The 72,089-nt window shown below is 47.1% G+C and overlaps 1 protein-coding gene across 1 annotated transcript; it reads left to right on the top strand.

Annotated features, from left to right (window-relative positions):
- The first annotated feature begins 8,591 nt into the window (after positions 1-8,591).
- On the top strand, positions 8,592-47,998 carry LOC147689891 (uncharacterized). Its single transcript, XM_086939450.1, has 3 exons — positions 8,592-8,601; positions 10,585-10,601; positions 47,255-47,998. Exons 1-3 carry the CDS (start codon positions 8,592-8,594, stop codon positions 47,780-47,782), a joined length of 555 nt encoding a protein of 184 aa, XP_086795576.1. The 3' UTR covers positions 47,783-47,998.
- The last annotated feature ends 24,091 nt before the right edge of the window (positions 47,999-72,089 follow it).

The following is a 72,089-nucleotide window of genomic DNA, read 5'->3' on the forward strand; positions in this document are numbered from 1 at the left end:
ACAACGGGTCTTCAGATTAGTGACTCACAATACTGGGTCCAACAATAACATTCTGTGGGTGTCTCTGTCAAATATATGAGATCATGCTCCCAAATCGCTCAGAAGGTATCATAATGATCAACGACTTCTGTGCATTCACACCTCTTAAGCTGTATTTCTACGGTTTAGCACCACCTATTCTAGACTCAGATAATATACTCTTTAACCTATTGTCCCAGTTACAATATTGATAATTCTAAGCCCTAGATGCATTGCCAGGCAAAATACACTCTTACACTCTAAATTATAAGAATATAAAATAAATAAATAAATAAATAAATAAATACCTGAGATAAAGAGGGCATATTATATCTGGATAAAAAATTTGAGAGCCTAGAATGATCTATTTTTTGCGGTTGGCTATAAATCTGTTTGTAATGGGACAACATAATAGTGCCAATAGCATCTGCCTGTGAAACTTCTACTTGAGGGACAGGGCACTTTAAAGAGTGGATCAAATTTGCGGTAACTTGCTCTTTTGCCTGCCATGCGAGGAGTTCACCAGAGAAATTACTCTCCTCGTAAATCCTCTGAGATTTTATCAAAAATTGCTGTTCACTCTGCGTAAAAAAAAACGTATTAAGTTCACGTTTGGCTTCATTTAGTTTTTTTTGTTCATCACTAGAAGGATTAGATTGTCGCAGCAAAGTAAGTGAATGGATTTTTTGATAAAGTAAAGTCTTGGTTTGTTTAATAGTACGCCATTCTTCTGCGTCTTTACTAATTACGATACCATGAATAAAGGCTTTTAATGAGTCCCAAACAATATGCAGTGGGGCCGTATCTAAATTGCGTGCAATGAACTCTGCAATTTCGATTTTTAAAAAAGAGATCCAATTACTATCCTGCAGATACATTTTATTAAATATCCATCTTTTAGAAGACTTAGGGCCCCATTAGGATGGCGGGCGGGCTTTGCCCGCCCGCCATCCTATCCTAAATCGGGAACGCCCGCCCTAAGGGCGGGGGTCCCGCACACACCATTAGGATGTGCCCGCCACAGTGGCGGGCACATCCTGTATTATTAGTATTGTGGCACAATACTAAAAATGCTTTGCAGCATTTACATAATCAAAGCGGCAGGCACCGCGCGGTGCCTACCGCTTTGATTATGTAAATGCAGGGGGGTACCAACGGTACCCCCCTGTGTGCCACCCCCCTTTGCCTTCACTCCTGGGGCCCACAGGGGGCCCCCAGAGTGAACACTGCCTGCCTTTCCATGGCGGCATTGCCGCCGAGGAAAGGCATTGAACTCGTGCCATTGCAATATGGCTGGCGGTGTCTCATAGACACCGCCACCATATTCATCATTTTCCGCCCCGGCCGCAATGCGACCATGGAGGAAAAGTGGCGGGCGGTGTTTCCCTACGTTTCAGTCCCCCCGCCATTGTAATGTGGCGGGAAGGAAAAGGGTGGCGGGCGATCATTTCTGTCGGGCGGATTGCCACCGCCACCATGGCGGTGGTGATCTGCCCGACATCCTAATGGAGCCCTAAATTTCTTCCCCTACTTCAAATTCAATTAGCAACATTGCGTGATCTGAGAAACCATTGTGAAAACATTTTTTATAAGAACATTTTAATAACCTAGATGACAGAAAAAAATCTAATCGGGACGAGGATCTGTGTCTCCCTGACCAACATGTAAATTCTTTTTTCTGTGGAAATTTAGATCGCCATGGATCACAGAGATCTAATAAAGATATATTCTTCATAATGGACCTTCTTGATTTTGTTTTAGATTGTTTCCTCGAGGCACCAGTGGAGTCTAATTTTATATCCATAAGGATATTAAAATCTCCACCTATCACTATGTCCGCCCTAACTAACAGCAAAGATTGAAATAACTCGTCATAGATTAGGGCACGATCTTCCACTGGGGCATAAAAGCTGACAAATGTAATTGGTCTCTTCCTATCTTTTATTAAACACGTGGCCCAACACCACCGCCCTGACCCTCCGTCTTCAAACTGGATAATTTTTGCATCTAAATTCTGATTTAAAAAAATAGCGACCCCACTTTTAGATTCTTGAGCGCATGAAAACCCTCGATATAACAACCAGGTTTTAAACATGGTAAAGGAATTAATTTTAGCAGCAGAAATATGGGTTTCTTGCAACATTATAACAGCTGGTCGCTCTGACTTAATCCAAAGCTCAATAGCTCGCATTTTTTTCCCGATTATTCAGCCCATTAACGTTGAAGGAAATCACTCTAAGCCCCCCAGTAAACATCTATATAAATCTTTGATAAATCATTGAAACAAACTTCTTGCCAACTTATTTTTCCATCAAAATCCAACAAGACCTTCAATTTTTTCATTTTTCCCCTCCCCCATCCCACACCCCACCTCAGGTGCTCCCCTCCAGCACCTAGCCCTGTGGCCCTGTACTACACCTTCACCTCCTCCCCACGCTGGCCACCTGACACTAACCCCTCTCATGGAGGCGCCTTGTTGTTGCGCCCCTGGCCCCATGACCCCCCTGTTCCTCACCTGCCCCCCCCTCACAATCATATCTAATTACATCTAGTTACATCTAATGTCGAATTTAGGCCTAACTCTGCGCCAACTGGTTAAGCATCTCACGTGCCTCATCAACATCAGTAAACAAGTAGAATTTGCCTTTGATCAATACTTTTAACTTTGCCTGCTATGCCATCGAAGCGTGCACACCCTTGTCCTTAAATAATTGCAAAACTTTACAAAATCTTTTCTCCGTCTGGCTGCGGCAGCCAACATATCGGAGAAAATCCGACATTTAGTAGTTGGATTGGCATGAAATTGTCTTTGTTTAAAGGCCTGTGATAGGATTGTTTCTTTGACACGGACATCAGCAAAGTTCACAATAATTGTCAGAGGAAACGGAGAATTAGGAAATGGACGAGCTGGAACTCGGTGCGCACGTGTGATTGTTAAGTTTCCCTTGAACTCAGGGATTACCTCTCGAGAAAAGAAAGCAGTAATCCAAGATTTAGTAGCAGCGGGGTAGAGCAATTTCAAACGCCTGCAGGACCTCCAGTAATAAGTAATCACCACTACTGAGTTAGTTAGTCGTCAAATCTGTGATCCGAGCCTTTCAATCGGCTCCTAGGTACTTGTTACTCCACTCCGGAATTGTGGTCTTTCCAAATTAAATTCTCAAGAAAAGTTTAATGCCTAAAAGATTACGTTTAAAGCAAAGAAATGCTATGAAATATAGCCAACTCACTGCAGCGCTGGAATAACAGTCAGCGCCCAATGAGGATTAATTGTCGTGTCCAGCGTGTGACTAAAAATGAATTCAATATTCATTTGTCACAGATGCTACTGACTATTGCGTTTGCTTCCGAAATTCTATAATGGTGAGAAGCGCGGAATGCCCCGCAGGCTTACCGCGGCTGCAGTAGATGACAGCACCTTCGAGCTTCTAAGATTTTCAGTGTCATTTATAGCTAAACAATAATTAGTCATAATATCAGGTGATGCAAATCTGCAAACAACTACCCAATATCTGCATTTCTAGGTTTGTCAGTAGACATGTAAGGTAAAAGTCAGTGGTCAATCATATATAGACTCATTAAATAAACCACTAAAATTGAGAGACCTTCACACCAGGTTGTCATAAGAAATCCTGCCAGACTGTCAGAGAATCCATTTTATGTCAGGAGTCGATCCATCATGTGTTTCCCTTCTGAGAGAACACGGTCTCCCGGCTCAAGTCTGATAGCCACAGCGGATCCATTGTAAATAGGAATGCAGTTCACTGGGCCTTAAGAAACACTAGAGGCAACCTACTATTTCATAATCCTGTAATGTAGTTCATATACATAACTTTAGGGTGGTATGCTGCTATGAGCATTCTAAGCATGTTAGAATAGTTTGTTTCATTTATGCTGGTAGCAACATGCATACGTGCTGTTTTAAATATACTCTGTGGGGTTGGTATTTACTTACTAAGGAACAGGAAGAAACAGGAAGAAACTGTTGAAATAAACAATTTTAAATAAATATTTTTTTTCTTAGTGCACTGCTTGAATGTGCTATTCTGAGACTGAAATTTGGCCTGAATTACGACTGTAACCATGAACTACTTCAGGGACAGTAGTAACCCAAAAACAGTTGTTTGGGGCTACAGTAACCTAAAATTCCTTACTCAGAGATGGTTCATTAAACTAAATTCCTTCACCCGGGGGTTGAAAATCCAAGCCTTGTAGACCTGGGCCCTATTCCCAGGATGTGCAACAGTTTTATTCCACTAAACTGTAAAGATTGTTTCACTTTCAATTATTTTTTAATATCAGTTGTGTTGATGCCCTGTCTATTAAGAGCTGAGTTGAAGCTCAGACCCAAGGTGAAGTAGATAAGCATCCCCCATTTTCTCTTTTGACTACCAGCTACAAGGATGGTGGTATCTTTGAATGCAGGTCCATTGTTCACTTTCACTGCATGGCACTGTGTATATGCAACTACCCTCTTCAGAGTCACTACTTGTGTGTGTGCACATTTTATTTTATGTAATTTAATGTGTGCCTATTACTTCCTGATTGCTACAGGTCCAGCTGCCAGTAAATGAGGCACCATTGGTTGTATGTATCCATATTATTCTCTTTCACTTTATTTGCTATCTTGCAGAAAGGAATATCTGGTCCTAATGAATCTCTCCACATGTGTGCTAAGAGATTTCCTCAGGCAGAAACATCTTGAGGGCTTATATTGGATTGAATTACATCCCACTTTTTAACCACTACCGCTTGGGACAAAAATAAAATTGTATAGGTCCACCAGGAACTATTGTTTTACCAGTCTCTTTCCTTTGATGTCACTTCATTATGTATACATTATATATACCTATAATGAAGCATGCCGCCTCAGGGTGGGTAAGGGCTTTTGCCCTTTAATCTATATGGACTGACTACGGACACACTGGCTTACTCCGCCCCGGTTGCTTCTTTTTTGAAACACTGACCACAAGCACTTTTTGTCTGTTTTGCTTACTGATGCAGCAGATGCACTATATAGGGGTATTTCAGAATTGTGATAGTATACAACTGTATCCAGCTTCCATTCCCTACCTTCAGATCCACTTGTTGATACATCTATGAAATATGACACAGCCACACTACTCCTTAAGAGATGATTTTATCATTGCCAACTCCTGACAGAATTCCTCAGGCCAAAATCCTTGAGTATTGTACATCTGGATTGAAACACAAATTAGGACTCTGCCAATCACAGTCACAAGGTTTACTTCTCAGGACTCCTTATTTTAATACGAGACATCCTTAAAATTATTTTTCTAGATGAGCTCACGTCACATGTGAACTCCTTTGTTGCTGCTGGAGACAATTGTCAGGAGCTGGTAATGATTAGATCATCTACTAAGGTGCAGTGTGGAGATGTCATACTACCAGACATAGGTGTGACCAGCTACCGCTTCTAGCGTAAAGATAAATTCCCCCTTTGACTACCTCTTGAAGTATCTGTATTGCTGTGGGTTCCTGAAGAAGGTGATTGGACGTAATCAATGCCCACACTGAAAAGTGCGTTGACCTTTTTTGGAAAAGTGACCCCAGTCCACAACGCTGCGATGGATAAAAATCAAAAATGCTTTTCGCTTGTTGTTTGTCCAGAGTATGTGTAGAATGCTAGGTCATAGTATGAATGTAGTGTATGAATGTAGTGTATGATAGGGAGGGACTTTGGATGTTTGTATGAGAAAGTGGAGTGTTATATGGGGGGTTATTCTGATTTTATGTAAAATGTATCATTATTTTCTTTGTTGTGAGAAACATGACTGTCACAGTACATGGAAGAAAATTTTAAAATGTAAATATAGACTTTTTAATGAGATGTGTTTACCGAGACCAATGAATATGATAAAATCTAAGAAAGATCAATAACATGGTCTGTAAAAAGATACTGCATATGTAGCATACATTTATCTGGGTATCAGAACCAAGGCATTTGTAAGATATACGAGAAGAAATACAGATCAAGTGGGAACTTTCTCCAATAAAGTAGAAAAAAGAAAGGATCTGCGGAAAAAAAGACCAGATTGATTTTCTCAACCTGGTAGATGCTATTGAAGGGGACATATTTGCGGAACCAGTTTGTTGTCAGGAGAGGTTTTATCAAGTTCGATTACAATCTAAATAAAACTGACAAAGATGAATGGGTGCTTTGTTATTGTGTGAAAGCATAACAGGCTGTTCATTGTCTAGCCTGGGGTACCACTCATGTTAACCACTGTTGCGTCATAAAGGAAGTCCAGGCTGCTCTGGCTGGGCTCTTTAAGAACCTGTCAGAGCAGTGGTAGAAAGCAAGGAGCACCCCTTCTGGAGAAGAGGGAAAGAAAGGGGCAGAGAGCGGTGGAGGTGGATGTGCTCCTGGATACCGTATATATATATATTTTTTTTAATGGACAGGGGGGAGAGGGCATGTTATGTACAGCTGCCCTACTAATCCTCTGCTCCCTACGTAGCTGTTGAAATCAGGGGCTGATGATTTTGGAGGCCAAACATAACCTACAATTATAGACGGGTAAATACTAAATTAAGGGGATATATTTCACCTTGGGGTTCTGGGTGACATCGTAGACAATTTGACCTCTGATCTTGTCTATTTCATGTCACTGAAAAAATGCCTCAATGAAAAAGATTATTGTAATTCACTACTACCCTTCTAAATAATTCTATATATGTGCTATTGTTTATAATGGGGGTTGGATTCATAAACAATCAAGATTTTGAGTCAATGAGCAGGAATGTGTAGATGACTAAATACAGAAAGTTGGAATGAGGCAGCGATTAGATGGTGCATTCTCCTCTTAGAACAATTGCTCAGATCTTTTTAAAAATACCAGTGAGTGGATGTTTACCCTGAGGGAATGGCATAAATTTTCTGCCTTAATAATACTGTGGAGAGCACTGACGATTAACACAGCATTTTTCATGAAAAGAGCATTGACGCAGATGAGGGAGGGTCACTACCTAGAAAGTCTGCAGCCGGTGATGCCTTCCTTTGGTTTATTGCATGGGCGGCAGGGAGCTCCCGCACTAGGATCTGCTCTTTGTGCATGGTCCAACTCCAGATCCGGAAAAATTAACATAATTATTTTAATTAAAAATAATCACAATTATTCTCCATTGCACTAATTTAACCGTTTATATCTGGCTCATCTTGATGTGCTGTGCCACCACCTGACTGCATTTAATGACTCAACCTGCCTTTGATAGGGCGGGGTCTTGCCCAAAGGGCGCACAGCCACAGCCAACGATGTATATAAATACCAACATCTCAGCAAAGCTTTCAGATTCTTGACTGACCCTCCATTCAGGTAAGAGATGAGCTCTGTGGTTTTTGTCGGTGGAAACTCTCTGATGGTGGTGCATGTTTCAAAGTCTTGATGCAATTGCACATATGTAGGTACATGCATAATTTAGGCATCAGTAGTACTTGTTAGCATGTTTTCGATATATTTATCTGTGTAAGCTGAATTTTTTAAGTTGATTTTTTAAGTTAGAACTTTGTGTGTATACTAAAAGAAAATGAACGTGGCTGGAGAAACTAGGCAACTCCATTAGTTTCATTAAAAGAAATTTCGTTGGCCCAGAAGGAAAAAAGCGCTTGGAACTGCTCGCACAATGTTTTTTTGCCATTTGTCTGGTAAAGAGATTTCAAAACTGGAGCAGTCAGATTGCTGCCACAGTTATTAACTTTAACAATATTGTAATTTCTTTTATCCAATGTTAGACCTCAGGAATAGAACCTAAATTAACGTCCAAAGCACCCCCTGCCCTCCTAGCGGCCCGTCTTGTTACACCTTGGCATCTCTCAATCTAATTCTAAGTGCTTTTCATCTCCTCTGACATGTTCCACAAATTCCGCCCTGACCAAAACCCAAGTACTGGTCCACTCTCCACACTTTCCGAAATTGTCTTTCCCTCTCTTCCATCACATTAGCTAACATCTCCATGCTCAAGAGTGTGGGTCCTAGTGACATCACCAACCCACATCCGTTTTATGGCGCCTAGGAAAAGTATAAGGCGCTTGTACCCAGACCAAGGAAGTCAAAATGTGAGATACAGCGACCGTCCAGGTTCACACAATCCGATTAAGATGATTTGCTGGAATATAATTAAGGTTTTCTGATTTCTGAGCCTCTAATTTGGCACCTAAACTGAAATGTCTCAGCATATTTTTGCAAATATCAATAAATACACATAGTAAATACATGCTACCTAAGCATTAAACAGGAAAGAGACATTCCACTATTGTGTTTTCGGCTGTAAAAACAAACAAATGCAACTAGGTTGGCACCATTTAAATCTTACCAGATGCATAATTCTTTGCGGCAGTATGAGTGTATGTTCACAGCTCCTGTCGGGAATTAGGATACAAATAAGCCCCCAGCCCTTGTGCTGCATCAGGGTTATGTTATTGCTGATTAATAGATCGCTACAGTTCAAAGATTAAGTTTCCTGTTCATTGTTTTGTTTTCTCTGATGGACTTTTTTTCCTTCACAGACCCTTGTTTTTTCTTCGGTGACATTGAACCACAACCTTGAAAGTCATGGACCACTGTAAGTGCTTGTTGCTCTTAATTTCTGCTTGTCATGACAATCTCAACCTTTACTTTTCTTTGAAGTTGTTAAAGGTTTATTGGCAATTTAAATAAATCACATCAGCCCAAATCATTGACACACCATAATAAACCAATGCAAAATAGATTCATTAAAAATATAACAAAGTGTTCAAAATAATCCCAAACTAAATTAATAACCATTGTACTATGGTAATACAGCAATAATGTAAATAAATGTGATTATTCTGCAATACAATCATAGAAACAGGGTAGTAATGAAGGGTTAGGCGGAACTGTGTTCACGCAGTAACAACATGAATGTTCATTTATACTGGTGAGCCCCTTCATCATATGAGCGCTTCAATACACTAGCTAGATTTTCTGTTGTTCATGTGAAGCGAGTTGCCTGGACTTTAATTTTACTCTTGAATCGTTGCAGGCTTACAGGCAGATTAATCAAAATTGCAGCAAAATCAAAGATTCGATCATTGATCTTCGAGCCAAACTGAGCAAGAGGCCAATAGGTGTTCAATACAATCAATTTGACCCATTTTGATGTCATAAGTGTCAAAGTTGTTGAAATAGTCCACACATTGACAGGGAAGTGGGTTGGCCCCACTGGTGAGACTCTTTCTAGCTAGTAGGGTTAGTGATAATAAAAAAAATCAATTGGCATTTTATTTTTTCAAAAAGCTCAAAAACTAGCAATTTACTTGAAATATACATTTTCTATTAATCACTTGTTGATACGTTTCATAGAATGAAGAGTGCTTTACAATATAGGTGTCGGTGAACAGTTCATATATTGTCATGAATCGAGCATTTCTAAACGTCGTGATTTAGAAATAACTCCGGAATGTGTTTTAACTTCCATAGTGGACAGAGGGAAAGATGTTTGTCCTTGTCGCTCACAACATAAACTCAAACTTAATCTACAAAATATAAATTATTAAATACAACTGCATATATGAGACAGTATCAAGTCAGCAACTAAAAAATTAGGTAATTGGCTCTAACGCATATTTCTTCTGGCGCATTGGGTGAAATAAAATATTTACACATTATAAATTCCGATTGCACATCATTGCGTAATGCAGCTGTGTCTCACAGATGTATTAAGGGTGTTTACAAAGCACAACCATCAACCACTCTGCTACAGTCTCTTGTAATCTTCTTTTTGGTTTTCCAAAGGTTGCCGAATCATATGAAGGTGTAAACCAGCAGTGTTTGGCATCCAGTGTCAGAATTACAGGCTAAACATATAAGAAACATTCGCATAAAATATAATTAACATATATAGGCAGTCGGTGGGTAGCAGCTCACAAATCTGACAAGCTTTATGTTGGATGTCTTTGGTCAAAACAAATGTTTATCCCAGACTCATGCGCCCCATTAGCAATGGTGAGCAATGTAAAAGACCTGATAACAAAAACAATTTCCCTAGAAAGTCACTTTTATTCATGGAATAATGGGAAATTGTAGGGAAAATGCAATCCCTATTAACAAAGGCCAGGTTGCAGCAGTTTTGCATGTGGAGAGGTCACTTACAAAATAGTATGTTCTGCCACTTCTGAAAATGCTTCTGCAGTTGTTGATAACTAGGGGAGGAGGTGTGTGCGTTCCACAGTCAGCGTCAGTGGACAAGGACAAGTAAAGAAGCCAACTTTCACAAAGTCATATATTTATGCCAGGAGTAGAAAGAAAGCTATTAAGCACACTCTATGTTCTTTTTTATTTTCCACACTTTGATGAATCCATACTCCCAAAGTATATTTCTTTTCTTTGATAAAAAAATCCTTTCTTCAATAACAAAAATTAATATTTATTTAGAAATACTTTATTATCATGTCCGAGCAGAGTTCACACTGTCCATTAGTAGAAGAAACCCTGCATTATGCAAACATGTTGCACAAATGGCATTTTGTTCAAATACATCTATTCAATTATTAATTCAATCCATCATTGTCTTTTTGATTTGCAGCACAAAAGCAGAAGCAGGTAAGACATTGTACTCTATACTTTTAAGATGGTGCAAACTTGGTGGCAGAAGTTAGTTTTCCATCATGAAAACTCCTACAGATTCAAAGGGTGCCATTTACCTTCCTCATACAGTGCGCAAAATAAATCAAAAGGAGAGTAGCTATTGACACAACTTCCGACTGCAGACTTTCACTTAAGTGTATACTTGAGCGTCTCCATCCCTCTGAAATGAGGGAGTGGAGTCATCTAATGCTGATTTTACAAGAGTAAAGTGCCTATTAGTAAATTCTCCTACATAAATGGAGCTCTCTGCCACCTGTAAGAAGATATCCCTAAGGAAAGATAGCAAAAATAATTACAGTATATGCAAACTATTAATGTAAAATAATTATAACAATTATTTATAACGAAATAAAATACAAAGTTACAAGACATAGCTCATCAAAAGAAACTATTATTAAATATCGTAAGTACATTATTTACTTTCTAAAGATAACCAAAATAATAAATCCTATCTTAAGTAGGTTTAATATTTTTAATTAATATTTAAGAAATTCATTAAAAAATATGTTTAACGAATGTAAATTATTTTTTAATTTTAATAAAAGCTTACAAATAATAGTGAACGTTTTTTAAATAAGGTATATTTTAAAATAATAAAATATTCAATTTTCTATTTTGTATGTTTTTTAACACTAAATATTTTTAATTGAAATGTCATAATCATTTATTTTTACATCATTTTCCATGGATTGTTATTTTAAGTCACAGCCCCCATTAGTTTCATAGGGGTGTGCTGCAGTAGCAGTGATTGGTCATTTGGGGTACCACACTTACTCCAAGGGTGGGCTTCAATACATTTAATCTGTTAGTGGCCTTTTGTGGTTTAGTAAGTTTAGAAGTGAAGTTTGTGAACGGTAATTGTCTCACACTATTGTGGGTGTGTTTGTATTAGCATCTATCTGCCTAAATCCCTCCATTGAGGAGCAAATATTCCCCATGTTACAGCCACTACTGCTTGTCACTCCCACATTCATTTCTAAATCATACGCTTATGTGTTCAGATATCTCTGCCACTGAGCAAAGATCAGAGAGGTAGAAGCGCAAGTCTAGTGTCGTAGGAAGCGTATGTAAGTTAATAGCTTTTTGTAGCACACGCGTAGCACCACAGTATTGCTACCACACATACTATAAAATGCAGTTTGTGACTAGGCCTCAGTGTCTGTAATGACCTGAAGTGGGGTGGCCACCCTAATGGAACACGGGAAGATCACCACACCCAGAAGAAAGACTTAATTTTTTCTCCACTGATCAGTGACCATGGATTTTACAATTCCCTTCTGAAATCTTATTCGTTTAGATTAAAGAATATTAACACAGATTTGGGAGAAGCAGCTGAGAATCTTTAATCTACTAGGCTTTTGTTTGTTTTTTATTTGGGAGTGCGGATATGTCCCCTTGGTCACACCATTGTAGCAGGTTTACGCCTCATATGTCCGTAGTGATGATATGTGACCTCTTCTTCTCAACCAAAGTCCTGCACTCTGACCTAACAAAAGCCCTCATCTCATGATACTAAATTGGACTCTTTTGCATATGTTTTGCTGTAAAGCGCTCTGGTAGCCCTGGGTTGTGCCAGCGCTATATAAAACTCCTAAAATAATAAAATAAAATAAAATAAAATAATATCAGTTGGAGCTCTCTTTACTTTAAAAAAGTAAATTCATTACATAACATGCCGTGCCTAGGTAATTTCCTTGGGGGGCAGATTTATAAAGTCATCCTTTGAATTTGTATCAGAAAAATATCCATTAATCTCTTAGCATCTTTTAGTAGTCAATGGATGTAGGTTTCAGAAAAGATTCTATAAAATGTTTGCAAAAGTGTTTGCTACAGTGGTTGCTGGTAAATATAATTATGTAAAGTGCTTGCAATGTTCAATACTGTAAAAGCTATCCAAACCAAATCCATCAAGTCTTTCTTGATAATTTGTTTGCTATGTCTTCATATGTAAATGTCAACCTATTTTTATTAAATCTGCAAATTACCATTTACATTGGTCATATTGATCAAAAGTCCATAAAACAAATACAACATTCATATATTCAGACAAATATTGCTTCAATCTGACCTAAACACAAGTGAAGTTACCTCTCTTTTCAATTGGGAGGTTGTTAATTCTGTTGAATATCTGTGTCCCTGATACCAAAGATCTCCCTTACACATCTATTGAAGACTGGTGAGACTTGGCCTGCGGCATATAAAGCAGTTGACTTCCAAGCATTCAGTCCTCTTGATAACACCCACAGAGCTCTCCACAAAGTCAAATTCAGTTGTGTTGCTGTGCCTGTGCACTCAGCTCAGCTTGAATAATCTCTCAAATATAAGCATTACATGTATTGTAGAATTGTACAAATGCACTAATTTCAGTTTATTTTCTTACAATACAGATATTTTGCCCTTAAATACCAGGTTTTATTTGTTCAGTAAATAAATACAATCTCCTTCATCAGATAACAATTTTCTCCAAATAATGCATTTCATATTCCAAAATCAACTTGTAATTTTTAGTAAAGTACCTTATTTTTCATCAAATAGCCACTATTGTCTGAGCATACTCTGGCCTTCAAGTACAATTTCTCATATATATTACCCCATCTATCGCTTTTTCCACCCAATAAAAAGCTTGACATTCTTTTATAATATCCCCATTGTCAACAAACACCAGCTCTTCATTGTATGTACATTAATTAGTTTGGTCTGCAATGTCAACATATCAGCTTATTTTTCTCATCAAATATTCACATTTAACACTGCTTCAAATAGAAAGATCCAGCCGCTCCTGCCCATGGGTTACCAGATCATTCCGGGTGGGCCACTACATGCCGGGGATGCCCCTCAAGAAGCAAAGGATGCCCGTCATATGCCCATTTGATGTTAGGTATTACCACAAGATGTCACCAGGGATGTCCACTAGATTTAAGGTGTGGTTACCAGAAGGGCCTACTATATATTAGAGATCTCTGTTCTATGCCAGGTATGCCCAATACAAGGCAGGATTTTCCATCTCATATGGTTGTCCATTAGAAGCCAGGCAAAGTTTCCACAGCAAGGGATAGCCACAAAATGCCAAGAACACCCTCCAGGAGCCAGCAACAGTGCCACGTACCAGGGATGTTTATGAAATGTGATTAACCCAAGAGTATTTTAGGTGTCACTGCCGGATGGATGTCAAGGCTGTCAATTGTTAGAAATTGGGTTCCTAGTTGGCTGGGGTGTAATCCCTGGTCAAACAGTAATCACAACCTCACTGAGGGAAAGGGACAAGCAGTACCTAAATGAACCTGTGCTCTCCCTCTGGTAGCTCGGCACAGATCAGTCAGGTGTAACTTTAGAGCAATGTGTAAAGTATTTGTGCAACACTTCAAACAGTAAAACTGTTAAAACATCACACAAAAGCATTCCACACCAGGGTAGAAAAACAAAAAAAATATAACAGGTGGAACTGGAGTTATGAATTTTTAAATAATTAACTGTAAAATAGCGTTAAAAAGCATACAGCCCCAACTGGGGATATCTGGTTGGGCTGGATCGGGTCAAATCCAAAAGCTCAGGCCAACTGCGATGGAGTGCGGGTACGATACAGTCACAGATCACTCCCAGTGAAGGTTTACCTTCTCAAGTATTGTGCCAAGAGTGCCATTGGTGGGGAAGAAGCTTGCTGGGAGCAAGGAGAGCTTTGCTGGCAATGGTCATTGGGAAGCCAAGAGCCAGCCAGGTGTCACGGAAGGGTCCGCTGGAGCCTCGCCGTAGTGATCCAGGGCCACGGACAATGCTTGCTGTGCGAAGAGATAAACTTGCAGCAGCTCGCACTGATTCATTGTGCGAGAGGCACGGTCCCATTGCGAACAGGCCTGCTCACTGTTGTGAGGAGCTCAAAAGCTTGATTCAAAAAAAATCGAGAGCCACACCAAGGGCTCAGGACCTGGAGGCACCTCTTGGGAGTAAGGAGCTCATTGAAGACAGGTCCAGGGGCTGTGGGAAGCCTGCGATGTGCCTGAAGCTCAGATCAGGAGGTCAGCAGACTAGCCCTTTGAGTCACTCTGGGGTCCTTGGTTGAAGATGGGTTTCAGTATCAGTTCTTCCTTCCGACGTAAGGGGCAGCAGGCCAGCACAGCAAGGCCCCATCTCCTTCAGAGTAGCAGTCTAGCAGTGTGGAAGTCCTTTCGGCAGCACAGCAGTCTTTCTTCATGGCAGAGTTTCCACAGATCCAGATGTATACAGAAGTGGTAGTGTCTGAGGTCCAGTTTCCTAAACCCAGTGTGCCTCTGAAGTTGGTAAACTTCAAAGAGATGCCTTGAAGTGCACATATGCCCTGCCTCTCTGCCCTGGCTCCATACTCACTACAGAGAGGTGTGCAGCCCTTTGTGTGGGGACAGGACATAGCCTATTCAGGTATAAATGAGTCTGGGTCCAGCTCCTCACTCCCCCCTGCTAGGATAGCCCATCAAGTCAAACTTAAGCTCCCATTGTGTGTGGCTGTCTATGTGGAATACACAAAGCCCAGCTGTCACCCACCGCATACATGTGATCATAGACAGGCAGCAGGCATCAAATGGATAAAGCAAAAAAACATGGTAACATTCTAAAAGTGTCATTTTCAGAATTGCTAATTAAAATCCTACTTCACCATAAGTTGTGATTTTAAATTGTGATTCTGAAACTTAGGAGACTTATTTCTTCCTGAATTGGAGATTAGACTTATACAATGGAATAAGCAAATCCCAATGTTATCCTATGTGAGAGATAGGCCTTGCAGCGGCGAAAAAGGATTTTAAGGGTGTTTCACTACCAGGACATGTAAAACTCAAAAGTACATGTCCTACTTTTTAAATACACTGCACCCTGCCATTGGGCTGCCTAGGGCCAATCGTAGTGGTGACGTATAAGTATTAAAATGGAAGGTTTGGGCCTGGCAAGAGGTTTAACTTTCCAGGTGTACATGGCATTTTGAAACTGGACACACAGGCTCTGCAGTGGTAGGCCTGAGACATGGTTAAAGGGCTAATTAAGTGGGTGGCACAACTAGTGCTGCAGACTCACTAGTAGCATTTAATTTACAGGCCCTAGGTAAATGTAGTGCACTTTACTAGGCACTTCCCAGTAAATTAGAGATGCCAATTGATGATAAGCCAATGTAACCATGTTTAGGGAAATAGTTCAAGCACTTTAGCACTGCTCATCAATGGTACAGTGCACAGGATCCTAATGCCAGAAAAACCGAAGTCAGCTAAAACAATAAGTTATAAGGTAAAAATTAGGGAAAACCATGCCAATGACGCATGGTCTAACACACACCCAATGCTAGAAATACCCACCAGATGCCATTAGTAGAGATGTGACATTCGGAGGCTACAAGCAGCTATTACATGTAAACGGTGACTTAAGGATGTCAAGAATGTCCAATTAAAGTCAAGGATGCCATCAGAGAATAAGAGTACCCGCTTGTTAGAACCGGCTGTCTCTAGTTGGCAGAGGTATACACTTCTGACAAATAGGGACACACCTTTTCTAGTCAGGGCAAGGGGATCACAACATTCGATAACCCCTGCTCATTCCCTTGGTAGCTTGGCAGAGCAGAACAGGCTTATCTCAGAGGCTGTGTGTTAAGCAATTATGACCACATACAGTAATAAAGTGAATACACTACAAATGGACACGACACAGTAGTATTATAAAAATAAGTATTTTTATATAAGGCTTAGCACAAGACCAAATAACGGCAAAACTGTACACAATCGTAATAAATACTCTGGGAAGGGAAAAAAGGATAATTCAAAGGTAGGTTCTTCTTTAGCAAAAAAGGTCTTTAGTATCAAGCAATCTTCTTCTTGGCAATACAGTTCTTAGCAACAGGGTAACCCACACGGGGGCTACACGACGTCGAGGCAAAGTTAATCCAAAGGTTCGGCGTCGACCGCGAGGAGCGCTACGTCGAGCCCGGAGTCACACGGACCCCCAACAACACAGTACCTTTAGGAAAATGAAGCACACGATGATCAGCGGCGTTGAGCAATCCGGCGTCGCGTCTTCGGTGTCGATCAGGCCTCAGCAGGAGTCGTCGATGATGCGGTTGCACAGAGTAAGCAGCGCTCACGGCGTCGAGAGGGCACACAGTTGATGCGATCAGCAGCGGTGCAGACACGAGGTCCCTTGGAGCTAGAGCCGTACTCCCACTCACTAGCGTTGCTGCTGGCGTCGGTCGGGCCCGGCGGCCGGTCGTTGAGGAAGCGGGACACTGGGGCCGTTACCCACTGCGTCGAGCTGGATTCGGCGACGTCCGTCGGCGTCGAGATTGCTGGTTCCTTCAGAGGTGCTGGATTCACGATTCCAGCAAATAGCACTTAGCAGATGAAGTCCTTTAGCCCTGTGACTTCAGCAGGAGACTGGCACTCTTCCAGTCCTTGGAGATTTTCTTAGCAAGCGTGAGAGTACACACCTAGTTCCTCTCTCCTGGTTTCCTTGGCAAAAATAAAGAAGCACTGCAGGATTCCCCCAACAACAGCACACCGGCAGAAGGGGTAGGCAGTCCTTAGATCAGCAGGCCTCTTGTCCTTGGTTACAGGGTTCCTTGTCAGAAGTGATCTGATTTCTTAGTTCAGGGGTCCTTCTCTTATACCCCTTTCTGGCTTTGATCCCTTTGTCCATGCCGGGGATTTCCCAACATCCTGGGTCTGTTGTGGGTGGAGCCAGGCAGAAGCACCTGGCCTATTCATTGCGCAGGGCTGGGTCCTCAGACGCCCAGCAGGAGGTGGAGCCAGCATTGACACTGGCAGGAGCAGAGCTATCGGCCTCCTGGCAGGAGGTGGGGCTAGGATCGTCCATGGCAGGCACAGAGCCATCAGCCGCTTGGCAGGAGGTGGAGCCAGCATTGTATCAGGCAGGGCAGGCTATCAACAACTACTCTCCCCCTACTCTCAACGCAAATGTCCCACTCATCCCACACTGACTCATCCAGACCTGTGGAGCCACCCAGCTCCTGTCACACACACGCAAGACCAGCAGAAACCAGATATGGTTAGACAAGAAAATAGACACTTTCTAAAAGTGCTATTTTCGGACCCAGAGTCCAAAAACCATCCACACCAACGGATGCGTAATTAAACCCCGAGTTCAGGGATACCAAACTCGACATTGCACCATGCTCCCCGAGCCAGCTAGGATCATAGCATTACTAATCCCGGCGGCCCATTCTAACTAATGGAGAGCAGGCTACCTCGCAATAGTGAAGAACGAAGATGGCGGTAATTCACTATCAGGACATGCCAACTTGGTCAGGCGTGTCCTACCTTACACTTACAATGCACCCTGCCCGTAGGCCTACCATAGGGGTGACTAACATGAAGTCAAGGGAAGGTTTGAGGGGCTGGCAAGTAGGTATACTTGCGCATCCTGCGTGACAGCACTAGGCCGCACGTGGGTCTCGCAATGACCGACCCGTAGACATTCTTTTATGAGGCCGCTCCTGTGGGTGGCACAACACGTGCTGCAAGCCCACGAGCGGCATTTGCATTTACAAGCCCCAGCACTCCTGGTGCACTAGACTAGGGACTGACAGTAAACCAAATAAGCCAAACATGGATACAATAGATACATCAATTTAACATAGGGAGCACTTGCGCCGTGGCACTGATCAGCAGTGACACAGCGCCCAAAGCATATACCAGCAAAACATCGAAAAACAGTGGAGGCAAACAGAAAAAATGGAGGAGAGACTCAAGCCAATGATGTAAGGTCTAACACGTGTCCCCTCCAGCTGAAATGTGGGGAGAACTACCCTTGACCTAGGGAGTCCTCTTCACTAAGGCGGAAAAATCTGGACAGACCATCAGCATTGGCGTGATCTGTACCAGGGCGGTGTTCCACCGTAAAGTCCATCCCCTGTAGGGAAATGGACCACCTCAACAGTTTCAGTTTCTCACCCCTCATCTGCATCAACCATCTGAGGGGCCTGTGGTCTGTCTGAACCCGGAAGTGAGTCCCAAACAGGTAGGGTCTCAACTTCTTCAGCGCCCAGACCACAGCAAATGCTTCTCTCTCGATCACACTCCACCTCGTTTCCCTGGGAAGTAACCTCCGACTGATGAAGGCTACAGGCAAGTCTCGGCCCTCTTTATTCACCTGAGCTAGAACAGCTCCCACGCCATGCTCTGAAGCGTCCGTCTGGACAATAAATTCTTTTGAAAAGTCGGGTGCCTGGAGTATAGGTGCTGTGCACATTGCAGCTTTCAGGGTGTCGAAGGCCGTTTGACAGGCATCAGTCCAGATCACGTTTCGTGGCTGCTTCCTGGAAGTCAGCGAAGTCAAGGGGTGCACAATGTTACCGTAATCCTTGACAAACCTCCTGTAGTAACCCGTGAGTCCTAAGAAGGCTCTCACCTGAGTTTGGGTTTTAGGCGGCGCCCAAGCCAGGATGATATCAATCTTGGGTTGCAGGGGGGCAACCTTGCCGCTTCCTACTTGGTGCCCCAAGTACACCACCGAACCCTGCCCAATCTGGCACTTACTGGCTTTGATTGTGAGGCCTGCTCTGCGCAGGGCCAAAAACACTTCCTGGAGGTGGCGCAGGTGTTCCTCCCAGCTGGCGCTGAACACTGCAATGTCGTCCAGGTAGGCGGCACTGAAATCCTCCAGTCCAGCCAAGACCTGGTTGACCAACCTCGGGAAGGTGGCAGGGGCATTCTTCATCCCAAATGGCATCACCCGGAACTGGTATAGCCCATCTGGTGTGGAGAATGCGGACCTCTCCTTTGCCCCATCAGTTAAGGCAATCTGCCAGTACCCAGACGTTAGATCAAACGTACTAAGGTACCGGGCAGCCCCCAACCGATCGATGAGCTCATCAGCTCTGGGGATGGGGTGCGCGTCAGTCTTCGTGACCGAATTGAGCCCTCGGTAGTCCACTCAGAACCGGAGTTCTGGTGAAGCACCAGGCGCTGCAGCCTTCGGGTCCAAGACCACTGGGCTGGCCCAAGGACTGCTGGATCACCCCTAGCGCGAACATTTTGGAGACCTCCTTCTTAATGTACGCTCTGACCTTGTCAGTCACCCTGTAAGCCTTGTGCTTCACAGGAGGGCTGTCTCCGGTGTCAACATCATGGACACACCAATGAGTGACACCCGGAACCAAGGAAAACAGATCCGGGAATTGTCCCAGCAGGTGGTGACAATCCTGTTTCTGCTCAAGGGTCAGTGTGTCAGAGAGGACCACACCATCCACTGACCCATCTTGCTCTTTAGCACACAGGAGGTCAGGAAGAGGCTCACTCTCTGTAGGAGAGTAGGGTCTGCTATCCTATGGTCACCCCAAATTTTTGCTTTTTGCTTCACTGGTTTCTGACTTAATGTGGCTGTGGGCCTGCTAATCAGACCCACAGCCTGCTGTTCTCTCTCTAAATTACTGCCAATGCACTCTAGGTGCATTACGAATTGGAACTGGTTCACCTTATGAGCCCCTGTATAAGTGCACCCTAGGTGCCCAGGGCATAGGTGTATCCAAGGCCTACCAGGGGCTGCAGCATGTATTATGCCACCCCTGGCCTGGCCTCCATAATTGACACAACTGGCTGATCACTCAGCTGGGGTAAGTCGGTGTAACCACCTCTTACTTAGGTACAGTATGTCTGTGCCTAACCCTAAACTGGACACATATGTTCCTATCAGCCACTCCTATGGAAGGCCTCATCAATCCTGGAGGCAGAGTGCTTGGAAATATGTGAGATGGTGCTCTAGCATGAGCTGAGCCTGTCTGCAGCTGTCGGGAACAACTCCCTAAGCTGTTCCGGGATATTGCCATACCATATACTCTTAAGTGCATTATAATCCTCGCGGTTAAATGCTATCTTTGGTTTGGCTTTATCAAAACATGTCGAGTAAGGTGTCATACGAATTGGAATACTATCCCCTCGCCAATTCTGGCGACGGGGATAGCATTCCACCCTTCTAGAGGGACACGACATGTATGTAGCCTTAACCCCGGTTAAAGTTAAACAGAGCCTCAGCTCCACAAAATGGACGCTGCCACCACAGACACAAGTCTGGCCTCCTGCTGCTGACCGAAACTCGGCAGATGGTGGCCTGGACAAAGGGTTTCCTGCCTTGGGAGGTGCGAGCACCACCCCAGACAGGATTTTGTGTATTGGGTAGGACAGGGCTGAATAGAATCAGACATGCCCGGGGCACACAAGGTGTCCCCGTGCATAGGCCAGCCCAAACCGGTTCTGGGGCCTTCCAGCCCCAGTCCTGGCGCGGAGCTGGACAAAGGAAAGGGGGTGTAACCGCCCCCCTTCCTGGTTCCTCCCAGAGGAGGGACCTAGTAGGTGATCCACCCCCTAGATTGGAATAAGAGGGGGAGCAGTGCCATTGCACAGCAGATCATCCCGAAATCAACTTAAAACTAAGAAGAAGACTGGACTTCGACATTCTGCTGCACAGAAGACTGAAGAAGAATCTCCCTTGTGGCCAAGGAGTGACCACCCTGTGAACACAGGCACCAACCAGCAACTCGACGTCTGCTTTGCCGCCGCCTCCCGCCGGAGCCCGAGCCCAGAGCCCGACAAGAACCAGATTCCCAGACCTCTCAGAGCCCGATCCACAGTCCCTGCAAAGAAGGGACCCGTGGAGGCACCGAGTGACGTGGGACCGGACCTCTTGGAAGACACTCGTAAAGCTGACTGCGCAGCTTCTGAGGCATCCTCGACGTTGTGCTTTGGGGACTGAGAACCCCCACCACCGAGCAGCCCTTGCACCGAAGATCAGCCCCCCAGCATCTCCACGATCTGCGTGGGGCCCTTTTGCACTGTGCCACTCGACGCGCCATCCCGGCCACTAGCCACGCGGCCAGCGGCCATCTTGGCGACGAACCCGAAGATTTAAACAGCAGGTCTGGTTGCTCCAGACCTACCCAAGCTCCTGTGAAAAGGAGCACCCGCTCTGACCTTGCTGGTCCGAGTGAACAGCATCTTTCAACTTCTGCGTGGCTTGCATTTGCCAAGGCCTGTTTGCTCCGATCAGGTCGCCGACACCGCCAACAGCGAGAAGCCTACGTGGGACAGCTCGTGACCGACTCCTGGACGTCCTCGACCCCGGGTATCCACGTGGCTGCAGAAAGAAGCTACCCGACAACGCCTGTTTGCACCCGACATCGCCTGGTTCCAATCTGGTTCCACGGTAGTCACTGGCTAGTGACTTTGAACACTGTCCCCTCTGCTTTCAGGTCTTCAACTCTTCAGATCCACCCTTGGATCCACCGGAACTCTTCTCATCGAGCCGCCTGCAGCATCTTCAGCTCCAAGCACCATCGACCAGCGTGACGAAACCCGACACACCTTCGACCCTGTGCACCCGCTTCCTGTGGGTGAGGTAACTCAGCTCCGCCGGTGCTCCTGCACTGGTACACATCCCAAGGGCCTGTGTTTTAAGTTTCAGCTCCGTAGGTCACTCGGAAGGTTCCTAACTTTCTAACTTTGTGCTTTTTACGCACCATAGACTTTGTATTGTAAAGTGCGTGCACTTTGAACACTGCACCCGAGTCCCGTGGGCCTTTCCCGACTTAGTTATTTCCAGTCTCGAATAGCTCCAGCGATTCCCAAGGCCCTAGGCCTCTTCACTTTCCTCCTGGTATCCCTTATACCACTTATTTAGTATATGGTTTAGGTGGCCCCTAGGGCTCATCCATATTGTGCAACTTTTGTGTATTTTAAACTGTCTTGTGATTTAACGCTTGTGCTTCTGTGCTCATAAAGAGTCCAGGGGATTTTATAGTTAATAAATCAATATATATTTTCAATATATATCTGTGTGGTGTCCCTTTCATTTGGTATTCAAGGGGGTTGTGTATGGTATAACAGCTGGCTTCACATGCCTTTCAGAGTTTAGCCTAAGACTGCTTTGTCCACGTTACCACTAGGATAACTGGTCTACAAGGTTGAATTACAACCATCATCATAAGGGTTGCTTGGCATGGTACAAAGTGATCACTAGAACTAGTGAGCATTATATACCAGGCCAACTTCTCACACTCTCCTCCTCCGTTCCATCATCTGTAGCTAGGAGCATGCCCACTTCGGACCTTTCTAAGTGGGGCTTTAAACGGTTGACGTGCAGGACCCGCAAGGGGTTCCTGGGAGATTTCAAGTCCACCAAGTAGGTGACATCGCTCTTCTTCTCCACAACCTTAAATGGTCCAGTCCACCTGTCCTTGAGCGCACAAGGTTCCACAGGGGACATGACCCACACTTCCTGACCAGGCTGAAGCTCTACCAGAGTGGCATTCCGGTCGTACCAACGCTTCATCTCCTCCTGGCTGGCCTCCAGATTTGCCTGAGCAAGTTCTCTGAAGCGCCGAGTCTGGTTCCGAAAGGCCAGCATGTAGCTATATACATCCTGGGGAGGTTTCCTGGGAGATTGCTCCCAGCCTTCCTTGACCAGACTCAAAGGCCCTCTTACCGGGTGACCGTATAAGAGCTCAAAGGAGCTGAACCCTAGAGACTTCTGCGGCACCTCACGGTAAGCAAACAACAGGCATGGCAAGAGGACGTCCCATTTCTGCCTCATTGGTTCTTCAAGACCCATGATCATGCCTTTCAGGGTCCGGTTGAATCTCTCAACCAGCCCATTTCCTTGAGGGTGGTAAGGAGTGGTGAACTTGTAGGTTACCCCACACTCCTTCCACAGAGACTTCATATAGTTCGAAATGAAGTTGGTGCCTCGGTCTGACACCACCTCTCTGGGGAACCCCATCCAGGAGAAAACACCCATCAGTGCCCGTCCCACCACGGGGGCCGTCACTGTTCTGAGAGGGATGGCTTCCGGGTACCGTGTGGCGTGGTCCACCAAGACCAGGATAAACCTGTTGCCCAGGGCTGTCTTGGGGTCCAGGGGCCCAACAATGTCAATGCCCACCCGGTCAAAGGGGGTACTGACCACTGGAAAAGGTTGGAGGGGAGCCTTCTGCTTCCTTCCGCTTTTCCCACTTGCCTGGCAAGTGCGACAAGTCTTGCAATGGATGTCTACATCCCTACGCATCTGAGGCCAATAAAAATGGGTGACAAGCCTGTCATAGGTCTTGTCCTGCCCCAGATGTACAGCTAACGGAACGTCATGAGCCAAACCCAGTAGGAAGGCTCTGAAGCGCTGGGGTACCACCAGCACACGGGCTGACCCAGGCTCAGCAGCCTTAGGCTCGCTATACAGGAGGTCGTTCTCCCAGTACACAAAATGTGACCCTGACTGATCACCTGAGGATTGGGCTGAGGCCTGCTGCCTCATGCCCACAAGAGAAGGGCACACTTTCTGTTCCGCACAGAATTCCTCCCTGGAGGGACCACCATCCTGCTGCCAGTGGGTCAGCTCGGGCAGGTCTCCCAGTTCGGCAATTTATTCCCCTGTGGGCTCCAGGGCATACCCCTCAGGGTCTACCTCCTCCTGGACTACGGGAACTACGGGGCCGGTTTCCCGCACCTCCTGCCTCTTCTCTTCACAGCTGGGTCCTGGGCCGTACTTTCAGGCTCAGGGACCCCATCAACACCCTTACTCGCTGTCATCGAACGAGTGGTTGCACACACCCACTCTGGCACGCCCAACATTTTCAAGTGCGCCTCCCTCTCCACCTTAGCCCAAGGGGAGTCTTCTAAATCATTGCCCAGGAGACAATCGACAGGCATGGCGGGCCTCACAGCAACCTGAAGAGTACCTGAAACTCCCCCCATTCAAAGGAAACCTGAGCTACCTCACACTCTTTCTGGGAGTTGTCGGCAGCTATCACAGGGTAGAATGCGTGGGGAACCACCTGCTCTCTGGACACCAAGTGACACTTGACAGCTGTCACACTCGCTCCGGTGTCTCAGAGAGCTTCCACTCTATGGCCATTAATGGTCACCCACTGCCTATATTTACTAGTGTTACTAGGCAGAGGGGGTGGAGGGACCATTTGCATGTCTCCTAGCGAGACCAGGGACATCTCTGCGGGACCCCTCCCACCATGGACAACCATCTCCTCCCCTCCCAGGGCTACACTCGCCAACTGACGGGGGGTGCACGCGGCGGTGCATTCGAATCCTTTTTGGGACACTGGGGGTCGTAAAACCGGTGTCCCACCTGCCCACAACCGTAGCAGGTTAGGGGGCCCCTATGAACAGGTTTACCCGTCGGGGCCCCTGGCTTCTTCTCAGGGGGAGGCTGGGAACCTTTCCCTTGGTTCCCTTGGGGATTACTTTGGGACCCTTTCGGAGACTCCTTCTGTTTACCCTTGTCCCCCCCACTCTTCTGCTGGGGACCCTGCCCACCTTTGGCTGAGTCTCCCACTGGACCCTTGTGAACCCTGGTACTGACCCAGCGGTCCGCCTCCTCAGCAAGTTTTCTAGGGTTAGATATCTTGCTATCAATCAGGTGCTGGCGCAGCTCAGGAAAACAGTTATTCGACAAGTGCTCCCAAGCAAACAAATCATAAAGAGCTTCATAACTTTCCACTTTGTTGCCCTTTACCCAACCATCCATGGCTCTGCAAAAATAAGACACATATTCAACCCACGTCGTACCAGGCAACTTCTTACATTCTCTAAAAGCTTGTCTGTACTTCTCGGGGGTTAAGCCATACCGTAACATTAAAGCATCCTTCATATGAGCATACGACATCCTATCCGCAACAGGCATGTCTAACAGGGTATCTCTTCCCTCATTCACAAAGCGACCCCACAACCCCGCTCCCCAATTCTTCTCAGGGACCTGGTGGGCCAACAATGCTAGCTCATATGCCTTAAACCACTGACCAATATCTTCGTTTCTGTGATAATCCTTTATCACATCTTTGGGAAAGTAAAACTTACTTTCTGCAGGCCCAGATGGAATGCTGCCACCAGAGGGATTCAATTCTAACTTCTTAGCCTGGATATCCAGCTCCCTCAATCTGGCTTCACGCTCCAAAGCTAACTTCTCTCGTTCAAAATCTAACCTTTTGGTCTCCAAATCAGCTTCTCTTCTACCTCTTGCATTTTCTAACTCCAACTGCCCATTTATCTTTAGCCTTGCCATTTCCATGTTGTATGCTCGCTCCTTCGCCCTTTCTTCTCGTTCTTCAGGGGAAAGACCTTTGGAGGAAACACTGCTTCCGGGAGAGGACTCAGGCCCATTCGCTGGCGCCTCCTCATCCCCTTCCACTGGCGGTACCACCACCGGATCAGTGGGATCTCTGGATTCCAACCAAGCCTCCAGAGCTTTGAGATATTCCTCCTTCAACGAGAGGCCTTTGGTAGGAACTTTAAACTGCTTGCAGAAGGCTTTCAGCTTCTTCAAGCCGTAGTCGTTTATCTTCGCTCTGTCGAATTCCTCCACTTCAACAACAACAACAGGGGTAGTGACTCCGTTGTCACTCATGGTCAAAACTGGCAGTGTTCAAAAAATCAAGTTCCGAAAAGCGGAGAACCGGAAATAGGATCCTTCCCAATTAGATTGTGACTGCGTTATGGTCTGCTTTCACTATGTAGCGCACACTAATCACTGTACATGGGTCATAAATGCAAGGTCCAAATCCTCACCGCTGCATCCAATGTTAGAACCGGCTGTCTCTAGTTGGCAGAGGTATACACTTCTGACAAATAGGGACACACCTTTTCTAGTCAGGGCAAGGGGATCACACCCTTCAATAACCCCTGCTCACCCCCTTGGTAGCTTGGCAGAGCAGAACAGGCTTATCTCAGAGGCTGTGTGTTAAGCAATTATGACCACATACAGTAATAAAGTGAATACACTACAAATGGACACGACACAGTAGTATTATAAAAATACGTATTTTTATATAAGGCTTAGCACAAGACCAAATAACGGCAAAACTGTACACAATCGTAATAAATACTCTGGGAAGGGAAAAAGGGATAATTCAAAGGTAGGTTCTTCTTTAGCAAAAAAGGTCTTTAGTATCAAGCAATCTTCTTCTTGGCAATACAGTTCTTAGCAACAGGGTAACCCACACGGGGGCTACACGACGTCGAGGCAAAGTTAATCCAAAGGTTCGGCGTCGACCGCCAGGAGCGCTACGTCGAGCCCGGAGTCACACGGACCCCCAACAACACAGTACCTTTAGGAAAATGAAGCACACGATGATCAGCGGCGTTGAGCAATCCGGCGTCGCGTCTTCGGTGTCGATCAGGCCTCAGCAGGCGTCGTCGATGATGTGGTTGCACAGAGTGAGCAGCGTCGAGAGGGCACACAGTTGATGCGATCTGCAGTGGTGCAGACACGAGGTCCCTTGGAGCTAGAGCCGTACTCCCACTCACTAGCGTTGCTGCTGGCGTCGGTCAGGCCCGGCGGCCGGTCGTCGAGGAAGCGGGACACTGGGGCCGTTACCCACTGCGTCGAGCTGGATTCGGCGACGTCCGTCGGCGTCGAGATTGCTGGTTCCTTCAGAGGTGCTGGATTCACGATTCCAGCAAATAGCACTTAGCAGATGAAGTCCTTTAGCCCTGTGACTTCAGCAGGAGACTGGCACTCTTCCAGTCCTTGGAGATTTTCTTAGCAAGCGTGAGAGTACACACCTAGTTCCTCTCTCCTGGTTTCCTTGGCAAAAATAAAGAAGCACTGCAGGATTCCCCCAACAACAGCACACCGGCAGAAGGGGTAGGCAGTCTTTAGATCAGCAGGCCTCTTGTCCTTGGTTACAGGGTTCCTTGTCAGAAGTGATCTGATTTCTTAGTTCAGGGGTCCTTCTCTTATACCCCTTTCTGGCTTTGATCCCTTTGTCCATGCCGGGGATTTCCCAACATCCTGGGTCTGTTGTGGGTGGAGCCAGGCAGAAGCACCTGGCCTATTCATTGCGCAGGGCTGGGTCCTCAGACGCCCAGCAGGAGGTGGAGCCAGCATTGACACTGGCAGGAGCAGAGCTATCGGCCTCCTGGCAGGAGGTGGGGCTAGGATCGTCCATGGCAGGCACAGAGCCATCAGCCGCTTGGCAGGAGGTGGAGCCAGCATTGTATCAGGCAGGGCAGGCTATCAACAACTACTCTCCCCCTACTCTCAACGCAAATGTCCCACTCATCCCACACTGACTCATCCAGACCTGTGGAGCCACCCAGCTCCTGTCACACACACGCAAGACCAGCAGAAACCAGATATGGTTAGACAAGAAAATAGACACTTTCTAAAAGTGCTATTTTCGGACCCAGAGTCCAAAAACCATCCACACCAACGGATGCGTAATTAAACCCCGGGTTCAGGGATACCAAACTCGACATTGCACCATGCTCCCCGAGCCAGCTAGGATCATAGCATTACTAATCCCGGCGGCCCATTCTAACTAATGGAGAGCAGGCTACCTCGCAATAGTGAAGAACGAAGATGGCGGTAATTCACTATCAGGACATGCCAACTTGGTCAGGCGTGTCCTACCTTACACTTACAATGCACCCTGCCCGTAGGCCTACCATAGGGGTGACTAACATGAAGTCAAGGGAAGGTTTGAGGGGCTGGCAAGTAGGTATACTTGCGCATCCTGCGTGACAGCACTAGGCCGCACGTGGGTCTCGCAATGACCGACCCGTAGACATTCTTTTACGAGGCCGCTCCTGTGGGTGGCACAACACGTGCTGCAAGCCCACGAGCGGCATTTGCATTTACAAGCCCCGGCACTCCTGGTGCACTAGACTAGGGACTGACAGTAAACCAAATAAGCCAAACATGGATACAATAGATACATCAATTTAACATAGGGAGCACTTGCGCCGTGGCACTGATCAGCAGTGACACAGCGCCCAAAGCATATACCAGCAAAACATCGAAAAACAGTGGAGGCAAACAGAAAAAATGGAGGAGAGACTCAAGCCAATGATGTCAGGTCTAACACGTGTCCCCTCCAGCTGAAATGTGGGGAGAACTACCCTTGACCTAGGGAGTCCTCTTCACTAAGGCGGAAAAATCTGGACAGACCATCAGCATTGGCGTGATCTGTACCAGGGCGGTGTTCCACCGTAAAGTCCATCCCCTGCAGGGAAATGGACCACCTCAACAGTTTCGGATTCTCACCCCTCATCTGCAGCAACCATCTGAGGGGCCTGTGGTCTGTCTGAACCCGGAAGTGAGTCCCAAACAGTTAGGGTCTCAACTTCTTCAGCGCCCAGACCACAGCAAATGCTTCTCTCTCGATCGCACTCCACCTCGTTTCCCTGGGAAGTAACCTCCGACTGATGAAGGCTACAGGCAAGTCTCGGCCCTCGTCATTCACCTGAGCTAGAACAGCTCCCACGCCATGCTCTGAAGCGTCCGTCTGGACAATAAATTCTTTTGAAAAGTCGGGTGCCTTAAGTATAGGTGCTGTGCACATTGCAGCTTTCAGGGTGTCGAAGGCCGTTTGACAGGCATCAGTCCAGATCACGTTTCGTGGCTGCTTCCTGGAAGTCAGCGAAGTCAAGGGGTGCACAATGTTACCGTAATCCTTGACAAACCTCATGTAGTAACCCGTGAGTCCTAAGAAGGCTCTCACCTGAGTTTGGGTTTTGGGCGGCGCCCAAGCCAGGATGGTATCAATCTTGGGTTGCAGGGGGGCAACCTTGCCGCTCCCTACTTGGTGCCCCAAGTACACCACCGAACCCTGCCCAATCTGGCACTTACTGGCTTTGATTGTGAGGCCTGCTCCGTGCAGGGCCAACAACACTTCCTGGAGTTGGCGCAAGTGTTCCTCCCAGCGGGCGCTGAACACTGCGATGTCGTCCAGGTAGGCGGCACTGAAATCCTCCAGTCCAGCCAAGACCTGGTTGATCAACCTCTGGAAGGTGGCAGGGGCATTCTTCATCCCAAATGGCATCACCCGGAACTGGTTTAGCCCATCTGGTGTGGAGAATGCGGACCTCTCCTTTGCCCCATCAGTTAAGGGGATCTGCCAGTACCCAGACGTTAGATCAAACGTACTAAGGTACCGGGCAGCCCCCAACCGATCGATGAGCTCATCAGCTCTGGGGATGGGGTGCGCGTCAGTCTTCGTGACCGAATTGAGCCCTCGGTAGTCCACGCAGAACCGGAGTTCTGGTGAAGCACCAGGCGCTGCAGCCTTCGGGACCAAGACCACTGGGCTGGCCCAAGGACTGCTGGAGGACTCAATCACCCCTAACGCGAACATTTTGGAGACCTCCTCCTTAATGTACGCTCTGACCTTGTCAGTCACCCTGTAAGCCTTGTGCTTCACAGGAGGGCTGTCTCCAGTGTCAACATCATGGACACACCAATGAGTGACACCCGGAACCAAGGAAAACAGATCCGGGAATTGTCCCAGCAGGTGGCGACAATCCTGTTTCTGCTCAAGGGTCAGTGTGTCAGAGAGGACCACACCATCCACTGACCCATCTTGCTCTTTAGCACACAGGAGGTCAGGAAGAGGCTCACTCTCCTCCTCCGTTCCATCATCTGTAGCTAGGAGCATGCCCACTTCGGACCTTTCTAAGTGGGGCTTTAAACGGTTGACGTGCAGGACCCGCAAGGGGTTCCTGGGAGATTTCAAGTCCACCAAGTAGGTGACATCGCTCTTCTTCTCCACAACCTTAAATGGTCCAGTCCACCTGTCCTTGAGCGCACAAGGTTCCACAGGGGACATGACCCACACTTCCTGACCAGGCTGAAGCTCTACCAGAGTGGCATTCCGGTCGTACCAACGCTTCATCTCCTCCTGGCTGGCCTCCAGATTTGCCTGAGCAAGTTCTCTGAAGCGCCGAGTCTGGTTCCGAAAGGCCAGCATGTAGCTATATACATCCTGGGGAGGTTTCCTGGGAGATTGCTCCCAGCCTTCCTTGACCAGACTCAAAGGCCCTCTTACCGGGTGATCGTATAAGAGCTCAAAGGGGCTGAACCCTAGAGACTTCTGCGGCACCTCACGGTAAGCAAACAACAGGCATGGCAAGAGGACGTCCCATTTCTGCCTCATTGGTTCTTCAAGACCCATGATCATGCCTTTCAGGGTCCGGTTGAATCTCTCAACCAGCCCATTTCCTTGAGGGTGGTAAGGAGTGGTGAACTTGTAGGTTACCCCACACTCCTTCCACAGAGACTTCATATAGTTCGAAATGAAGTTGGTGCCTCGGTCTGACGCCACCTCTCTGGGGAACCCCATCCGGGAGAAAACACCCATCAGTGCCCGTCCCACCACGGGGGCCGTCACTGTTCTGAGAGGGATGGCTTCCGGGTACCGTGTGGCGTGGTCCACCAAGACCAGGATAAACCTGTTGCCCAGGGCTGTCTTGGGGTCCAGGGGCCCAACAATGTCAATACCCACCCGGTCAAAGGGGGTACTGACCACTGGAAAAGGTTGGAGGGGAGCCTTCTGCTTCCTTCCGCTTTTCCCACTTGCCTGGCAAGTGTGACAAGCCTTGCAATGGATGTCTACATCCCTACGCATCTGAGGCCAATAAAAATGGGTGACAAGCCTGTCATAGGTCTTGTCCTGCCCCAGATGTCCAGCTAACGGAACGTCATGAGCCAAACCCAGTAGGAAGGCTCTGAAGCGCTGGGGTACCACCAGCACACGGGCTGACCCAGGCTCAGCAGCCTTAGGCTCGCTATACAGGAGGTCGTTCTCCCAGTACACAAAATGTGACCCTGACTGATCACCTGAGGATTGGGCTGAGGCCTGCTGCCTCATGCCCACAAGAGAAGGGCACACTTTCTGTTCCGCACAGAATTCCTCCCTGGAGGGACCACCATCCTGCTGCCAGTGGGTCAGCTCGGGCAGGTCTCCCAGTTCGGCAATTTGTTCCCCTGTGGGCTCCAGGGCATCCCCCTCAGGGTCTACCTCCTCCTGGACCACGGGAACTACGGGGCCGGTTTCCCGCGCCTCCTGCCTCTTCTCTTCACAGCTGGGTCCTGGGCCGTACTTTCAGGCTCCGGGACCCCATCAACACCCTTACTCGCTGTCATCGAACGAGTGGTTGCACACACCCACTCTGGCATGCCCAACATTTTCAAGTGCGCCTCCCTCTCCACCTTAGCCCAAGGGGAGTCTTCTAAATCATTGCCCAGGAGACAATCGACAGGCATGGCGGGCCTCACAGCAACCTGAAGAGTACCTGAAACTCCCCCCCATTCAAAGGAAACCTGAGCTACCTCACACTCTTTCTGGGAGTTGTCGGCAGCTATCACAGGGTAGAATGCGTGGGGAACCACCTGCTCTCTGGACACCAAGTGACACTTGACAGCTGTCACACTCGCTCCGGTGTCTCGGAGAGCTTCCACTCTATGGCCATTAATGGTCACCCACTGCCTATATTTACTAGTGTTACTAGGCAGAGGGGGTGGAGGGACCATTTGCATGTCTCCTAGCGAGACCAGGGACATCTCTGCGGGACCCCTCCCACCATGGACAACCATCTCCTCCCCTCCCAGGGCTACACTCGCCAACTGACGGGGGGTGCACGCGGCGGTGCATTCGAATCCTTTTTGGGACACTGGGGGTCGTAAAACCGGTGTCTCACCTGCCCACAACCGTAGCAGGTTAGGGGGCCCCTATGAACAGGTTTACCCGTCGGGGCCCCTGGCTTCTTCTCAGGGGGAGGCTGGGAACCTTTCCCTTGGTTCCCTTGGGGATTACTTTGGGGCCCTTTCGGAGACTCCTTCTGTTTACCCTTGTCTCCCCCACTCTTCTGCTGGGGACCCTGCCCACCTTTGGCTGAGTCTCCCACTGGACCCTTGTGAACCCTGGTACTGACCCAGCGGTCCGCCTCCCCAGCAAGTTTTCTAGGGTTAGATATCTTGCTATCAATCAGGTGCTGGCGCAGCTCAGGAAAACAGTTATTCGACAAGTGCTCCCAAGCAAACAAATCATAAAGAGCTTCATAACTTTCCACTCTGTTGCCCTTTACCCAACCATCTATGGCTCTGCAAAAATAAGACACATATTCAACCCACGTCGTACCAGGCAACTTCTTACATTCTCTAAAAGCTTGTCTGTACTTCTCGGAGGTTAAGCCATACCGTAACATTAAAGCATCCTTCATATGAGCATACGACATCCTATCCGCAACAGGCATGTCTAACAGGGTATCTCTTCCCTCATTCACAAAGCGACCCCACAACCCCGCTCCCCAATTCTTCTCAGGGACCTTGTGGGCCAACAATGCTAGCTCATATGCCTTAAACCACTGACCAATATCTTCGTTTCTGTGATAATCCTTTATCACATCTTTGGGAAAGTAAAACTTACTTTCTGCAGGCCCAGATGGAATGCTGCCACCAGAGGGATTCAATTCTAACTTCTTAGCCTGGATATCCAGCTCCCTCAATCTGGCTTCACGCTCCAAGGCTAACTTCTCTCGTTCAAAATCTAACCTTTTGGTCTCCAAATCAGCTTCTCTTCTACCTCTTGCATTTTCTAACTCCAACTGCCCATTTATCTTTAGCCTTGCCATTTCCATGTTGTATGCTCGCTCCTTCGCCCTTTCTTCTCGTTCATCAGGGGAAAGACCTTTGGAGGAATCACTGCTTTCGGGAGAGGACTCAGGCCCATTCGCTGGCGCCTCCTCATCCCCTTCCACTGGCGGTATCACCACCGGATCAGTGGGATCTCTGGATTCCAACCAAGCCTCCAGAGCTTTGAGATATTCCTCCTTCAACAAGAGGCCTTTGGTAGGAACTTTAAACTGCTTGCAGAAGGCTTTCAGCTTCTTCAAGCCGTAGTCGTTTATTTTCGCTCTGTCGAATTCCTCCACTTCAACAACAACAACAGGGGTAGTGACTCCGTTGTCACTCATGGTCAAAACTGGCAGTGTTCAAAAAATCAAGCTTCCGAAAAGCGGAGAACCGAAAATAGGATCCTTCCCAATTAGATTGTGACTGCGTTATGGTCTGCTTTCACTATGTAGCGCACACTAATCACTGTACATGGGTCATAAATGCAAGGTCCAAATCCTAACCGCTGCATCCAATGTTAGAACCGGGTGTCTCTAGTTGGCAGAGGTATACACTTCTGACAAATAGGGACACACCTTTTCTAGTCAGGGCAAGGGGATCACACCCTTCGATAACCCCTGCTCACCCCCTTGGTAGCTTGGCAGAGCAGAACAGGCTTATCTCAGAGGCTGTGTGTTAAGCAATTATGACCACATACAGTAATAAAGTGAATACACTACAAATGGACACGACATAGTAGTATTATAAAAATAAGTATTTTTATATAAGGCTTAGCACAAGACCAAATAACGGCAAAACTGTACACAATCGTAATAAATACTCTGGGAAGGGAAAAAGGGATAATTCAAAGGTAGGTTCTTCTTTAGCAAAAAAGGTCTTTAGTATCAAGCAATCTTCTTCTTGGCAATACAGTTCTTAGCAACAGGGTAACCCACACGGGGGCTACACAACGTTGAGGCAAAGTTATTCCAAAGGTTCGGCGTCGACCGCGAGGAGCGCTACGTCGAGCCCGGAGTCACACGGACCCCCAACAACACAGTACCTTTAGGAAAATGAAGCACACAATGATCAGCGGCGTTGAGCAATCCGGCGTCGCGTCTTCGGTGTCGATCAGGCCTCAGCAGGCGTCGTCGATGATGCGGTTGCACAGAGTGAGCAGCGCTCACGGCGTCGAGAGGGCACACAGTTGATGCGATCAGCAGCGGTGCAGACACGAGGTCCCTTGGAGCTAGAGCCGTACTCCCACTCACTAGCGTTGCTGCTGGCGTCGGTCGGGCCCGGCGGCCGGTCGTCGAGGAAGCGGGACACTGGGGCCGTTACCCACTGCGTCGAGCTGGATTCGGCGACGTCCGTCGGCGTCGAGATTGCTGGTTCCTTCAGAGATGCTGGATTCATGATTCCAGCAAATAGCACTTAGCAGATGAAGTCCTTTAGCCCTGTGACTTCAGCAGGAGACTGGCACTCTTCCAGTCCTTGGAGATTTTCTTAGCAAGCGTGAGAGTACACACATAATTCCTCTCTCCTGGTTTCCTTGGCAAAAATAAAGAAGCACTGCAGGATTCCCCCAACAACAGCACACCGGCAGAAGGGGTAGGCAGTCCTTAGATCAGCAGGCCTCTTGTCCTTGGTTACAGGGTTCCTTGTCAGAAGTGATCTGATTTCTTAGTTCAGGGGTCCTTCTCTTATACCCCTTTCTGGCTTTGATCCCTTTGTCCATGCCGGGGATTTCCCAACATCCTGGGTCTGTTGTGGGTGGAGCCAGGCAGAAGCACCTGGCCTATTCATTGCGCAGGGCTGGGTCCTCAGACGCCCAGCAGGAGGTGGAGCCAGCATTGACACTGGCAGGAGCAGAGCTATCGGCCTCCTGGCAGGAGGTGGGGCTAGGATCGTCCATGGCAGGCACAGAGCCATCAGCCGCTTGGCAGGAGGTGGAGCCAGCATTGTATCAGGCAGGGCAGGCTATCAACAACTACTCTCCCCCTACTCTCAACGCAAATGTCCCACTCATCCCACACTGACTCATCCAGACCTGTGGAGCCAACCAGCTCCTGTCACACACACGCAAGACCAGCAGAAACCAGATATGGTTAGACAAGAAAATAGACACTTTCTAAAAGTGCTATTTTCGGACCCAGAGTCCAAAAACCATCCACACCAACGGATGCGTAATTAAACCCCGGGTTCAGGGATACCAAACTCGACATTGCACCATGCTCCCCGAGCCAGCTAGGATCATAGCATTACTAATCCCGGCGGCCCATTCTAACTAATGGAGAGCAGGCTACCTCGCAATAGTGAAGAACGAAGATGGCGGTAATTCACTATCAGGACATGCCAACTTGGTCAGGCGTGTCCTACCTTACACTTACAATGCACCCTGCCCGTAGGCCTACCATAGGGGTGACTAACATGAAGTCAAGGGAAGGTTTGAGGGGCTGGCAAGTAGGTATACTTGCGCATCCTGCGTGACAGCACTAGGCCGCACGTGGGTCTCGCAATGACCGACCCGTAGACATTCTTTTACGAGGCCGCTCCTGTGGGTGGCACAACACGTGCTGCAAGCCCACGAGCGGCATTTGCATTTACAAGCCCCGGCACTCCTGGTGCACTAGACTAGGGACTGACAGTAAACCAAATAAGCCAAACATGGATACAATAGATACATCAATTTAACATAGGGAGCACTTGCGCCGTGGCACTGATCAGCAGTGACACAGCGCCCAAAGCATATACCAGCAAAACATCGAAAAACAGTGGAGGCAAACAGAAAAAATGGAGGAGAGACTCAAGCCAATGATGTCAGGTCTAACACGTGTCCCCTCCAGCTGAAATGTGGGGAGAACTACCCTTGACCTAGGGAGTCCTCTTCACTAAGGCGGAAAAATCTGGACAGACCATCAGCATTGGCGTGATCTGTACCAGGGCGGTGTTCCACCGTAAAGTCCATCCCCTGCAGGGAAATGGACCACCTCAACAGTTTCGGATTCTCACCCCTCATCTGCAGCAACCATCTGAGGGGCCTGTGGTCTGTCTGAACCCGGAAGTGAGTCCCAAACAGTTAGGGTCTCAACTTCTTCAGCGCCCAGACCACAGCAAATGCTTCTCTCTCGATCGCACTCCACCTCGTTTCCCTGGGAAGTAACCTCCGACTGATGAAGGCTACAGGCAAGTCTCGGCCCTCGTCATTCACCTGAGCTAGAACAGCTCCCACGCCATGCTCTGAAGCGTCCGTCTGGACAATAAATTCTTTTGAAAAGTCGGGTGCCTGGAGTATAGGTGCTGTGCACATTGCAGCTTTCAGGGTGTCGAAGGCCGTTTGACAGGCATCAGTCCAGATCACGTTTCGTGGCTGCTTCCTGGAAGTCAGCGAAGTCAAGGGGTGCACAATGTTACCGTAATCCTTGACAAACCTCATGTAGTAACCCGTGAGTCCTAAGAAGGCTCTCACCTGAGTTTGGGTTTTGGGCGGCGCCCAAGCCAGGATGGTATCAATCTTGGGTTGCAGGGGGGCAACCTTGCCGCTCCCTACTTGGTGCCCCAAGTACACCACCGAACCCTGCCCAATCTGGCACTTACTGGCTTTGATTGTGAGGCCTGCTCCGTGCAGGGCCAACAACACTTCCTGGAGGTGGCGCAAGTGTTCCTCCCAGCGGGCGCTGAACACTGCGATGTCGTCCAGGTAGGCGGCACTGAAATCCTCCAGTCCAGCCAAGACCTGGTTGACCAACCTCTGGAAGGTGGCAGGGGCATTCTTCATCCCAAATGGCATCACCCGGAACTGGTTTAGCCCATCTGGTGTGGAGAATGCGGACCTCTCCTTTGCCCCATCAGTTAAGGGGATCTGCCAGTACCCAGACGTTAGATCAAACGTACTAAGGTACCGGGCAGCCCCCAACCGATCGATGAGCTCATCAGCTCTGGGGATGGGGTGCGCGTCAGTCTTCGTGACCGAATTGAGCCCTCGGTAGTCCACGCAGAACCGGAGTTCTGGTGAAGCACCAGGTGCTGCAGCCTTCGGGACCAAGACCACTGGGCTGGCCCAAGGACTGCTGGAGGACTCAATCACCCCTAACGCGAACATTTTGGAGACCTCCTCCTTAATGTACGCTCTGACCTTGTCAGTCACCCTGTAAGCCTTGTGCTTCACAGGAGGGCTGTCTCCGGTGTCAACATCATGGACACACCAATGAGTGACACCCGGAACCAAGGAAAACAGATCCGGGAATTGTCCCAGCAGGTGGCGACAATCCTGTTTCTGCTCAAGGGTCAGTGTGTCAGAGAGGACCACACCATCCACTGACCCATCTTGCTCTTTAGCACACAGGAGGTCAGGAAGAGGCTCACTCTCCTCCTCCGTTCCATCATCTGTAGCTAGGAGCATGCCCACTTCGGACCTTTCTAAGTGGGGCTTTAAACGGTTGACGTGCAGGACCCGCAAGGGGTTCCTGGGAGATTTCAAGTCCACCAAGTAGGTGACATCGCTCTTCTTCTCCACCTTAAATGGTCCAGTCCACCTGTCCTTGAGCGCACAAGGTTCCACAGGGGACATGACCCACACTTCCTGACCAGGCTGAAGCTCTACCAGAGTGGCATTCCGGTCGTACCAACGCTTCATCTCCTCCTGGCTGGCCTCCAGATTTGCCTGAGCAAGTTCTCTGAAGCGCTGAGTCTGGTTCCGAAAGGCCAGCATGTAGCTATATACATCCTGGGGAGGTTTCCTGGGAGATTGCTCCCAGCCTTCCTTGACCAGACTCAAAGGCCCTCTTACCGGGTGATCGTATAAGAGCTCAAAGGGGCTGAACCCTAGAGACTTCTGCGGCACCTCACGGTAAGCAAACAACAGGCATGGCAAGAGGACGTCCCATTTCTGCCTCATTGGTTCTTCAAGACCCATGATCATGCCTTTCAGGGTCCGGTTGAATCTCTCAACCAGCCCATTTCCTTGAGGGTGGTAAGGAGTGGTGAACTTGTAGGTTACCCCACACTCCTTCCACAGAGACTTCATATAGTTCGAAATGAAGTTGGTGCCTCGGTCTGACGCCACCTCTCTGGGGAACCCCATCTGGGAGAAAACACCCATCAGTGCCCGTCCCACCACGGGGGCCGTCACTGTTCTGAGAGGGATGGCTTCCGGGTACCGTGTGGCGTGGTCCACCAAGACCAGGATAAACCTGTTGCCCAGGGCTGTCTTGGGGTCCAGGGGCCCAACAATGTCAATACCCACCCGGTCAAAGGGGGTACTGACCACTGGAAAAGGTTGGAGGGGAGCCTTCTGCTTCCTACCGCTTTTCCCACTTGCCTGGCAAGTGTGACAAGCCTTGCAATGGATGTCTACATCCCTACGCATCTGAGGCCAATAAAAATGGGTGACAAGCCTGTCATAGGTCTTGTCCTGCCCCAGATGTCCAGCTAACGGAACGTCATGAGCCAAACCCAGTAGGAAGGCTCTGAAGCGCTGGGGTACCACCAGCACACGGGCTGACCCAGGCTCAGCAGCCTTAGGCTCGCTATACAGGAGGTCGTTCTCCCAGTACACAAAATGTGACCCTGACTGATCACCTGAGGATTGGGCTGAGGCCTGCTGCCTCATGCCCACAAGAGAAGGGCACACTTTCTGTTCCGCACAGAATTCCTCCCTGGAGGGACCACCATCCTGCTGCCAGTGGGTCAGCTCGGGCAGGTCTCCCAGTTTGGCAATTTGTTCCCCTGTGGGCTCCAGGGCATCCCCCTCAGGGTCTACCTCCTCCTGGACCACGGGAACTACGGGGCCGGTTTCCCGCGCCTCGTGCCTCTTCTCTTCACAGCTGGGTCCTGGGCCGTACTTTCAGGCTCCGGGACCCCATCAACACCCTTACTCGCTGTCATCGAACGAGTGGTTGCACACACCCACTCTGGCACGCCCAACATTTTCAAGTGCGCCTCCCTCTCCACCTTAGCCCAAGGGGAGTCTTCTAAATCATTGCCCAGGAGACAATCGACAGGCATGGCGGGCCTCACAGCAACCTGAAGAGTACCTGAAACTCCCCCCCATTCAAAGGAAACCTGAGCTACCTCACACTCTTTCTGGGAGTTGTCGGCAGCTATCACAGGGTAGAATGCGTGGGGAACCACCTGCTCTCTGGACACCAAGTGACACTTGACAGCTGTCACACTCGCTCCGGTGTCTCGGAGAGCTTCCACTCTATGGCCATTAATGGTCACCCACTGCCTATATTTACTAGTGTTACTAGGCAGAGGGGGTGGAGGGACCATTTGCATGTCTCCTAGCGAGACCAGGGACATCTCTGCGGGACCCCTCCCACCATGGACAACCATCTCCTCCCCTCCCAGGGCTACACTCGCCAACTGACGGGGGGTGCACGCGTGGGTGCATTCGAATCCTTTTTGGGACACTGGGGGTCGTAAAACCGGTGTCTCACCTGCCCACAACCGTAGCAGGTTAGGGGGCCCCTATGAACAGGTTTACCCGTCGGGGCCCCTGGCTTCTTCTCAGGGGGAGGCTGGGAACCTTTCCCGTGGTTCCCTTGGGGATTACTTTGGGGCCCTTTCGGAGACTCCTTCTGTTTACCCTTGTCTCCCCCACTCTTCTGCTGGGGACCCTGCCCACCTTTGGCTGAGTCTCCCACTGGACCCTTGTGAACCCTGGTACTGACCCAGCGGTCCGCCTCCCCAGCAAGTTTTCTAGGGTTAGATATCTTGCTATCAATCAGGTGCTGGCGCAGCTCAGGAAAACAGTTATTCGACAAGTGCTCCCAAGCAAACAAATCATAAAGAGCTTCATAACTTTCCACTCTGTTGCCCTTTACCCAACCATCTATGGCTCTGCAAAAATAAGACACATATTCAACCCACGTCGTACCAGGCAACTTCTTACATTCTCTAAAAGCTTGTCTGTACTTCTCGGAGGTTAAGCCATACCGTAACATTAAAGCATCCTTCATATGAGCATACGACATCCTATCCGCAACAGGCATGTCTAACAGGGTATCTCTTCCCTCATTCACAAAGCGACCCCACAACCCCGCTCCCCAATTCTTCTCAGGGACCTTGTGGGCCAACAATGCTAGCTCATATGCCTTAAACCACTGACCAATATCTTCGTTTCTGTGATAATCCTTTATCACATCTTTGGGAAAGTAAAACTTACTTTCTGCAGGCCCAGATGGAATGCTGCCACCAGAGGGATTCAATTCTAACTTCTTAGCCTGGATATCCAGCTCCCTCAATCTGGCTTCACGCTCCAAGACTAACTTCTCTCGTTCAAAATCTAACCTTTTGGTCTCCAAATCAGCTTCTCTTCTACCTCTTGCATTTTCTAACTCCAACTGCCCATTTATCTTTAGCCTTGCCATTTCCATGTTGTATGCTCGCTCCTTCGCCCTTTCTTCTCGTTCTTCAGGGGAAAGACCTTTGGAGGAATCACTGCTTTCGGGAGAGGACTCAGGCCCATTCGCTGGCGCCTCCTCATCCCCTTCCACTGGCGGTATCACCACCGGATCAGTGGGATCTCTGGATTCCAACCAAGCCTCCAGAGCTTTGAGATATTCCTCCTTCAACAAGAGGCCTTTGGTAGGAACTTTAAACTGCTTGCAGAAGGCTTTCAGCTTCTTCAAGCCGTAGTCGTTTATCTTCGCTCTGTCGAATTCCTCCACTTCAACAACAACAACAGGGGTAGTGACTCCGTTGTCACTCATGGTCAAAACTGGCAGTGTTCAAAAAATCAAGCTTCCGAAAAGCGGAGAACCGAAAATAGGATCCTTCCCAATTAGATTGTGACTGCGTTATGGTCTGCTTTCACTATGTAGCGCACACTAATCACTGTACATGGGTCATAAATGCAAGGTCCAAATCCTAACCGCTGCATCCAATGTTAGAACCGGGTGTCTCTAGTTGGCAGAGGTATACACTTCTGACAAATAGGGACACACCTTTTCTAGTCAGGGCAAGGGGATCACACCCTTCGATAACCCCTGCTCACCCCCTTGGTAGCTTGGCAGAGCAGAACAGGCTTATCTCAGAGGCTGTGTGTTAAGCAATTATGACCACATACAGTAATAAAGTGAATACACTACAAATGGACACGACACAGTAGTATTATAAAAATAAGTATTTTTATATAAGGCTTAGCACAAGACCAAATAACGGCAAAACTGTACACAATCGTAATAAATACTCTGGGAAGGGAAAAAGGGATAATTCAAAGGTAGGTTCTTCTTTAGCAAAAAAGGTCTTTAGTATCAAGCAATCTTCTTCTTGGCAATACAGTTCTTAGCAACAGGGTAACCCACACGGGGGCTACACAACGTTGAGGCAAAGTTAATCCAAAGGTTCGGCGTCGACCGCGAGGAGCGCTACGTCGAGCCCGGAGTCACACGGACCCCCAACAACACAGTACCTTTAGGAAAATGAAGCACACGATGATCAGCGGCGTTGAGCAATCCGGCGTCGCGTCTTCGGTGTCGATCAGGCCTCAGCAGGCGTCGTCGATGATGTGGTTGCACAGAGTGAGCAGCGCTCACGGCGTCGAGAGGGCACACAGTTGATGCGATCAGCAGCGGTGCAGACACGAGGTCCCTTGGAGCTAGAGCCGTACTCCCACTCACTAGCGTTGCTGCTGGCGTCGGTCGGGCCCGGCGGCCGGTCGTCGAGGAAGCGGGACACTGGGGCCGTTACCCACTGCGTCGAGCTGGATTCGGCGACGTCCGTCGGCGTCGAGATTGCTGGTTCCTTCAGAGATGCTGGATTCATGATTCCAGCAAATAGCACTTAGCAGATGAAGTCCTTTAGCCCTGTGACTTCAGCAGGAGACTGGCACTCTTCCAGTCCTTGGAGATTTTCTTAGCAAGCGTGAGAGTACACACATAATTCCTCTCTCCTGGTTTCCTTGGCAAAAAGAAAGAAGCACTGCAGGATTCCCCCAACAACAGCACACCGGCAGAAGGGGTAGGCAGTCCTTAGATCAGCAGGCCTCTTGTCCTTGGTTACAGGGTTCCTTGTCAGAAGTGATCTGATTTCTTAGTTCAGGGGTCCTTCTCTTATACCCCTTTCTGGCTTTGATCCCTTTGTCCATGCCGGGGATTTCCCAACATCCTGGGTCTGTTGTGGGTGGAGCCAGGCAGAAGCACCTGGCCTATTCATTGCGCAGGGCTGGGTCCTCAGACGCCCAGCAGGAGGTGGAGCCAGCATTGACACTGGCAGGAGAAGAGCTATCGGCCTCCTGGCAGGAGGTGGGGCTAGGATCGTCCATGGCAGGCACAGAGCCATCAGCCGCTTGGCAGGAGGTGGAGCCAGCATTGTATCAGGCAGGGCAGGCTATCAACAACTACTCTCCCCCTACTCTCAACGCAAATGTCCCACTCATCCCACACTGACTCATCCAGACCTGTGGAGCCAACCAGCTCCTGTCACACACACGCAAGACCAGCAGAAACCAGATATGGTTAGACAAGAAAATAGACACTTTCTAAAAGTGCTATTTTCGGACCCAGAGTCCAAAAAACATCCACACCAACGGATGCGTAATTAAACCCCGAGTTCAGGGATACCAAACTCGACATTGCACCATGCTCCCCGAGCCAGCTAGGATCATAGCATTACTAATCCCGGCGGCCCATTCTAACTAATGGAGAGCAGGCTACCTCGCAATAGTGAAGAACGAAGATGGCGGTAATTCACTATCAGGACATGCCAACTTGGTCAGGCGTGTCCTACCTTACACTTACAATGCACCCTGCCTGTAGGCCTACCATAGGGGTGACTAACATGAAGTCAAGGGAAGATTTGAGGGGCTGGCAAGTAGGTATACTTGCGCAGCCTGCGTGACAGCACTAGGCCGCACGTGGGTCTCGCAATGACCGACCCGTAGACATTCTTTTATGAGGCCGCTCCTGTGGGTGGCACAACACGTGCTGCAAGCCCACGAGCGGCATTTGCATTTACAAGCCCCGGCACTCCTGGTGCACTAGACTAGGGACTGACAGTAAACCAAATAGGCCAAACATGGATACAATAGATAAATCAATTTAACATAGGGAGCACTTGCGCCGTGGCACTGATCAGCAGTGACACAGCGCCCAAAGCATATACCATCAAAACGAATGTCTGACTAAATATCGAAATTAAAAATATCGACCTACAAAAATATCGGGACAAAAATATCGAAGTCAAAAATATCGGAATCCTATCCCTAACAAGGTAAGTACAAAAATATCGGAAAAATAATATCGTAGTACAAAAATATCGAAATAAAAAATATCGTTTTTTAAAATGTATTAATAATGATGTTAAAATAATTATAAAATACATATAATGTTACAAATATTAATTAAAAATATTAAAACATAATTTAAAAATTAAAACGAATACATATACATTTAAAATAAATTAAAAACTTAATTTAATGTAATTTTATATTTTGTAATTTCATTTAATTGATTTAATTTAAATTTATTTAATTTTTACCCTGTACGACTGTACCCCAAAAACCCAAAACTGACCCAGAACCCTAAAAATACCCCTTTACCCATGAACTGAAAACTGACCCTGAACCCTAAAAATACCCCTTTACCCAAAAACTGAAAACTGACCCTGAACCCTAAAAATACCCCTTTACCCATGAACTGAAAACTGACCCTGAACCCTAAAAATACCCCTGTACCCATGAACTGAAAACTGACCCTGAACCCTAAAAATACCCCTGTACCCATGAACTGAAAACTGACCCTGAACCCTAAAAATACCCCTTTACCCATGAACTGAAAACTGACCCTGAACCCTAAAAATACCCCTGTACCCATGAACTGAAAACTGACCCTGAACCCTAAAAATACCCCTTTACCCATGAACTGAAAACTGACCCTGAACCCTAAAAATACCCCTGTACCCATGAACTGAAAACTGACCCTGAACCCTAAAAATACCCCTGTACCCATGAACTGAAAACTGACCCTGAACCCTAAAAATACCCCTGTACCCATGAACTGAAAACTGACCCTGAACCCTAAAAATACCCCTGTACCCATGAACTGAAAACTGACCCTGAACCCTAAAAATACCCCTGTACCCAAAATTAATTAATATTATTTAATTACCAATTAATTATTAATTAACAATAACAATAAAGTAAATATATTAGCACATTTGCTGTAATTAATCTAATTTAAATATTAATATTATTTTGCACAATTAATTAATTAAGAATAACAATAAATTATATAAAAATTACTATAATTAATTTTTTAAATAATTAATAATAATTAATTACCAACTAATGAATCATTATAAATATGAAAAAAATTATAATAATTAATTAAGTAATTAATAGAAATTAATTACCAATTAATTATTAATTAAAATATATACAAACATATATCAATTAATTAATTATTATTAAATTACTTCCCACCCTATTCCCCTATAAACCCATAACCCGCTACAGAACATATTTATCAATTAATAAATTAATTAAAAATAATTTAAAATTAATTCTCAATTAATTAATTAATAATTCCTAATAATTAATAATTAATTTAACATAATTAAATTACTTCCCACCCTATTCCCCTATAAACCCACAACCCGCTACAGTAGTAAAACACAATATTTAATAAAATAACATTAAAAAAAATAATAAAACATAATTAATACAATATAATATACACTAAATTTATTTAAAAATAGATATTAGTAACATCAAAGTTATCAATTTCGATATTATTAACATCGATATTTACAACTTCGATATTACTGATATCATACCAATATCGATATTTAGACTGTTGATATTACTTACCTTCGATATTTTTGTATATCGATATTTAAACTTCGATATTTTTGCTTATCGATATTAAAAAATCGATATTTTGTCTGTGTACCCATCAAAACATCGAAAAACAGTGGAGGCAAACAGAAAACATGGAGGAGAGACTCAAGCCAATGATGTCAGGTCTAACACCGCTTGATATCATAAATATCAGCCAGATGCCACTGGTACTCAATATAAGCCACTTGTGGCCACTAGTTATTAGGGATGTCCTCTTCATGTCAAAACACTCACCAGATGCAAAGTTAGACCACCAGTTGATAAGGCGGCCACCAGATGTCAGGGATGCCTATCCTGTGCAATGAATGGGCAAACTATGCCAGGGATGTCCACTGGATATGAGAGGAGGAGTAGATGGCAGAGATGCCAACCTTACATACAAGAGATGCCAACCATACAAATATGCACAAACAGATCAATATAAACAATAGCAATAAACATCTACGCAATATCGTATATCCAAAATTGCCTCTCACATTTTGCTTTACTAGTTGCCACCTGTATATTTGCAATTCTCACTCTGCTGCTTAGAAGAATTATATAATTTAGCCCCAGAGGGGATGAGGATGTTCCCAGAAGCACAGACACACCTAATCAAATGGTGAAGTGCTGCAGAGCCTGCCTTAAATCCGGTATTTGTAAAGCATGCACAACTTACCCCATAGGATCTCAAGGTGCTGGAGGCCATCAGGGAGATTAAGTGAGCTATTGCCCAGAGTCACATAGTGCTAGGCTGCCACCTGGGATCGAACCGTGAGCCCTACGCTCCATAGTCAGCTGCCCTGGCTGCTGCACCACACCTCTCCTTTGCCTTGGCATAGACAGCAGGAGGGCTGCAAGCTGCTTTTCTGTCTCCTAAACTAGATGTTGGTGAGGTGTCTGTACAGTCCCAGGATTTTTTTATTATATATATACAGTGTAACAGTAGCCACTCTGTCGTTATGGTTAAGGTTACCAGAAATGGGATTTCCTCAGATTTTTCAATATTCATAAATATGTGTCCAATTGACTTCACAAAACTATTGTGTTTTCTACATTGGAGGACGATGGAAGGTCTTGAGGTGACTAGTCATGGAAAAGCAAAGATAAAAGAGTGTAAAAGGGGGTCCCAACAAGTGTTTGGACACCAACACATTTTTCCATAGACTTTGCACTCATGCAAAGAAGCCAAACGTCCAGTCACATTTTCCATGAAATGTGGTACATTTACACATTATGGTGTGCTGGAGGCCCTTGTGGCCTGTGATGCGAAGTCCTGCGTTGATGATACATTATGCACTGGCTGGTTCTGAAGGAGCTGTTGAAAAATAACTTGCAATTTGAAGGACTGTCTTAAAGAAGTGTCATGCAGTGGTGCTTCTGATGAGGCTGTGGGCTGCGATGGAAGTCCTGCACCTGGGACAACCAACGCTCTGGTCAGGAGGCCAGCCAACTAGCCCTTGTAGTCACTCTGGTGGTTCTGGGTTCAACCTCAGACAGCCAAGCCTCACATATGTACGCCTGGAAACCTTAGTGAATTATCAAATATTACATGGAAATGCATTCACAGGAAACTCTATTATGCTTAGCTTCTAAATAAATGAAAATTAGGAAATAACCTAAAGTAGATGTAACCATTTCCAGTTAATTTTTATTATTTATTGTGTTGTTAGAACGAATGACAAGATATGGCTTCTCCCTCCTGCACCCTTGTGAGTAAAACCAGAGCAGAATTGAGGACACAGCATTAATTGATGATCTGCCGAGATCTATATTGCCATATGTGACTTCTGATCTCATTGACGATGACATCAATTGCGTAATCAATGGCAAAATGTTTGGTGATACAAATCTTTGAAAATAGTTGCTGTACTAAAAATGGTCTAAACTGTTCATGATAATCCAAAATTTTAAAAAATGGAAAAAATGTTCATGTTATTTACGTGCTTATACGCTGCGTGTATTTGTATGAAAATTGCATTCTTTTACATGCTGTTACCATTCCCAAATCAAGGTCCAATATTACATTAAGATAAGTAGGAGTGGTTGCATTACTGTGCCATCACAAGATGCCATATGAGGATGCCGGATTATACCAAGAGACTTTACAAATGGAATTTTTGCCACAGGAGACAGAGCCTCACAGTGGGAAAATATCATTTTGAATAAGGCTCTGAGAATCCTTCACTGGAACCGCTGAAATATACAGAAATTGTGGTGGTTCAAAAGAGACATGTATGCTTGTTCTTTGAAGGTTTTGTATCATGCATGTCATTGCTTCACTGATCACCCAATAAACATGAGGACTGTGTGCATTGTGCATGTGTATTGTGGATGCTTCTATTTGTTAAATGACTGTGCTTTACACTTAACAGAATTTTGTTAACCATAAACTGACCATCTTTCCATATTATTTTCAATCTCTTCTCACTAGGGAAAAGAAAGTGAAGGAACCTGCATAGTTCAAACAGACCTCTCCGGACGAAATCAAGACCAAGGACAAGACAAAGGACAAGAGAAGGGTCATGGCCAACAACAAGGGCAAGGAATCACTCCAGGCAAGGAAAAAGATTATGGAGGAGGACAAGGTCATGGCCAGGAACATGGGAAACAAGGAGTTGAAGAAACATGCTATGGAGTAGCACAGGGACCCGGTCAAGGAAAAGGTGAAAGATATAACCAGGGAAAAGACGAGGGATATGGACATGGAAAAGACCAGGGAACAGACCAGGGAAAAGACCAAGGATATGCTCAGGAAAAAGCTGAAGATAAACATCTTGGGGGTGGCCTGCGACAAGACCAGCGGCAAGGCTATGGAGACAAACTAGGAAAGGGCCAAGAAGAGGACAAGGGAAAGGGTCAAGAACATGGAAAAGAAGGAAAGAGTCTTGAAGAGGGCCGAGGACAGGGACATGAAGGAAGGTGCCAAGGGAAAGACATGGGACAAAAGCAGGGAAAGTAACTCAGCCAGTTTCTAGGAAGAGAACGTGACGAGGAATCCAGAAAATAAAAGCCGTAATCCATTATTGCATGTTGTACCACATAGACATTCCACATGCATCTCTTCAATTAAACATCCTTAAACTGTACAATCAAGTTCCATCTTGATATTAAGATGTGACATTGTTAAAATGGATAGAGTTGCAATGTATACTTTAAAATAAATGCATGAATCAATTATCACCTCTTCAGTGTATTTTTTGCCGAACATACATTTTCATTGATTTTTCAAACCCTTCTATCTTGAATTATGTAGAACATTAGAGAAAAGTATTTGGATTGTAAGCTCCAGGAGCATACTGCATATTTTTAAGTTGGGTTTAACTCCCTTTCAATAGCTCAGGAGCTAAAACTCATCAAAAGCACATCTACGTTGTTGATTTCTATCCACACATGTGTTCTGTTAAAGCAGTTGTAAAAGCAATGCTTTGAATTTGAGAGAAATGTAGTTGCGCAACTTTATCTCTCACATCACATATTCTTTTAAATCCACAGGTCATGGTACAAGTCCAGCCCATTCAAACTTCTCATCCACACATAAAAAGCCCTACAAAACACACAACCAGAATACTTGAATATCCACTTACACTTTCACCAACCCACCAGACAACTATGCTCTGCCTCACTCTCACTAATCCACATTCCTGCATCCGCAAAAGCAAAACTGGAGGCCCCTTATTCACCCACATAGCACCCAAGACATGAAACAACCTTTCTCAACACATCAGAGCCTCCTCCTGGCTTCCTGAATTCCTCAAGATGCTGAAGACCTGATTCTTCATATAAACACCTTGAGGACCACAAACCTACATACCGATCCAAATGCCTGGATAGCCCTTCGGGTGATTAGAGCACTACTTAGATCAATGTAACATTACATGGTGAGCTTCTGTGGCTTTAGTAACTCCCTTAAATTCTACAATAAACTCTCCCTCGTGTGATGCTTTTTAGGATGAGATAAAAAGAATGTAGCAGTATTCAAATAGAAGATGTAAGGAAAGAGATGCAAAAATAATAAGAAAAGCTCAAAATGGGCGAAAGTTGAACAGACAGAAGAGAAATAGAGCGGGAGGTGTGAGAAATTGATCTGCTTAGTGTACATTTCACTATAATTCTTTGCTTCGAACTTCTGGGTTCTTGACATCTTGTGTTGAAAGAGACCTGTTGAAACCCTCCCAAACACATATTTGGTGGTAAAACTGGACACATTATATTAAATGCAGTCTCTACTATTGTAACATTGATTTGACTGCTTCTTAGACCCTCACACTTCCACTGGAACATAGTAAGATATCAGCACTGTATTGTAAGGCAACACCACCCTGCCTGTTCCATTTGGGTCAGTTAGAAATTAAGCATGATATTTGTTCCACACTTCATAATATATGTCATGCATTCCAGAGCGCTTTCTCAATCCCTAACAGTTGTGCTGCAGTACTCCTGTTTCATAAGGATAAAATACAATAAAATAGAATATCATATTGGCGTGAAAAGTTCAAATATTTTCTGTAAGTCATTAGTCAACTTGTTATTGTAGTGCTTATGAGGAATTGAATGTTGTATAACTGGACCAGTTTAAAATAATGTTTAGGCATTCACACGTTAGACCTAATGACTGCCCATCTGTTCAGGCCGCTTAGCAAAACTTCACCTACACTGTTAGAATCCATGTATTTGATGGGAAATACTCACAATACCCAGTAAGAAAGGCTGGGGTGACAACGCTTGCTGTCTTCTAATGTACTAGTGAATACCCGTGCCATCATTGTTTCAGGAAGAGTTTAATTCCAGACTCTACCTCCTCTACTCTGTGTAGCATCGCGTGGAAGGGCCAGCAGAAGCTTAAATGCCTTTAAAGTAGGCTCAGCTGAACTGGTTTGTGGTAAGTGAAACTGGATAGCAGAAGAGTTTCCCATAGATGCCTCAAGTCAAGCAGGACTTTTATTTGAAAAAAGTTCTCGTATAATCAAAGTAACACTGGACATACTCTTAAAACAGGAACTGCGTCAGCTGTAGAAAAAAAGTAGGTTTTTAGACCAAGGGAACTTTTTATAGATTCTACTTAGATAACCTAACATATATATAATGCCCTTCTTTTACAAAATCTTGCCATGAAGGCTAATGGCACTTCAGAACTAGCCAGTAAGAAGCGAGAGAAAGACTTTGACTCCAGATAACTAGAAGCAACCCTGCTTGGTTAAGGAACACTGGAAGACCTAGTCCTACCTCTTCCTGAATTGCTCTTACCCAGAAGTGATTTCCAAAATGTAGAGAATAGGTGTTCTAAGGTTGTGCACAGAGTGATTAGGACAAAACCTCTTTAAGGCAGATGCATCATTGCCAGAGGTACTTGGCCTCCGAGTGCCCAAAGTCCAGAAAGTCCAAGATCAGAAGAGGCACCTGCCAGTTCAGATAATCACTGTTACCTAGAGTGCACACAGACATTTGTACATCAGTTTTGGGGAGCCTCTTTCAACTTATTGAAACAGGATTTGGATCTCCACTCCATTTGCTATTGTTACTTAAACTATGTGTTGACTTTTAAGTTCACTAGGGTATGCACTGCCATTACAGGGGGAAGGGGTGGACACATTGTGCTAGTGCACTGAGTGGGCCAGTCCTTACTCCCTCCCTTTAACATATTAGTATTTCAAGTGTTGTACATTACAGGGGAGTTGTCATGAAAGACTCAAGTAGGTGACAATAGATTTGGAATTTACAAACAATACCATGCAGTTATTCACAAAATGAAATCAACTGAAGAGGTCTGTATTAAATATTGGAAAAGTTGCCTAAATAAGAAAATAAACGTTTTGGGGACATTATGGTCCCATATATTATTTTAGTGTTTGGAAAAATTATAGTAACAAAAGCCAAACATAGATGGAAAAGACTATTTGCATTATTTGCACATACAAGTTAATTTCTTTTGTTCACAACTAACCGCTGAGAACTACTTTCATATGTATCAATCATAATCCAGTCTTGAACTTCTACAGTTTATCTTCAATGACAAAATATGTTTACCCTTAACTCGTCCGACCGCTACACAAAAAGTGATATTGGAATCCAAACCACAAAATCAGGCTGCAACTGTTTGAAAAATTGAATTGAGCAACGTCGCATTACAATTTGTGATCCATGGGATCACAGGCAAAGCTCAGGCTATCAGTGAGGAGACAGAGTGATACCTTATAGCTTGCACCCAATGGGTTTCACCTGTCTTTTGGTAACAACTGGTTACAACAATGATTTCACTGTTGAAGGGGAAGCCATGGGGCCAGTCAATCACATTGGGCTCAACGGCAGACGCAGTACGAAGTCAAACTCCCATTTTTAGGATTAGGGTACAAATGGTGATTCCAATAATAATAGTTAGGATATGATACATCACAGAGCTATGATCCCGATTTTACAGGACTCAACCTGACCAGTCTCATCCAACAATAAACACCCAGATATGAAAGGTGAAAGGGGGAATCTCTTAGAGCTCCTTTTGGAAACAGGAATGGGTGATACTGGCTTCTACAAAATCAAGATAGGGTCTTCCTCTGGCTACCATCCTGTGCATCATTAGGTCAAATGTGCTCACTAAAAGCCAGTGGGTCAGGTGTCCAAACAACAGGTTGAGTTAGTGATGTGGGCTCGCCATCAGGTGCAATTGTTCAGTATCTCGGGCACAAACTGACATTTCTCAAGATGCAGATGTTTTTGAAACTCCTCAGATTTGGTCATTGTCCACTGGACTGCAGGACCCTGTTGTTTCTGGACAGCCTTTCACATGGAATTGTCTTCCATTCAGGTCTCAGTCAGCTAGGCCTACGTCTGGTCTGCTAGATCAGTACATAGTCCTCTCAAATATGGGCCGTAAAGCTCCTTTTTCCAAGCAGGACACAGCTGAGGATTTAGGGTTCTTCTCATCCTTAGGGAAAGAGCAACTTTAAATCATGATACAAATAGTACTGCAAAGCTTCATCATCATCATCAAATTGACTTTATTTCGGATATATTGCAATCCATAAAAGTACAGTGCATTATACATTTCATTTAAAAACATCACAGAATTACAAAGTCAATAAAAAATAAGTACATAAGACATATGAATTTCTTAACAGAGTGAGTAGACAAGATCGATACGAAGAAAGTGCAAGTGCAAGTCGAGCCCATATACAAAAATGCAAAAAAGTACTTCAGGCAGAAAATCACAGTTATTCATTTAGGCATTTTCTTATTCTCACAGATACTTTTAGATATTCTAACACCTGGAGAACACAATCAGAATGCAGTAGCTGTAAGTATACAAGGGCGGGTCTAATTTGTTTAAAATTTAATTTCCTTAAAAGAGTAACAAGATACCGCCTACGGGGGTACTCATAAAATGTACATAAAAATATAAAATGCAGCATGTCCTGTGGAGACTTCCCGTCGCAGCCACAGGGTGCTGCAGATTTTTTAAAAATGTCCAGCTTTGGTCTGATTAAAATGTGATGAAAGATGTTGAATCTAAATCGAGTCAGCAAAAACTTGTCATGGGAAGTAAAGGAGCCTGTTAGGTACAATTCCATAGTGTCACATGTTCTCAACATGATATACTTTCTAACATTTGGTTTCAAAAGCTCAACTTCATCTCTTAGGGCACTGCGGTTCATAAAAAAGGCCCTCTTAATTGCTGCAACATCACCCTTGACTATATCCCCCGGATTTTCAAACATGTTTGGGCGCCCAAGCTTCAAAAATTGGCACTTCAAATATTTGAGCCAGGGTACACACATGGCATAATCCATTGAAACAAGATCTTCCAATATCTGGTGGGTTAAGGGAATATCCTGGCTTAGCCATAATTTTGTCCAGCATAACAGTGGTTTCAAGCCAACAATATCTGAAATATACTGACAGCCAAGCTCCTCATGTGCAACTAAATTCGGAGTACTACCTTGAACACACAACAGGCGCTTTAAGAAATTATTTTCGGTTTTACTGCAAAGCTTATTTTGTCATGACAGACAATGTTGATGATAAAAAAGGTCGGCATTCATATGATGTACATTAAAGTAAGATGCTTGTAACTAGGTTAGACCAAAGGCTAAGTAAACAGTGACGTTTCCTGATATTATTTATGCATTTCGAGAATTAATGTTCACATCCTTATTTGTCTGGCAAATGGGTATCTAAGATGAACCCTGATTCACCAATGACAGATAAATGGTCAGTGAAGTGCTATACTAGTGGACCTATCAGTTTCCTGTTTCGGAGGAAAGAGAAGTTTCTTGTTTACGAACTATGGCCACATGCATCAAAGTAGGGAATTGCGAATCCTTAATAGTGATTATTACGGAATTACCTATGCATGTTGGTTTCGCAAAAAAAAATAGCGATTCCTACATATTCCTTATTAGCGAATCGCAAATTGCAATTCGCTATTTAGGAATGCCTTCCCATTCATTCCTATGGGATTATCAAAGGAAGGTTACTAAAGAGAAGCTGAAACAACGGTAGCACCAACATTTTAACCATAGACACCCGACCTATTAATGATAAACTAAGCAGAGACCACTTTTCTAATACTTTTTTCACTTTCCCGAGCATAGTAGTGTAATCCAAAGAAAAAAATTGGTCATATTAATTTATAACATAAATACCTAGGTATCTGATTGGATGTGGCATTCGCGATGCAAGGAGGCCGGGAGATCAGAAGGAACCAAATTAAATGTAAGGCTTTCTGTTTTTGCTTGGTAAACTTTATATCCCCCTACCTCCATACATTTCTGAATTTCATGCATCACATTCCTTATGCTAGACCCTTCAGCTTTAAGATATACAATTATATCGGGCACTATGCTTGAGTAGGTGCACACTCTTTTATCATCACATATGTTAATAGTTTTGTGTGGTGGTCTTGAATTTTTGCTATTTATTCTTTCTTTACAGAGTACCCCTGCACCCCACAGGCAGCAGTGACAGCACAGTGATATTGCCTCCTCATATCCATGCACTCAATCAATCAATCATTGACACTTATAAAGCGCGCTACATACCCGTAGGGTCTCAAGGCGCTGGGGGGGGGGGGGGGGGGGGGTGCCGCTACTGCTCGAACAGCCAGGTCTTCAGCTTCTTCCTGAAGGAGAGGTGGTCTTGGGTCAGGCGCAGGTCGGGAGGGAGGGAGTTCCAGGTCTTGGCGGCCAGGTAGGAGAAGGACCTTCCTCCTGTATTCGCTCTTCGGATGCGGGGGACGGCGGCGAGGGCGTGGTTGGCTGAACGGAGGTGGCGTTTGGGAGCGTAGAAGTTGACTCGGCTGTTGAGGTAGCTCGGGCCTTGGTCGTGTAGGGCTTTGTGTGCGTGGGTGAGGAGGCGGAAGGTGATTCTTTTGTTGACGGGGAGCCAGTGAAGGTCTCTCAGATGTTCGGAGATGTGACTGGTTCGTGGGATGTCGAGGATGAGTCTGGCTGAGGCGTTCTGGATCCGCTGGAGTCTCTTCTGGAGCTTGGCGGTGGTACCGGCGTAGAGGGCGTTGCCGTAGTCCAGTCGGCTGGTGACGAGGGCCTGGGTGACGGTCTTTCTGGTCTCGGTGGGGATCCACCAGAAGATCTTCCTTAGCATGCGTAGGATGTTGAAGCACGCCGAGGAGACGTTGTTGACCTGCCTGGTCATGGAGAGGGAGGAGTCCAGGATGACGCCCAGGTTTCGTGCGTGGTCTGTCGGTTTGGGTGCGGTGCCCAGGGCGGGAGGCCACCAGGAGTCGTCCCAGGCGGAGGGTGAGGAGCCCAGGATGAGGACCTCCGTTTTGTCCGAGTTCAGTTTCAGGCGGCTGGTCGTCATCCACTCGGCCACCTCTTTCATCCCTTCGTGCAGGTTGGCTCTGGCGGCGGCGGGGTCGTTGGTCAGGGAGAGGATCAGCTGGGTGTCGTCGGCGTAGGAGATTATGCTGAGGTTGTGTTTGCGTACGATGGCCGCGAGTGGGCTCATGTAGACGTTGAAGAGGGTGGGGCTCAGCGATGATCCTTGGGGGACGCCGCAGATGACTTCGGAGGCCTCTGACTTGTACGGTGGTAGGCGGACTCTCTGTGTTCTTCCGTCGAGGAAGGAGACGATCCATTCCAGCGCCTTGTCCTGGATGCCGATGTTGCTGAGGCGCCGTACTAGGGTGCGGTGGCAGACCGTGTCGAATGCCGCAAAGAGGTCTAGGAGGATGAGGGCCGCTGTTTCTCCCTTGTCCATCAAGGCTCGGATGTCATCGGTGGCGGCGATGAGGGCGGTCTCGGTGCTGTGGTTGGCTCGGAAGCCGGACTGTGAGGGGTCGAGGGATCCGTTCGTCTCGAGGAAGGCGGCCATCTGCTTGTTGACGGTCTTCTCGATGACTTTGGCTGGAAACGGGAGGAGCGAGATGGGGCGGTAATTCTTGAGTTCGGTGGGGTCCGCTGTGGGTTTTTTGAGAAGAGCGCTGAGTTCGGCGTGCTTCCAGCTCTCGGGGAAGGTGGCGGTGTCGAAGGATGTGTTGATGATGTCTCGCAGGTGGGGTGCGATGACAGCGTCGGCCTTGTTGAAGACGTGGTGAGGGCAGGGGTCGGTCGGTGATCCGGAGTGGATGGAGTTCATCGTGCGGATGGTGTCTTCGGTGCTGATCGGGGTCCAGGCGTGGAGGGTGGTGGTGGGGGGTGGTTGTTCGGTCATGGTGTGCGTTGGTTGGTTGTTGAAGCTGTTGTGTATGTCCGCGATCTTGTTGTGGAAGTATGAAGCGAGGGAGTTGCAGAGGTCTTGCGATGGGGTGATGTCGTTGTTTCCTGCGCTGGGGTTGGAAAGCTCTTTCACGATGTTGAAGAGTTCTTTGCAGTTGTGTGCGTTGTTGTCCAACCGGTCCTTGAAAGCTGTTTTCTTGGCGGCGCGGATCAGCTGGTGGTGTTTCCGGGTGGCAAGTTTGAAGGAGGTCCTGTTGTCCGGTGTCGGTTCCCTTTTCCAAACTTTCTCGAGGGCTCGGCAGTTCTTCTTGGAGCACTTGAGTTCGTCGGTGAACCATGGGGCCTTCTTGCTGCCGGGTCTGCTAGGCGGGGTCCTCAGAGGGGCGAGTTCGTCCGCGCAGTTGTTGATCCACTTCGTGAGGTTGTCTGCGGCCTGGCTGGGGTTCGCTGAGCTGTCAGGAGGGTGCTGGCTCAAGGAGGTGGCGAGCTGGTCTGCTGAGATCTTGTTCCAGCTTCTGCGGGCGGCCTGTTTCTGGTGGTGGTGGGTCGTCGTTCTCTTGAAGGTGAAGTGGACGCAGCTGTGGTCCGTCCATTGAAGCTCTGTGGCGTGGCTGACGTCGATGTCTGTGCTGGAAGAGAAGACTGCGTCGAGTGTGTGTCCGGCGAGGTGGGTGGGGGTGGACACCAGTTGCTTGAGTCCCAGGTTGGCGAGGTTGTCGAGCAGGGTGCTGGTGTTGCGGTCGTTGTTGTTCTCCAGGTGAAAGTTGAGGTCTCCCAGGAGGATGTAGTCCGCAGAGGGGAGGGCGTGCGGGCTGACGAAGTCGGCGATGTCCTCGCTGAATTGCGTGCGTGGTCCAGGGGGTCGGTAGACCAGGGTGCCTCTGAGGGTGGTGTTCGGGTTGGTGTGGATCTGGAAATGCAGGTGTTCGGCGCTGGTCAGGGTGTTGTCGGTGCTGGTCGTGAGACGGATGGTGCTCCTGTGGACGATGGCGATGCCTCCTCCCATCTGGTTGGCGTTGCGGTCCCTCCGGACGATCTTGTAACCCTCTGGGATGGCGATGGCGATGTCGGGAGATGAAGAGGCGTTCATCCAGGTCTCCGTGAGGAAGGCAACGTCAGGGGCTGTGGCGTCTAGGAGGTTCCAGAGTTCGATGGCGTGTCTGTGGACGGAGCGGGTGTTGAGCAGGATGCACTTGAGGTGGGTGCTGCTGGTGTTCGGCTTGGCGGGTGCTGGTGCGAGGCTGGTCCGGGTGCAGGAGAACTTGCAGGTGTGGCAGCTGAAAGGTCCGTGGGTGCCTCGTGGAGCGGCTAAGTGGCATTCTGGGAGTCGGGCGGTGTTGAGTGCGATGAGGGTGGCGGCGGAGTACGTCAGACGGGTCGGTTGGGGTCTTCGAGGTCCAGGGGTCCTGGCGCTGGTCGCGATCCGGTCGCGGACGGGCGCAGACGGGCTTACCTTTGGCGCGCCTTCGGCGCACAAACGGCGCGCCCGCTGCGCGTGACCGCTGCGCGTTCGCACGGTCGCCATTTAAGGCGAAGTGCGCGGGTGGGCGGATCAGCTGGGAGGCGGGAGCGGGGAGGGTACAGAAGAAAAAGGGGCGGGGCTAATGGCGGTGGCGGGAAGCGGGGAGGGAGAGCGGCGAGGTAGGCGGGCAAGCAGGAAGGAGGCAGGCACAATGGAGATAAAAAACACGAAGAAAAAGCAGGCACAGATTTCAGACAAAACGGGGAAAAAATACAGTGGAAACACGATCTCGGGCACAGAAAGGAAACAAGCACAAATTTTAGACAAAAACGGGCAAAAACAACGGGGAGCGCTCAAGGCAGCAGCGAGGACGGCGCTGAGGCAGAGGCAGGCACTGGGGGCACACGCAGCAGCTGGTGGCCGTGCGGCGCGGGGGTGTCCCACAAGTGGACACTTAATCTTGGAAGCAACATGATCACATTGACTAAACACTCCCACCAATGCCACACAGTTCCAGGTAAGCATGGGCGAATTTTGCGGATCTCGCGTTCGCGAATTTTGCGGATTTGCGGATTCGCAATCCGCAAAATCCGCGAATTCCCGCGAATTTGCGGATTTTTTTTTTTTTTTGTGTTCGCCCGTGTTTCTGCCAGTTCGCGAGGGTTTTTACAATTTCGCAATTTGCGAACTTACCTGTCGGGTCGCAAGTTTTGCGAACTTGTTGTTTCTACATGTCCAGCCTGTTTGGGACACTCTTCTTCATCACTGCCACTCTCTGTCACCACTGCCACTCTCTGACTACTCATGCCACCCTCTGGCCCACCCATGCCACCCTCTGTTTCATCACCACACCCTCTGGTTGTCCAGTGTACATTATTTTCGGCAAAGCAAAGCACACCTTCCCTGCCTCAAGTGACCTGAATTAATTTGGGGCTGATTAATGTGTCACAGAATATTTTTTTAGCTGGCACCTGCTTCCTTAGTGCGCCCTGATTAGTGATCTTTTGCACTTGCTAAGTGCTTTCATTGTTGCAAAATTAGTTACAACACCTGCCCTGCCCCAACTGACAATAATGAATTAGGGGCTAATTAATGTGTCACTGAAAGAATTTAAAGTTCCAGCCTGGCACCTGCTTGTCTGCTCCTTTAGCTGTAAATCAGGACCTTTGTGGCATACAGTTAAGGTCAGAGCAGGGTCACACAATAGTTGCAAGCAGGCAACCGAATTCTGGAGGGCCCCCTCAGGAAGCAATACAAAGAATCGTTACAAATCATGAGGTTGACCTTTTGCACCTGCTCATTGCTTTTGCTTTTGCTGAAATCGTTTTGCGGTTTTTTTCGCGCTATTCGCGGGGCGCGGCGTCGTGCGAAACCGACCGCGGAAGCCGCCAATTCGTGCGAATGAGCATTTTATTTTTTTGCGGCTTGTTGTTTCGCGAGTTTTTTTGCAGTATTCGCGAGCCGCTTGCAGCGCAACACGCGAATTTACCCCAAGGTCGAGTACGGGCGCGGCCATTTTGTTTGCGTGACGTATTTCCGTTTCCGCCCGCTATGTATAATCTCGCGCAGTAAGCGCATTGCGAGTAGAGGTTCGCACGAGATCGCGCGGGAAATCTAGAGGTTCGCACGAGATCGCGAGGAAAATCTCGCGCGAACTGACTTTCGCGCTCGGAAACGGGCGCCGGCCATCTTGTTTTTCATTCATTTCCTGTGTCTGGGCATGGTGTTTAATCCTCTTGATATCTTTCCCATCCTTTGCTTGTTTTCAGTTTTTTTTTTACGATTTTGCTTCTTATCTATCCCTCTCTTTTCCTAGCTGTATATTTTTGTCTTTTCTGCTATTTTTCTTTACTTTTAAACTACTTTTGTAAACTCTTTTCTTTTCTTCTTCCCTATCCTATTCTTTCTTAATTTTCTACTTCTTCCTACCTTACCTGCCCAGACCATGGTCAAGCCAGGCGCCGTGAAGCTGCCCAGGCACTTGAGGGCCGCAGCGGCGGCGGGGAGTAGTGCTGGACCCAGTGGCAGGACAGCAGGCGTGAGATCGAGGGGGGAGCAGGTGACGCGCCGGGAGATATTCAGCCCGGAGGAAGTGGGCGCGCTGGTCTACTTCGTCCAGCGCCGCCTGCCCAGGACCATCGCGGGAGGCGGCAGGATCACGGCCGGCGGCTACAACATGCGGGAGCGCCGGAAGCGGTGGGAGAAGGTGTGCTGGGCCATATCCCACCTCTACGGGGTCCAGCGCACCTACAGCCAGGTCACCCATCGCTGGACGGACCTCCTGGACCGCGAGCGCGACCTGCTGGACCAGCTCGGCTTGGAGATCCCCGGGCGTGGTGAGTAGTAGTAGCCATTGGCATTTAATCACTCACTACTATGATGTTTTCTCCTGCTCTGTGTTGTTGTATTGCAAATATTTGTTTTTTACATGGAGCAAGCCAATAATGCCGCTGATGACGATTACATTGTAGTTAAATTATATTTCAAAATCTTCTGTGCATTTCAGGTGCACTGCTCTCCTTCTCAGTGGGGTTGCTACTATGCTTATTTGTTTTCTATTTCGTGGTCTCATTGGCCTGAGTAACTATTATGTATGAGTGTACTTAACAGAACTGCGTAATGCTAGACACTAGGGGGCAGATTACATTTACAAGCCCCTTGCGCCACGTTTACGTTGCCTTGCGTGACGCAACAGCGGCGTAAACGTGCCGCATCCCTGCAAGTCATTTACAGCATGACGCATCTAGGGAGATGCGTCACGTTATAAAGCCATGGGCCTGCACCACAATGGGTGCGTTCCTAGTACGCAGGGTGGGCGGTCCAGCGGCTGTGCGCCTCGCAAAATTGCCTGCGTGAAATCTACAAGATTTAACGCAGGCACTTCTGCGACGCTGCTACGTCAATTCAATTCCTTATGTCTGCTCGAAGCAGGCGAAAGGACTGACACAGCATGTAAAGTATTGGGTGGCCCTGAGCATTACTGGAGTTGCATTGCGTTGGCGACGTGACTCCAGCGATGCGCCGCTCTTACGTGACGAGATGCGTCACGCAAGTGCCTACCCTTGCGCCAGGGCGCGCCGCATTGTAAATGAGGCACATCTGCCGTGTCGCAAGGGTAGTTTTGCGTGACGCATTTGATCTGGCGCATCTCTGGAGATGCGCCAGAACGCGTAAGTAAGTATGCCCCTAAGGGGCAGAATTGCAATTACCGTCGCATCCCTGCAAAGTAGCAGGGATGCGCCATTAATTGTGCGGCCCGCTACCACCACCAAACATGGTGCGCCGTATTTGCAATGCGGCGCCCCATGGGCCCAAAACGTCACCGAAGCTTTACTGCTGGAGTTGCGTCGCAACGATGGCGCAGCTCCATCAATGCTCTGGGGTACCCTATCTCCCCAATGCTGGGTCAAGCCGTACGTCTGCTTCAAGCAGGTGCAGGGTTTGTGTGACGCATCATTGTCCTAAAGGTGACTGATTGATATTTTGTAGATTTCCCTCAGCCACTATTAGGATGTGTTCCAGCGCAGGAATGCCCTCCCTTGCGCCGGAACGCCCCCTGATGGCGCAGGGCTTTATAACGGGATGCATCTCCCAAATGCGTCACGTTGTTATAATATTATACGCCGCACCATGGCGCCCTTTTTTGTTTAGCTGCTGCGTCACAAAAGTCACGCAAGAACGGCGCAAAAGAGCCGCAAGGGCTTAAATCTGCCCCTTCCTTTGTAACCCTGACAATAAGAAAAATAGTGGCGGTGGATTGATAGTTTGACTATTTAAATGACTGGTAATGTAGCAGGCAACTGTTAGTGTTGTCACTGATCTGACTGAAATCACAATGGAGTTTGTCTGTCACTTTGCGTCTTGCCTGCGGACTGCTGCCTGCCAGTCCTAGGTGAACGTTTCAGTACTTTGTTTAGTGAGTTACGTGACTTTCGAAGTCACAGGTCCGCATATAAATGAAAAGTAACCATAATCAATATAATTTCGCAGAAATATTTTGTTATTGTTCTTTTGAAATGTTTGATTTGGTTGACATTGACAAGCAACAATCATCCATGTTTTCTGTTCTTTCTTTCATGTTGTACGTCAGCTCCCCCCAGGGGCGAGAGGAGGACACAGGAGCAGCAGGCGGCGGATGCTGTTCATCAACAGGGCCAGGATCGGGCAGGCGAGGGCTCCTCTGCTGGCCCCAGTAAGTTTTCATTTTAGACTAGTACCTATTTTTCCTAGCGTTCCTCATTTGACTTTTTTCAAAATTGTCTTTGCTCTTCTTGTAGACTGTATCTAAATTCTTATCCTGCCTCTACTATGACTCCCTGTGGTATTACTAGATTATTCTTATTAGTCTGTCTGTGTAGCTAACTAAGATTGCACGGTTGGCGAAACTCCCATGATTCTAGTCAGCAATAGCTCTATCAACTTAGTGCAGTCCTCTGGGATTGTCCATAATGTCTTTTGAAGTGTTCTATCTGGACTCATGCTTGCAAAAATTGCAAAACCTTTCGCTCAGTCACTCTAGTCTGGACCAAAAAACACAGATTGTATTTAAGTTTAAAAGCTTTATTAAAAGTAAACACATTTATTAAAATGAAGTCATAATAAAACTAAACGTTTAACTGATAATGGAAAAGTGGTTAGTGCTGACGATTAATTGAAGACATTTCTTGTGGTCGAGCCGAGCTCTCACCTGGTTTCAACTTGATCTTGTTGTTAGAAGTCCATCTTCTGTCTGTGTGGAGAAAAATGGTGCGTGTTAAAAAAACAGCCTTCATCAGTTGTGCCAAAAAGTGCAGCAAGACAACCTTCCCTGGAAAAAGGGACATTTTTTTTTAACTTTAACGACAGTCACAAATTACATTGTTTTCACATGTCTTCATTCCTAGACCAAATACTAGTGACTGCTTTATTCTAACATTCTTAAATGTACTTTGTAGGTGGAACATCTGGTGGCGGGGCCAGTGTGGAGGTGGTGGTGCTCGACACCGAGGCGGAGGGCGAATCGGGCGATGCTTCAGGGGAGGAGGCGGCGGCGGCAGCTGTGAGAGTTGAGACGGTGGTGGTGGCGGCCAGAGGTAAGCTCTTATATATTCCTTACTTATTGAGATTGAAGACTAGCTGGGAAGGCAAGAATATGAGATGCATGGCTGGGTGAATGATGAAGCAATGATGGGTGGAAGGACAACAGCCTGGGTGGGTGACACAGAAACTGTATGTGTCCATATACCTGGATCATGCTACTATCTGACTCTTAGATAGCATATGTGTATCTAGAGCAGGGGTACTCCTAGTACGGCCCGCGGGCCGGTGGTGGCCCGGCAAGCCTTCGTTGGCGGTGCGCTGACCTTGCAGACAATCACTGCTCCCCCGGCCCCCACAGAGCAGAGGCTTTTTTGTATTTCACCTGTTAGCGCCCCTGCATCTCCACTCTGACAATCACTGCTCCCCCGGCCCCCACAGAGCAGAGTGGAGATGCAAGGCCACAAAGAGGTGAAATAGAACTAAGCCTCTGCTCTGTGGGGCCGGGCAAGCAGTGATTGTCAGGGTGGAGAAGCAGGGGCGCTAAAACAAACAAAGCCTCAATAATATGTTAATGGTCTTTTAAAGACCTGTTAAGTACTTTGGTGTTGTTGTCTGTGTGTGCGCGTTGAGGAAGCGGTCTCAACCCGGGCTGAAGGCTGACACAGATAGACACACACACAGTGAGATGACAGAGGGGGAGGGAGAGGGAGGGCAGGAGGGAGAGAGAGATGGAGGGAGGGCAGGAGGGAGAGCAGGAGGGAGAGAGATGTATGTAAATGCTGGGTCTGGTGGCTCAGTGGATGAGGGCATCTGCTGCAGGGACCTGTGTGCAACCTCATGGTCACAAGTTATCGTTTTGCTTTAGCCCCGCCCCCTCTGACTCCGCCCCCACCAGTGCGGCCCTCGGCCCCAAACTACACTGTAAATGTAGCCCCTGAGAGAAAGTTTGTGAGTACCCATGATCTAGAGAGAGTAGACGGTCAGTGGATGAACTAAGTGTAACTTTGAAGAGCATGTAACACTAACACTGCACCCGCACGTCCGTTCCAGTGTAGGAAAGGCAAGGAAAAGAACTTTTAATTTTGTCCAAATACTACCATAAATAGTAGCAGTAGTTTGTATTGCAAGCACTGCATAGATCCGGTTATTATGGTGGCCACTCCCTACCTCTCTTAATAAGTTTAGTAGTACTCAGTCATTCATGTGTGGATGTATCACTGGTCACTCAATAAAAAGCAAAGCACCTAAAGTCATCCCATATATAAGCAAAAACATCCCATGTGAAGTGATAGATAATCAGATTATTTATCTTCTTCAATTTTCCATTTCTAGTACTCATTTCCACTGTAGGGTGAAAGTTAAATTAATTAAGCAGTAGCCCTTGAGTTGTAACAGAGTATTCTCAGTGCCACCCGTACTAGAAAAGTAAGAGATTCACCACCTGCATGTACTGGACGGGTACAGTAACGCAACGGCAACGCAAGTCTAGGTCACTCCTCATGGCGTGCGTCTCTTTTTCTCGGGTGCAAGTTTACCGCGCTGGCATTATGCCGGCTTGCAGAAAATAACGTACCAATTTTCCAAAACAAGAGATAAGAAGAAGAATAAGACTGGTGTACTTTCATAGTCGACTCCAATGGAAGTCCACAGTGCTCGTAGACTTTGTTCCTTAAACTCCCACTAATGTTAGAGCAAGGATGAAGAAGTGTGAGGTTAGATAGATACTGGCCTCAATAGTTATGTAATGCGCTTGCAAGTTGCTAGTTGTACTGCAACACAAATTTCTGCTGAATGATTGAGTTAATCTAAAAGAGCATTGGTTACAGACTATGTCTTTCTTTCTTCATATAGGTTCTCCTTCCAAACGGACAAGGAGGAAGGAGCTGGCTAGAGCGGCCCGGCAACGGAGGATCGAGGCCACTGTTGCGGAATATCGGCGGCTGGTGGCCCTGGAGGACGTGGAAAGTGTGCAGTCGACAACTACAACAACGTCGTCTGCATCGGCCTCCGTGGCCCCACGGGCTGCCACCCAGCACAGTGGTCCACCCAGACTGAGCCGGGCTGCCAAAGGCAAACGCCACCACCGAGCAGCAAGGCCAACAGCTGCCTCTCACAGGCATTGCACCTGCAAGGCAGTGAAGGCACGCCTGCGCCGCACCACCCTGATGGTGTCCCGCCTTCAGCAGGAGCTCGCCTTGCTCCGCGAGGAGCATGATGCCCTGGCCCAAAAAGTGAACAGCATCCACCCATAGTGTCCCTTGCCCCTTTTTTAGAGACTTTTGGGGGGTGGGAATTGGGAGTTGGGTTTTTGGGGACTTTTGAAGGACAATCGTTGGGGTTAGGGAGGGTCTTGCGGGAGATTATTTTGTTAGGGATATAAATATACTTTTTCAAACTTTATCTGAGCATACCTGTTTTTTACTGCTTGCCTGGTGGGTGGGGGTTTAACGTTGACTGTTTTCCTGAAAGTTTAGTTCCATTTTCTTCCTTTAAGTGTAAATGCCCAAATGTTTTCAACACTAAGTGCCTCTCACAGACTCAGTGAAGTGAATCCAAGAGTCCTAGGACTTTAGTAGTACTACCTTCAGTCTCTCGTCTCTCGTACTAATACTCCATTATACCCCCAAACCACCAAACGCTTATCTTACCTGTAATTTGTGTTTGAAAGTAGGGCTAGACCCAGGGCTGGCTCCACGGGAAACACCGAATAACGTTGGCAATCTTGGTCGGATAAAATTTCCTCATAGCGGTGGTACTATTGTTGTGACACAGTGGCAGTTGCATGCCTATGAAAAAAAAGAAAATGAAATCTGGTTTGTCCTCCTGAGCAATTCAACGGTACAACTGAGAATATAGCATGTGACAGAAGTACAGTAGAGCAGTGCCACATTGTAGCCTAACAAATGGTAAAGTATAACTACTAATTCGGTTGAAGTTCTTTCACATTAGCAATGGTTCTTTGTCAAGCTGAGTAAGAATATATCATCGACAACTGTGGAAAGAAAGAATGCGACAGTACAGGGCCTGTGTGGAATTATTGATAACGATATTCAACATAAGGTCTCTGTAGCCAGATACCCGAGAGCCTTGCTGGTCACTATAAATCCATTCACAACAACACTCAATGGGGTTGGTCTGGAAGGTGTCCGGTTTACTCCCCGTGATCCAGTCGATGCAAATATGGTTCCACTTCCAAATGTCACCAACACCCAGAAGTGTAAACACAGGGTGTTCGAGGCATTAGGCGGGGGAGAAAAATAACAAACTAAAATAAAAAATGTGGGATGGGTAAAGGTAGGGTCAGCAGGGAAAGGATACCTGTAACAGAAGACAAGACAGGCATCAGTGAAGTGCTGTCCTAACATACAAGAAGAAGGTATAGTAGATAGAAAAGGAGAAATTGCTTTTTTTCTAGGTGTCCCCTCACTCACCAGGGTTGCCCCTTGGTGACATGCTTCATCATTGGGGCCATCCCAGTCCTCTACGGCCTGGGGCGTGCTGCGACTTGCGAATTACGTAGGAGCACTTACAAATGACTATGTGTGGTGCAGATGTGATAGTGGAGTGGACTAAGTGATGTGTTAAGGGATCAATGTAGAAGCAGAGAGAGAGCCAAGAAATGCAGTCACAGTCAGAGAAAAAGGCAAGGGATACTGTATCTATGTGGTTGTAGTGGTCCTGTTGGAAGTGGTAAGTAAGTTGCCCGCAGAAAAAAAATCCTCCTATTAGCGGCACTCCTCCATTGCAGCCGACGCTTCGTCCATCGATGTTGGTCACCAGAAGACACCCTGTCCACTGCCTGCCTGATGCTGAATTGTGGCTCGCTACTGTGAAGCCTGACTCCATCCTTTTTTCCCCATTGCAGAGACTGAAACCCGGCCTGTAATTATTCAACGAAAAACAGGAAGTGATATAATATTACAACACCACTGATAAATAAATATAAGGCATGTAGGCTGTGGAGTGCAAAAAGTCACAATTTGTTTTTCCTAGTAGACAGTACAATGTTTTTGAAAGTGCGTACTCTGAGTCACCTTTTGAAGGATGTATGGGCAAATTAATGTATCGGATCTTGCCCCTCAAGCTAGGTGTACTGTAAACTGTGTTTTAGAACAAAATTAGATCTTCCTAGCAGTGCTCCCACCCAGACCCTTACTAAAGCCAGTCGCAAAAATGTAGAAGACCCCCAATCAAATCTCAAAAAACGAGGCCTAGCAGAAAACTGGTGACAAAACTTACTTTGAAAGTAAAAGTAGGCCGAAGTACCCTAATTACCCATTACCCACCGTGGATTGCATTCAAACCACTTGCAAGCAACCAAGCAAAAGTAGCCATAGCCAGCATCGCTCCAAGACTCGAAATCCCCCCCACTCAAACACATGCAATAGAAATACTGCTAACCCTAACGAACCCTAAGTTAAGAATAGTGGCAAAGGCTTTCTTTAACTATGCCAAATCCCCCCTTTCCCACCATGGATTTTCTTCAAATGACTTGCAACCAAAATTACACATTCTCACGAGTGCTCTAAGACCCCAGAACTCAGTTTGAAAAATCTAGAACACCCCGAAACACATGCAATCCTGCTGCTAGGGCTAACCCTAACGAACCCTAAGTTACAAAAAGTGCCAAAACTAAAGGCTTTTCCACGCGGATTTTGTCCCAACCACTTCTACCCGGTATTAGACCTTCCCAGGAATGCCCCAAGACCCGGCAACCCACCCGCCAAGAAGCATAACACCCCCAAACAGGCCAAAAGCAAAATCTCATACTTGCAATATTTCTGGGCCTTCGGTCCAAACGCGCTGCGTAGCTAGGCCATAAGTCGGGGTTGGCACAACGGATTTCCTGAAAAGCAAATGCAATCAAGATTAGAGTGTCCCAGCAGTGCTCCCAGACCACGAAACTCACCCACAAACACCAGGAAGCCCCCCAAACAGGCCCCCGAAAACGCTACATAGAGCAAAATGTCTGAAATAGCCCAAAAAAAAATCGGCCTGGATTTTGTCCCAACCACTTCTACCCGGTATTAGACCTTCCCAGGAATGCCCCAAGACCCGGCAACCCACCCGCCAAGAAGCATAACACCCCCAAACAGGCCAAAAGCAAAATCTCATACTTGCAATATTTCTGGGCCTTCGGTCCAAACGCGCTGCGTAGCTAGGCCATAAGTCGGGGTTGGCACGACGGATTTCCTGAAAAGCAAATGCAATCAAGATTAGAGTGTCCCAGCAGTGCTCCCAGACCACGAAACTCACCCACAAACACCAGGAAGCCCCCCAAACAGGCCCCCGAAAACGCTACATAGAGCAAAATGTCTGAAATAGCCCAAAAAAAAATCGGCCTGGATTTTGTCCCAACCACTTCTACCCGGTATTAGACCTTCCCAGGAATGTCCCAAGACCCGGCAACCCACCCGCCAAGAAGCATAACACCCCCAAACAGGCCAAAAGCAAAATCTCATACTTGCAATATTTCTGGGCCTTCGGTCCAAACGCGCTGCGTAGCTAGGCCATAAGTCGGGGTTGGCACGACGGATTTCCTGAAAAGCAAATGCAATCAAGATTAGAGTGTCCCAGCAGTGCTCCCAGACCACGAAACTCACCCACAAACACCAGGAAGCCCCCCAAACAGGCCCCCGAAAACGCTACATAGAGCAAAATGTCTGAAATAGCCCAAAAAAAAATCGGCCTGGATTTTGTCCCAACCACTTCTACCCGGTATTAGACCTTCCCAGGAATGCCCCAAGACCCGGCAACCCACCCGCCAAGAAGCATAACACCCCCAAACAGGCCAAAAGCAAAATCTCATACTTGCAATATTTCTGGGCCTTCGGTCCAAACGCGCTGCGTAGCTAGGCCATAAGTCGGGGTTGGCACGACGGATTTCCTGAAAAGCAAATGCAATCAAGATTAGAGTGTCCCAGCAGTGCTCCCAGACCACGAAACTCACCCACAAACACCAGGAAGCCCCCCAAACAGGCCCCCGAAAACGCTACATAGAGCAAAATGTCTGAAATAGCCCAAAAAAAAATCGGCCTGGATTTTGTCCCAACCACTTCTACCCGGTATTAGACCTTCCCAGGAATGCCCCAAGACCCGGCAACCCACCCGCCAAGAAGCATAACACCCCCAAACAGGCCAAAAGCAAAATCTCATACTTGCAATATTTCTGGGCCTTCGGTCCAAACGCGCTGCGTAGCTAGGCCATAAGTCGGGGTTGGCACGACGGATTTCCTGAAAAGCAAATGCAATCAAGATTAGAGTGTCCCAGCAGTGCTCCCAGACCACGAAACTCACCCACAAACACCAGGAAGCCCCCCAAACAGGCCCCCGAAAATGCTACATAGAGCAAAATGTCTGAAATAGCCCAAAAAAAAATCGGCCTGGATTTTGTCCCAACCACTTCTACCCGGTATTAGACCTTCCCAGGAATGCCCCAAGACCCGGCAACCCACCCGCCAAGAAGCATAACACCCCCAAACAGGCCAAAAGCAAAATCTCATACTTGCAATATTTCTGGGCCTTCGGTCCAAACGCGCTGCGTAGCTAGGCCATAAGTCGGGGTTGGCACGACGGATTTCCTGAAAAGCAAATGCAATCAAGATTAGAGTGTCCCAGCAGTGCTCCCAGACCACGAAACTCACCCACAAACACCAGGAAGCCCCCCAAACAGGCCCCCGAAAACGCTACATAGAGCAAAATGTCTGAAATAGCCCAAAAAAAAATCGGCCTGGATTTTGTCCCAACCACTTCTACCCGGTATTAGACCTTCCCAGGAATGCCCCAAGACCCGGCAACCCACCCGCCAAGAAGCATAACACCCCCAAACAGGCCAAAAGCAAAATCTCATACTTGCAATATTTCTGGGCCTTCGGTCCAAACGCGCTGCGTAGCTAGGCCATAAGTCGGGGTTGGCACGACGGATTTCCTGAAAAGCAAATGCAATCAAGATTAGAGTGTCCCAGCAATGCTCTCAGACCACGAAACTCACCCACAAACACCAGGAAGCCCCCCTAAGAGCACCTCAAAGGCAAGCAAGTCATCAAAAACACAAAAAATTTTCCGCCTCGGATTTGGCACAAACCACTTTTAGTGCTTCCCAGCAATGGCCCCAGACCCGTCAACTCACCTGCAAAGAGGTAGAACAACACCCCCACAAGTGCTGAGTCTTTCTTCATTGGGCGTAAACCAGCCCTCTGCTTTGATGGAAATAGGAGTCTGGAGGAGGAGGATAGAGGAGCATGTTCTTCTGAACTTGTGAACCTGAGGAATGCAGACTGCGGCACCTTCAAATAAATTAGCAAACAAGTGAAGACAGTTCTGCTGATGGGCTTGTCTTTGTGATTATCTGATTAAAGTTTGAATTATATTAACTGTGCACAACAAAGAAAGACAGACACACAGGAATAAAAGTGAATAAGGATGAAAAAGAAAGTTATTGATTCGTTGTCTCATTTTCAGGGCTCGAAGTCGGTATCACGGTCCAGGAATAAGAATAAGGCTTCGTCATCATACTCTGCGAATTCAGCCCGGGTGAGGTCAGTGCCACCTGACAGAGTAGAAATTCCCTCATCTATGGTGCTGGCCACCTCCTCTTCATCCGGCACGCTCTCTCGTACTCTTATATCTGGTGGTATGAGGTGCTGATTCATCTTGATCATTGTTAACCTCTCCACATTTTTGGGCGAGAGGCGGCTCCGTTTGGGAGTTACAATCCCACCAGCCGCACTGAAAACCCGTTCAGAAGACACACTTGCGAGTGGGCAAGACAAGTAGTTTATAGCCAGGTTGGTGAGCTGTGGCCACAATTCTTTTTTCCCATGCCAATACGCCAATGGGTCAGAATTAACATAGACCTCTGTGGAGTCATTCAGATAGTCCTTCACCATCGACTCAAGGTCCTCCTCCAAGGTTCCTCCACTTTGCGTAGCTCTTGCTGTGCCTCTGACCTTTTGAGAACCAAACCCACGCAGAGCTAGCCAATCCTCTTCAGCCTCCAATGTTTCTGTTGTCTTTCGTGCAGATGATCCGGTTGCCGGTGTCTTTAACGGCTGAGAGGTCACTTGTGCCACAGCCACAGGTGCAGAAGTGGATTGTTTTGACTGGGGATGGCCTGCTGATGTACTGCCATTTCCTTCAATTTCCAGCCGTTCTGTTTCAAACTTCTTGGCTGACAAGGCTAGCCAACGTTTGTACTTTGTAACATCTTCATCACCAAAAGGAAAGAATGCTCTGCCTGCCAGCGCCTTTTTGTAGCGTGGATCCAGAATAGTAGCACAAATGTAATGCTGTTCTGAGTGGATCTTTTGAAGACGTTCATCACCTTGTAGGAGCTCTAATAATTGCTCAGCCAGAAGCAAAGAGTCTTTCTTTTTGTCATCTTTTCGAAACACAGAACACACCTCCTTCAGTTGGTCCTCCAGCATGTACAACAATGGGATAGCTTTTCCCAAATTAGAGTCCTCCTTGCTGACTGCACGCGTGAAGACCTCAAAAGGACGAAGCATGCGTGTTAGGCTTTCAACTATGTTCCATTGCGGCCCACCCATCCTCAGCTCCTCTATACCCTCTTTCAAGAAATATTGATCGAGTTGCGTATACTGCTCATACAGACGCTCAAGCATGTAGAAGGTTGAGTTCCAACGTGTTACCACCTCCTGGATGAGTGCTTTCACTGGCATTTGACATTGATATAGCATGCTCCTCAGCTGCTTGCGGGCCTTAAAAGAATGCCTGAAATGCTTGCAAATTTTTCGGCAGTTCTCCAATACACTGTACGCTGCACTGCTTTTATTACCCAAGAATTTTTGGACAACCAGGTTTATACAGTGCGCCAAACACGGCACTCTGAAATAGTAACCGTCCCTCATGGCCTTAACTATATTGGAGCCATTGTCCGTGGAAACATAACCAACCTTGCGTTTTAGTGGGGACAGACAGTTAAGGACCTTTGTGTTAAAGACATCCAAAATGTTTTCTGCTGTGTGACGTTTCTCCAAACCAAACATGGCTAGTGTTGCATGTTTCCGAGCACCTTTAAAAACAATGTTAGTGTCAACACCTGAGTTTAGCTTTGCTTTAGCCCCTGAAAAAGAGACCCAGTGTGCAGTGATGCACATGTAATCAGCGCCTGCGCCACTGGTCCACATGTCTGTTGTCAGATGTATAGTGTGAACAGCACTCTTCTGCAAAGCTGCCCCAATCACCTTCAGAACATCTTCATGTAGTGCTGGAACCGCAACTCGGGCAAAATAGAACCGGCTAGGAACCTTCCATTTAGGGCAGAGCGCTGTCACTAATTCTAGAAAACCAACCCCTTCTACAAAAGAAAAAGGGAGAAGGTCCAGAGCTAGCATTTTAGCCAGCTTAGTGTTATACAGACGGGTCATTGGGTGGTTGCGTTCATATTGCGCTTCTGTAAACAACATCTTTTTAATGTTGCCCTGGACCAATGATTTACGGGATGATGATGATCTCTTCGACCCAGTTACGCTCGCTGATGAACTTTTCCGCATTGATGTCTCACTCTCTCCCACACTCTTAGTGTGGCTCCCATGGGGTGTGCTGCTGACATGGGAACTGGGTGTAAGTGAAGTGTTTGAATCGTCTTCTTCTACCTCCTCGTCATCAGCAGATGACAAATCAACGTTTTCATTACGTGCAATTCCGGCTTTCTTGATCGCCTCTAGGTGCGGAAACCATTGGACAGGGTGCCTTCTCTCAAGATGACCTCTCTGGCCTCCGGTACCATAGTTAGAACCAAGCTTACCACGACTAAATCGAAGCTTACAAAGGCTACAAATGGCTACGTTTTCCTTTTTTGGGCAAACACTAAAGAAGTCCCAAACTGGAGACTTGAAATGTCTTCGGGGGCCGGAGGAGGCGGCGATACTGGTGGTGGTGGTCCTGCTGCTAATGACAGATGAAGTGGAGGATGTGGATTGCCGAACTTCAGTACGTTTTGCACTTTCACCACCACGAATTGAGGTCGAGGACGAGGTGGGTACCTTCTTGCGAAGAAATATGGAAGCGGTAGGTTTTGGTGTACTACTTAACTCCAAATCTAATGATTCCATTTCCATTGCCTCCTCGCCGACATCATCATCACGCTCAGC

This window comes from Lissotriton vulgaris, chromosome 9 (assembly GCF_964263255.1).
Source record: "Lissotriton vulgaris chromosome 9, aLisVul1.2, whole genome shotgun sequence".
In the NCBI taxonomy this organism is placed as follows: Eukaryota; Metazoa; Chordata; class Amphibia; order Caudata; family Salamandridae; genus Lissotriton; species Lissotriton vulgaris.